At 42.2% G+C, this 71,184-nt stretch overlaps 4 protein-coding genes, 3 non-coding genes and 1 pseudogene across 8 annotated transcripts; 6 read left to right on the top strand and 2 right to left on the bottom strand.

Annotated features, from left to right (window-relative positions):
* Nucleotides 1–2,248: 2,248 nt before the first annotated feature.
* On the bottom strand, nt 2,249–2,758 carry LOC136499168 (uncharacterized). The gene has a single exon (XM_066494864.1). It carries the CDS (start codon nt 2,756–2,758, stop codon nt 2,249–2,251), a length of 510 nt encoding a protein of 169 aa, XP_066350961.1.
* A 10,782-nt stretch (nt 2,759–13,540) lies between these two features.
* LOC136502380 (small nucleolar RNA Z196/R39/R59 family) lies at nt 13,541–13,622 on the top strand. Its single transcript, XR_010770535.1, has one exon. It is a non-coding gene; the product is annotated as a small nucleolar RNA Z196/R39/R59 family (small nucleolar RNA).
* A 58-nt stretch (nt 13,623–13,680) lies between these two features.
* On the top strand, nt 13,681–13,820 carry LOC136502418 (small nucleolar RNA F1/F2/snoR5a). Its single transcript, XR_010770559.1, has one exon. It is a non-coding gene; the product is annotated as a small nucleolar RNA F1/F2/snoR5a (small nucleolar RNA).
* Nucleotides 13,821–39,662: 25,842 nt separating this feature from the next.
* On the bottom strand, nt 39,663–45,132 carry LOC136500386 (YTH domain-containing protein ECT3-like; annotated as a pseudogene).
* A 6,198-nt stretch (nt 45,133–51,330) lies between these two features.
* TRNAE-CUC (transfer RNA glutamic acid (anticodon CUC)) lies at nt 51,331–51,403 on the top strand. Its single transcript has one exon. It is a non-coding gene; the product is annotated as a tRNA-Glu (tRNA).
* A 142-nt stretch (nt 51,404–51,545) lies between these two features.
* LOC136501707 (dihydroneopterin aldolase 2-like) lies at nt 51,546–53,388 on the top strand. The gene is made up of 2 exons (XM_066497233.1): nt 51,546–51,944; nt 52,949–53,388. The coding sequence occupies exons 1-2, from the start codon at nt 51,724–51,726 to the stop codon at nt 53,142–53,144; spliced, it is 417 nt and encodes a 138-aa protein (XP_066353330.1). The 5' UTR covers nt 51,546–51,723; the 3' UTR covers nt 53,145–53,388.
* A 4,096-nt stretch (nt 53,389–57,484) lies between these two features.
* Nucleotides 57,485–62,188, top strand: LOC136500604 (probable protein S-acyltransferase 19). Of its 2 annotated transcripts, none has more exons than XM_066495998.1 (9): nt 57,485–57,871; nt 58,714–58,827; nt 58,925–59,329; nt 59,489–59,557; nt 59,632–59,703; nt 59,796–59,921; nt 60,121–60,201; nt 60,286–60,480; nt 60,629–62,188. In XM_066495998.1, the coding sequence occupies exons 1-9, from the start codon at nt 57,827–57,829 to the stop codon at nt 61,622–61,624; spliced, it is 2,103 nt and encodes a 700-aa protein (XP_066352095.1). In that variant the 5' UTR covers nt 57,485–57,826; the 3' UTR covers nt 61,625–62,188. The 2 variants fall into 2 exon arrangements, with proteins under 2 accessions (XP_066352095.1, XP_066352096.1); XM_066495999.1 differs by lacking the exon at nt 57,485–57,871 and adding an exon at nt 58,416–58,542.
* An 890-nt stretch (nt 62,189–63,078) lies between these two features.
* LOC136500690 (peroxisomal ATPase PEX1-like) lies at nt 63,079–70,852 on the top strand. The gene is made up of 18 exons (XM_066496100.1): nt 63,079–63,372; nt 63,825–63,998; nt 64,126–64,225; nt 65,199–65,651; nt 65,833–66,477; nt 66,594–66,685; nt 66,840–66,913; nt 67,006–67,228; nt 67,381–67,474; nt 67,562–67,716; nt 67,952–68,182; nt 68,305–68,505; nt 68,711–68,836; nt 68,952–69,013; nt 69,217–69,334; nt 69,693–69,977; nt 70,112–70,193; nt 70,313–70,852. Exons 1-17 carry the CDS (start codon nt 63,160–63,162, stop codon nt 70,148–70,150), a joined length of 3,285 nt encoding a protein of 1,094 aa, XP_066352197.1. The 5' UTR covers nt 63,079–63,159; the 3' UTR covers nt 70,151–70,193; nt 70,313–70,852.
* Nucleotides 70,853–71,184: the final 332 nt, after the last annotated feature.

The raw sequence follows: 71,184 nt of genomic DNA, 5'->3' as shown, positions 1-71,184 counted from the left end.
TTATCTAGAGATATAAATATTAATACTATTTTTTATAAATCTAGTTAAAATTTAGATTTGTTGACTTCTCAAAGTGTGAGATGAACACTTATTTTAGGACCAAGGGAGTACTGGCATGTGACATATACTTACTCGTACTCCCTTCTTGGTCCACAAAACCATGCAAATCCCACTTTCCAGAGTCAGGCAATTTAAAGTTTGACAAAATTTATATAAAGAGCACCGACATTTATGATACAAAATAAGTATCATTAAACTAATTATGAGATATATTTTAATAGTAAATCTAGTTGAAGATAGAATGTTAATACTATTCACTATAAATTTATCAAAGTTAAGTTAGTTCGATTTGCATAAATCCTATAATTGCATTCTTTTATGGATGAAGTTCTAAACTACTCTCTCCATACCAAATTATAAAAAGTTTTGACAATTTTTAGATACATTGTTTTTACTATGTATCTTGACATAGTATATTCTAAGTGCACAACAAATATTATATATCTAGAAAAGCCACAAACATCTTATAATTTAGAACGGAGGGCAGGTAGCACTAACCAAACTGTCATATATAGCTGGCTACAGCTATGCACAAGTGTGCGTACGTACGTCCTGATAGGTATCACTCGTGTGGTTGCATACATCACTTTGAAAAGCCATGACGGTAGCAGTGGCGCCTGCCAAGGATCACATGCAGAAGCAAGATGCTTCCATTTTGATTTTTATAAACATAGGATACTAATGAAAAACAGATATTGTATATTATTTTGCTTTTTTACAGAAAAGAGAAGAAGTGGCACATTTTCATAGGACACCTTGCTATGTACTCTGCCTCTTTTTCTGGTCTATGTGAGCATCTTTTCGCCAGCTAGCATACAACTAGTCATTGCTGCTCTACTGCATTTGGCTTCATGCGTGCGATGTGTGTTAGAATCTATCGCTTCTCCTGAAATATAATTTATCTTAATTTATTCTATGTCATATGATTCTAAGTTTGACTAAATTTATTTGAAAAATATTACCATCTAATAACATATCAAAAAGGTGAATTATGAAAGTACATTTAATTTCAAACTATATCTACTAGTTATGCTAATTTGGTACCATAAATGTTGTTGTTCTTTTTGTAAATAAATTTGATCAAATTTAAAACAACTTGACTAATAAGGACAACTCAAAATCCTTATATTTTAAGACGGAGGAAATAACTCGATCTGTTGCTTATAACATTTAAGAGACCAATCGACAAGCTTTACTTGTCGTTATGATAATTAGTTGCCATCGTCTTGTCACGGCATGCAAATCAATTTTTTTTGTCTACCGTGTGTGTGTGTGTGTGTGTCTCTCTCTCTCTCTCTCTCTCTCTCTCTCTCTCTCTCTCTCTCTCTCTCTATATATATATATATATATATATATATATATATATATAAAAGAATAGGGCTAGTACCTAGTCCAAGCAGCTGAACTGATCCAGATTCACATGTACCAAATCACGGTTTACGGGAGTGTTTGGTTCTCAGCCATCACACGGCTGTGGCGCCCGATTTCGCCGCCACCAAGTGTGGTGCTGCCACACGTGTGTGGCGCAGTTCGGCTGGGAACCAAACACTCCCTACATCACTTCATATATATACTATTGCATGTAAGTTTTAATTGTTTGATTCTTATTAATTAGTTTTGAATTCATTGTTCATGTTAAACTTCAAAAGAAAAAAAGCAACATATGGTCAACTACAAGTACAATATATATTAACCGAGCAACATAAGTATATACTCCATATCCATCATATTCTTTGCAAAGAACTAATATAATCCAGCATATATAAAATATATAGCTAGTAGTGATCTTTTCTTCTTTTGCTTGCCTTTAATTTCTTGCATGTGCTAGCTCATGTAATTAGCACTGCACACGAACACAGTACCCTGTACCCATGCATGCATGCATGCCCAATTCGATCGATATGTAGAGTTGCGGACACACACTTACCTTAGATCTGATGTAATTCATCAAGAACCAATAAATGTTTCCGATGTACTAGTGCTAGTACTGATTTATATATATAAATCAGGATAATTAAGGAAATAAACGAGCTGCAGAACATACTAATCAAAGCAGTGCATAAATCATCATATCAAAGCATGATGTTCTTCGCGAGTTGGAATAAATAATGCGACTGCGATCCTCTCATAAAACCACACCTTCAACACGCGTACGTGCATACATACGCATGCATAGCGCTTAGCTAGCTTACAGCCTGAGCGACAGGTCGATGTCGTCGGCGGCGTCGCCGCCCGCCGCGGCGGCTTGCACGCGGTAGGCGTACCGCCGCCCGCCGTCGGCGATCCAGCTCACGACGGCTGCCGCGGCTGCCTGCTGATGGTCCCCTGGGCCTCCCGCCGCGTGCGCCGCTGGGTACCAGCTGCTACCGAGCTCGGAGGCCTGCGGCAGCGGCGGCGCTGCCGCGGCCGAGGAGGAGGAGATGGCCGCGCTGACGACCGCGACGGCGCCGGACAGCTCGCGGCTGCGCTTGGCGAGGCTGCGCTCCAGCTTGTGCGCGTTCTGGTGGCCGCCCAGCGCCTGCGAGCTGAAGAACTTGCGCCGGCAGTAGGTGCACGAGAAGGTGCGGTCGGGGTCGGCGGCCACCGGCGGTAGGTGGTGCTGCTGCGGCTGCCGGCCCATGCCGCCCGACGCCGACTGGTGGTGGACGAGGCGCAGGTCAAGGTTGACGTCGTCGCCGCCGGCCGGCTGCCTCTCCATGAGCTCTCTCTCTCTCTCTAGGATAGTGTTGATGTGATCGAGCTGGGTGATAGTAGGTTGCTTAACCTTGAGGGAGGACGACTGAAGGATCCACTGCACTAATACACGTGTATAAATAAGCGATGATCCGTGAATGTGATGTCAGCTGCCTGCATGTCTCACGTCTTTGGTTTGGCTTTTTCTCTCATGATGAGTCATGTCGGCCGTGCTAAAAGCCATTTCTTATTCTCTTTAGCAAAAGACACAAATTTTAATTAAATCCTCGTTTCGCAGGGCTTAGCTTCACCATTGAAGTTGTTTTTCGGAAAATAGCTTTAAGAGCAGCTCTCTCGATTAATCGAACGGTTTTGGAAAAACTGTCCAAAACTGTTTGGCAAAACAGCTTCACCAACATATTCATGTATGGCTGAGAGAGGAAAATGAGAAAGAGAGCTGTGAAAAGCTACCTTTTTTAGCTTCACATCTCTCAATTCCTTTGTGGGAGCATAAAAAATGAGCTTTATCCATGAAGCTATTTAAAAAAAAGTTGTTTGGCAAAAAAAAAAAATCATAACAACTCATAAAGTTGTTGGTGAAGCTGTGACAAACATGGCGTTAAGGTCTTGTTTTCTTGAAAATGACCAAAATTTGATATTGTGCTAATAAATGCCATGATGCCAGCTAATTTAAATTGTGCAGAGCATTCTCTGCATGCAGCACCATGGTCCATTCGTCTATGTATATATTAGATAATCAATTCCAATATACCACATGCATTTGAGTTCTTGAAAGACATAGCTAGCTGACATCACATCAGGGGAAAGGAATGATATGTGTTGTGATGGGTAATAGGAGGTGAGCAGAGAATCCAAGAGCTAGCTAGCTAGGCTACCGCTCAGGATTGAAGAATTGGACTTCATGTGTGTATTTGCCACTCACCCCATCATAATGGCAACACGTTAATCATTCCTCTTTTTAGCCATCTAACCCTAGCCAGACAAGCTACCCTGCAGCGCCAAACCAATTCCATGGCACTAAGGCGGGATAACGAGCTGGCTCGGCTCGGCTCGTTCTGACTCGTTAAGATAACGAGCTAGCTCGGCTTGGCTTGTTATCCTAACGAGCCAGAAAGCCAGCTCGGCTCGGCTTGTTAAAAGCTCGAGCTGGCTCGTTAAGCTCACGAGCCAGGTATAAAAAATACATAAAATATAATATTTGTATTTATCTAAAGTTTGAGAATAATAATAATATAAAAGAAATGCATCTAGACCAGCTACCAGTCAATTTATAGGGTCTAGACTGATTACCAGTCAATTGTAAAATGCAAGACATGAAGTAATACAAAAACTAATATAAGTTTGGATACTTTTTTTCCTGGAATCTTGGCTCGTTTAGCTCGCGAGCTGGCTCGAGTTCGCTCGTTATAGCTAACGAGCTAAAATCTTGGCTCGGCTCGGCTCGTTATCATAACGAGCCGAGTCGAGCCAGCCACGAGCCAAGCGAGCTAACGAGCTTCGAGTTTTTCGTCCAGCGGGGCACACTAATAAATTTTCGGAAGTTTGGTAAAATTGGAAGAGACCACTGAGAGTGTGCTTAGTTCCCGGCCACAGCCTTGCCATAGCAATAGTTGAGGCGGCGCCAAAGCTTAGGCGGCAAAAATCAGCGTCACATCCACCACAAAGAATTGAACTAGCAGTTGCATGCAAAGCCGTGGGGCGCCCTAGGTAAGAAAGCAACCAAACAAAGTCCTCGTTTCCTGTGGCGGCCGCGCAAGTGTGGCATGGCAATACATGACATGGAACAAAACACACCATATATAAGGACTTCTCCAATGGTTAAACCTGTGATGACGTGTCAACTGAAGAATGATTCCTTGCCATTGGAGGCTAACTGAACCTTGCTCTTAGGGAGGAACCGAATCCAAAATAGGAATAAGTTTTACAAATTTACTCAAACTTGAGAAAGTTTAACCGGTAAGAGTTCTACGATCGATGATTCTTTTTCAAGGATGGAGGGAGTACATTTGCGTATCTATAATGTACGGGAGCACCTCCCCACACGTACGACGTAATCCCTGCGTTGACGTCATGGAATATACTAATCCAGTCGAACGAGCAATGCAAGTACAGTTGTTACTCACATACTACAGAGATGTCCGTGTGTTGACGTAATGGATCGATGGCACTGATAGATGCAGTATGATCTGATCGATTGACAGACAAGTGGTACGTCAGTAGACAAGAGTTCCGTTTGACTGTCGAATATTATGGGAGGTTCTCTTTTTGTCTTTTTTACTAGTACTCGTACTAGCACTACCAGAAACAGTAGCTTTTCGTGTCTCACAGACACTCGACAAAGCCTATAAAACACTCGGTAAAGGATTTATCGAGTATAACACTCGGCAATCAGCACACAACATCTACAGTGCCGACAAACGGATCTTTGTCGAGTGAGCTGAAACCGACGCTCGGCGAAAAAAAGTAACGTGACGGAGTGGAGACGGTTACGACGCATTCGCCGAGTGTCAAATCTTAGGCACTCGGCAAACTATTCTTCTTTGCCGAGTGTAAAGTTCGGGCACTCGGCAAAACTTCTTCCTTTGCCGAGTGTCAAAGTTAAGGCACACAGCAAAGATTCTGCCTTTGTCGTGTGTCATGCTCCAGGCACTCAGCAAAGCTTCTGCCTTTGCCGTGTGTCAAAGTTCAGGCACTCGGCAAACACGTCCTAGAATGCACAAAATTTTGGCTTCTTTGCTGAGTGTCATAGCGCAGACACTCAGCAAAGAAGCCATTTTAGTCTCAGAATGCACAGAATTTTGCCACGTGTCTATTTTGCTGAGTGTTTTAACCCTGGCACTCGGCAAAATGCTTCTTTGCCGAGTGTAACACTCGGCAAAGCTGTCATATATAATCAGTTTATTAGGTTCGGTCACAGCCACGTACCACATTCAAATAAACATTACATCCATCACAGATAGTTCACAATAGGCATCACAAACAGTTCATATAGATATATCGACAACACATTAATGCAAATAAACTTCAGAATCACTAGTAGGTTTATTCACAACCACAAATAATCACAGGTAGTCCACAAATGCAAATGCAAATAAAATCACAAGTCTACTTAGGCCACGAGTTCCACTGCGGCCACGCTCGATCATGAGGCTCATTCGATGTCGCCGATTGATGCTGCATAAAGGAGAAGAGATTGCATGTGCGAGTCAAGATTGCACAAAGAAGAAGAGATTGCTGCACAACTAGTTGGTAACAAACATATATCATTAGTCACTAAGTTTTCTAGTGTCTAGGCATCCTTATAAGATTGATTCTGCATTAACTAGAAGCGGTGATTATAAGGTTGTAAAGCGACTCACAGTGCCTAAAACAGTGTTTGGAGCAGGTTGAGGAGGAGGGATTGGCATCAGTGGCGGAGGTTGACCGATTGCAGCATAAACACCCCTCGTATATTTAAACATCTGCTGCTCCATCCTCTGTCGCTCTGCCTCCATCCTCTGTCGCTCTGCCTCCATCTTCGCCTCTAGCTCCTCCCGACGCCTCGTTTCTTGTTCTAGCTGAGCCTACAATATTTCATCCCAATGTTACAATGCAATGCAAAAGTATGTAAAAATGAATGAATGATGAATAAAACAGAAATAACCTGGAGTGCATTCATCTGGAACCGTGTAGAGTCTGGCTGTGGGCGTATCGCCGGACTGGAACCCGTGCTCCGTGCTCGAATCTAGGAGAAAGTGGGAGTACTAGCCATGTCGATTGTGTCGTTGCCAATCCAGAACCAGCCATGCTTCTTGCCTCCTCCCGCCCTCATGACCACTTCTCCATCATGGTCATGGGCGCTCGGATCATACTTTGAGCCATAGACCACCCTTGCCATCGATGTGTATCCATCGAGGCGGCTGTGGATGGACTCGTTGCTGTACGCCGAGGGCAGGCCCTCCGGGTTGTAGGCAACATCAGACGTCACATTCCCCTTGTGGGCCAAAGCATATGCCATGAACTGGGAGCAAGGCTCGCCACCATGTGCCGTCGACTAAAAAAAAGCAATATGATTAGAAATTATGCAAAGTTGAGCGTTAGAATAAAGAAATAAATTCGCGTACCCATCGAGCCGCATATTCTGAGAGGTTGAGGTTGCTTTAATGGTGTGGTGCACCCGGCATCAGCAAACGCCACTCCTGGCAAGCGTTGTGATTCTCCTCCCACGCGAGGTCGTGCTACTTGTCCACCATCCGGACCTAGCACTACAGATCGTAGGCGCACCACCACGGAGGCACCTACGTCATCAAGTATATGACATATAAGAAGATGAAATTAAGCATAATTAATCTCAGAAAAATAAGTATTAATGTTCTATATTTACCTTTAGGTATTGTTTTGAGGTCAGGCTCATGGTTCTTGTCGCCCTTTTAGGGATCCTCTCTCTAAGAAATTTCACGTGGTATTGGATCACGGCCTAGATGCGTGCCTCGTAGTGCATGTCCTTGATGAGTTTCTTGGTGGCTTTGTCAGCCACAACATCCGCCTTGGCCTTGTATCCCTCATCACATCTAAAGAAATCCTATATATATATATAGACATGATGTATCCAGTCATTATTTTAAGAATGTCCAATTAATACGATGTATTGAGCAATGTAGTGCGAGAAAGACTTACCTAAAGCTTGGCCTTGACACACCGTGCCTTGTTGGTGAATATCCTACCATCTCGATCAGGGGTGTCGGGGACGGCGGCATAGTGGGCCCACGTGTAGGCTGGCTCGACAGTTCCACCGAACTGCACTAGACCAGGGAACTTTTCCTTGATCAAAAGACCAAGGATGCCGTTCACATGGCGTGCGTGATCACCCCCACCAACCTTCCTCCAACCCCTACCCAAGTGATTAGATAAATTATTAGTTTCTATTGTAATTTTGAACATATCAAACAAAAAAATAGTGATAACATATAAAGTTACTTGCTTGTCTCCATCGGGTCAAATCAGCGGGCGTCTCTCAAGAGGTATCGATCGCCTTGGGAGGGTCGAGGGACCTCGCAACCACACACGTGATGAACTTGAGGAAGAGGTACCCCTGTATCCTCCTCCTCCACCCCTGCCTCCTCCTCCACCTATACCTCCTCCTCCACCTATACCTCCTCCTCCTCATAGGATGAGTGAGCGGAATGTAACTCAGACGGCGACGAAGGTACAGGCAACGGTGGCCTTGTCTTGCCTCCACCCTTCCCTCAACCCTTGGGTCTACCCCGAGGTCTCTTTCTAGATCCCTCAGCTGCATCAGACCATTTACGCATCGCTATCGCTTTTGAGTAAAGCGACGCTATCCTCTTTGTACCACCCACCATTGTTCAATCACCTACAATTAAAAAGAGTAAACCAATTAGCACAGATAATACATTAAAATAGATGCAAAATAAACAAAACATACTTAGAAAATAACATGGTATGATAAATAATAAATTAACTAGCACAGATCATACATGTATTAGAAATAATCATCATGATCGGGATTAGCTAGATCATAAGTCTCATCATCACTATCATGCATGTCGATATAATCATCCCCGTGCTTCGAAGGAGGAATGTTGTCATCACCGTCATTGCTTAGATGTAATCGCTACAGTAATTCTAAGTCCTTCACATTCTGAACCTCGTCTTCGGCGTCCTCGTCAGCACCACTTTCATTGTCTACTTCCATACCCTGAGCTTCGGTTAAGTCTATCTCAAAACTCCACATTGGATAGGTTGGTCAACACATATAGCATAATAGTGTGCCACTCTTCATGTTTCAAGGTCTTGTTAGTCGCACCACTTGCACTTCCTAGTTGCCCTTGAAAAATGTTAAGGTTTGATTCATCTTCACCGGCATTATAATGAGGGGGTGGATTATGCACGCTAGGAAGGTTGTCAGCATAGTATTTTATTGTGAAGTTTGACACCTCCTCTAGAATGTATGCCTCTGCTATGGATGCTTCAATTTTGCATTTATTTTTACATTTAGTTCGAAGAACCTTTTGAAATCTCTCAATTGAATAGCACCAACGGCCCTGGACAGGCCCCCCCATTCGTGCCTCATACGGGAGGTGCAAAATCAAATGTTGTATCGGATTGAAGAAGCCAGGTGGAAAGATCTTCTCCAACTTGCAGAGCAACACAGGCGCCATTCTTTTCATGTCTGCAACCATGGTACGAGATAACTCCTTAGCACAAAGCTGGTGGAAGAAATTGCTCAGCTCCGCTAGCACTATCCAGACATACTCAGGGACATAGCCTCGAACCATCATCGGCAGTAGCCGTTCAAGCCATATGTGGTAGTCATGACTCTTAAGTCGGTTGATTCGCAAAGTAGCTAACTTCACTCCCCTCTTCGGATTCGCTGCATACCCATCAGGGAATATTAATGTTTGGAACCATTCTAGTACTTCCCTCCTTTGGGCCCTCATCAGAACAAAATCAACCTTAGGCTTTCTCCATGACTTCCTGCCTTCGGGAGGCTCCATGTCTAGCTTTGGTCTATTACATAACCTCGCTTCATCCACTCTAGCCTTAATATTATCCTTTGTCTTATCAGGAATATCCATGATTGTACCAAAAATTGCCTCAGCGATATTTTTTTATGTGCATTACATCAATGTTATGTGGAAGTAGAAGGTCATCAAAATAGGGGAGGTTCCACAAGCACGACTTGTGAGTCCATGCATGTTCCTCACCATATCCTAGAAAACAATGTCCTTGGTCATTGACCTCGAGAGCGTCTAACTGAGCATGAACCACGGCACCAATCATCATCTGGGGTGTAGGGCCTTCAACTACTACATCTTTCATAAAGTTCTTGATGTCTCGTCTAAATGGATGGTCAAGAGGGAGGAATTGTCGATGTTTGTCGAACAAAGAATATTTACCACCCTTCATCAACCAAATGAACATCAGAGACGCCTTGCATACTGGGCATGAGAACTTCTCATGAACACACCAGTCGTAGAATATCCCATACGCCAGAAAGTCATGCAGGGAGTACTAGTACCAAATATATATTTTGAAGTTTGTCTTTGTAGATCGGTCATATGTCCATACCCCTTCCTCCCAAGCACAGACCAAATCATCAATCAGAGGCTCCATGTACACACTCATATTATTCCTTGGGTGTTTAGGAATTATCAACGACAAGAATATGTTCTATCATTGAAAGAGGACGCCAGGGGGGAGATTGAGAGGGATAATGAACATGGGCCAACAAGTGTATGAGGCAGCCGCCATCCCATAAGGATTGAACCCATCTTTTGCCAGCGTAACACGTACATTACGAGCCTCTAGAGCTTTCTCACGATGAATCATATCAAACCTTGTTCACGCTTCATCATCAGTTGGATGCACCAGCTTCTCAAGATTGTATCGATGTCCGTATTTGTGCCATGTCATTTGTTTCGGGGATTCCTCAATCATATAAAGTCATTGGATCCTCAGTATGAAAGGAAGGTACCATAGGATCTTCATAGGGATGACGAGCTGCCTCTTCTAACTATCACCAAAGTCTACCTCTAGGAACCTAGATGATTTACACTTCACACAGTACTTTGCTTCCGCATGTTCTTTCCCAAATAAGATGCATCCCTTCGGATAAGCATGTATCTGCTCATATGGCATCTTAAGTGCACGAAGGAGTTTCTATGCCTCATACATGCTCTTTGGTAGGATGTGACCATCCGGGAGCAGACTACCAACAACTATCAGCATAACATCGAAGGCTTCTCGACTCAAGCTAAATTGGGACTTTACGACCATTAGGCGTGCAATGGCATCCAGTTGAGAAACATTGGCATGTCCGTGAAGGGGTTGCTGTGCCGTAGACAACATATCATAATACGCCTTTGTGGTTGGCTCTGGCTCCTCCTCCCTACGTCCTTCATTGAAGTGTGCTTCATGATAGTCATTTAACATGTCTCTTACCCCGGCATCAGCATAATAATCCTCGATGCGTTGTCTTACGACCTCGTCTCTCACATGATCGGATTCACCATGGTAGATCCACCGGGTATAGTCCACCGTAAATCTATTCTTGCAAAGATGTTTACCTATGACCACCTTTGTTTGTCGATGCGTGTTTGCACAAATGCTGTAGGGACACCAAGTGGCACGCGCTCCTTTAACCCTTGCAAATGCTAGTTCCAAGAAAGCATCGGTCTTTTCAATCCATTCATCGGTCAACGAACCCTGACTAGAGTGGCCCGTATACATCCACTCACGGTCATCCATCCTCTAACATATCAGCAAGTAATATAAAAATCAATTGCATCTACAGGTTCCTATACTGTCTAATAGGTGAAGATAGGTCCTAATCCCACCCGAGGATGTGTAGATGGGGTTAGTTTTCATGCTCTACTCTTATCCGAGATAGAATTTTGGCAGCACCTCCCCGCTGTTCTCCAAATACACGTCCTGGTAGGAAGATTGTGTATCCGGAGAACAACAGGGAGATGCTGCTGAAACTCTGTCTCAGATCCGAGTTGAGCATGGAAACTAACTCCATCTACACATCCTCGGGCTATCCAAAAAACGTGGACAATTCAAAACAGATACGGTTATAGATATGCAAAGATCTGCATATTTCCAACCGTATCTTTTTCGAACGGGAGACGCCTAGCTAGGTTACGTGATATACGAATATGATATGGAAAGAGGGGTGTAGGATGCCTCACCTTGCTGTGCTGCAAAGTGACGAGTCGAGGACGGTGGGGAATAATCCTTGCAATAGCATCTCCTGTAAAATGAACATAATAGTGTCAATTGTAAATTTCGGCAGCACCTCCCCTGTACGGTGAGGTAACCAAAACCTGCAACAAACCAACGGCACGATGGCCGACAACCACATACACATCAAACCAACGGCACGATGACCGACAACCACATACACATCAAACCAACGGCACGATGACCGACAACCACATACACATCAAACCAATGGCATGATGGCCGACAACCACATACACATGCTACGATGATCACAATAAGGGCTTGCATGCATTGCAAGAGAAAGCAGCAAGGAATCCAATCCGGTTCATAGAAGTTGCGTGCTACATGACATGCACATGAGTGGCATTATTATTCTACTGTCAAACCATGATGCTTTTAGGTTTTAGCCTCTGGGCAAGCTTTGCAGCCTAGTCAGCAGCTCCATCAGCATCCACTGCTATGCACTACCACCGTCACTATACAAAGGAACTAAATCTACAGCGAAGTAACCCTACCAGTGTGGAACAATTTTGACATGAAGAGCTAGCTGATGTAAAATTTCAAGCTATTGGGCCACCCAATTTTTTTTTTCAAATTTTCAGGCATCTTGAATTGGCATTTGTAGTTTTTTTTAAATCTCCTTTTTTAAGTGGGCAGGAAATTAAACAGTGCACATTCTGAATCTTCTCTGTGTCCCTATTGAAAGCTGGGGTAGTCGATCAAATCAGCTGCTCTATGTTCAGAACACTAGATAAACTATTCTAATGATTGAAGAAACAGCTCAGCTAAGATCCCAGGGCAAGAAAAAATGCTTAGAGAAGTGCTTACCACTACTGAAAACTCGAATTGCCCTGTGGGTGACGAATTTTTTTTTTGCGTTTTTTCTGTACGCACAGAAAAATTACGATTATTCTGTTGGTTCCAAAATATTCCGACAGAAAAATACGAAAACCCACAGAATAATTGTATGATATTTATGTGCGTGACAATACACACACGGAAAAATCAGCACTCATAGAAAAATGCAATTTATTCTGTCGGTTCTTTAAAAACGCACAGAAAAAATATATGCATGCACAGAAAAAATATATGCACGCATAGGATAAATAAAAAAACAAAGAAGTCCTAACCCTAACCCGCCGTCCACCGCCCCAAACACCCTCGCTCACACGCTCGCGGACTCGCCTGCTCGGCTCTCCTCACGCACGCACGCACGCACATGCTGCGCCGCCGCCGTAGCTACGCACGCACGCCCGCCTCGCTGCTTTCTTCTTCCCCGGTGGGTGACCGCCCCTCCCCTCCCCCTTCTTCACCCAGCCCTAGCGCCCCTCCTCCCCCACCGGTGCCCCACCCCTCCCCCTTCTTCTTCCCCGACAGGCGGCCGCCCCTCCCCTCCCCCTTCTTCACCCGGCCGGATCCGGCCCTCCCTCTCCTGGATCCGGCCGGTGGCTGCGGTGGTGGTGGTGGTGGCCGGCGGCGGAGGCATGGTGGTGGCGGTGGACCTCCCCTTCCCCTTCTTCTCCCCCGCCGGCGCCCCTCCCCTCCTCCTTTTTCTTCCCCGGTGGGTGCCCCTCCCCTCCCCCTTCTTCACCCAGCCAGATCCGGCCCTTCCTCTCTCGGATCCGGCTGGTGGCTGTGGTGGTGGTGGTGGTGGCCGGCAGCGAGGCGTGGTTGTGGCGGCGGCCCTCCCCTCCCCCTTCTTCTCCCCCACCGGTGCCCCTCCCCTCCTCCTCCTTCCCCAGCGAGTGCCCCTCCCCTCCCCCTTCTTCACCCGGCCGGATCTGGCCCTCCCTCTCCCAGATCCGGCCGGTGGCTGCGGTGGTGGTGGTGGTGGCCGGTGGCAGGGCATGGTGGTGGTGGCGGCCCTCCCCCTTCTTCTCCCACATCGGCACCCATCCCCTCCCCCTTCTTCTTCCCCGACGGGTGCCCCTCCCCTCCCCCTTTTTCACCCGACCGGATACGGCCCTCCCTCTCCCGGATCCGATCGGTGGCTGCAATGGTGGTGGTGGTGGCCGACGGTGGGGCGTGGTGGTGGTTGTTGGTTGTTGTATTTTTTATGTGCAATCTATGATGCAAATTCCCATTTCCTAAATCATTGTGATTATTGCAACAAAAATCACCATCTTTCGTCTGAGATTGCACCATAAATTTAGTTTTTATTGCATTCAGAATATGTTTTCTAGTGTAATTTGTTGTAGTCAATGCCATTTGGTATCTGACTTGCAGTCATTCTTTGTGATTGTGTGTCTCGAAACATGGCAGAATACAAGGGGGAACGGATCTTGCGACACTGGTTGCTTATTTATGAGTTTCCAGTTACTATATGCCCGTTTACATATTCTGATTGTTCTAATGATCGTGACTGAAAAAACTGATGATTGTTTTTTCTTAGCTAGTTAGCCAGCTAGGTGTAATTTATTTTCTGAATATAGTCTTTTGTTTTTTCTTAGCTAGCTAGCCAGCTAGTGTAATTTGTTTTCTGAATACAGTCTTACTATTATTATTGGAGTTCACTTGATTGGCCTTTCTGCTAGTGGCATCTTGACTAAAAACTAATGTGAATGGATTAGTAGCATACTTAATAGTGAAGTAGTTGATAAGTAGACTTTAGAAATTTCCTTGGTGTTTATTTTTTCATTCAGATTGCCTTATTTGGAAATTAGTAGCTCAGGTTGTTCACATCTTGTAACCTTGTATGTGCATCAGGTATGTGCATCACAGTGACCTCTGGCTAGATCCGCGACATGGCAGCCCTTCTTCTCCATGCCGCCTCCTCCATCGGGCCCTTTGCCGGTGAGGGGCTCCCATCAGGTATGTGCATCCCATTCTCCCCATTCTTGCTGTGCAGAACAGAGTTGTATGCAGTTGTAAATAGCTGCTCAAATGTCAAGTTGTGCCTCTTTCTCTAGTAGTTGTTCAAGCAAACTGGATGTGCATACAAGCAAGGGAGATCCGTGTGATTTTATAATTGTAGTATGTATGTGCTTCATGCTGTGATTAAAGAATCGGTGTAGAGAAAATTAGTGATTAAATAATTTATGCTTCTTGCTAACATCTGACAGAAAAATATAATTTTTCTATGCGTTCACCTAACCCAACAGAAAAATACATTTTTTCCTGCGAGTGCACCTTTGCAACTCTGACGGGACAACACTAACAGAAAAATGATTTTTTTGTCGGGTTTTTCTTTTTCTGTGAGGAATAATGCACATAAATTTTATTTTTAATCTGGCCGAACACAATTTTTCTGTGTGTGTAACACCCACAGAAAATTATTTCTAACGGCGAACATACAGAACAATTGAATTTTTCTGTCATTATATTTCTGTGTATATTTTTCTGAGCGTACACCATCAGAAAAATATTTTTCTGACGGTATTCACATTTTTCTATGTGTTTTCGCACACATAGAAAAATGCGAGTTTCGAGTAGTGTACTATGGGAGAGCTTCGTCTCCTGGCGGCACGGGAGGCAAGCGGGGTCGCGGGAGGCTGGAGACGACGCCCGCGGCGGTGTGGGAGGCCAACAGGGTCGTGGGGACGGTGTACGGGAGGCCAGCGTGGACGCACGAGGCCAGGAGAGGGCACCGAGCGCTGGCCAACAGGGGGTGCCGGCCGCCGGGGGTGCGCAGGGCTAGAGGGGACGACAACGGTCGTGGCGTCGGGCTTCCGGGGCGGTGGCGGCATCGAGCTTCCACGGTGATGGCGGGCTTCCGAGGCGGCGTGGTGTGGGTGGGTGTGGGCGGGCGACATTGGGGGCTGCTGTGGGTGGGCGGTGAGGCCAGCCGGCTGTGTGGGTGGGCGCGGGACCAGCGGCGTCGGCGGATGTGGGCGGGCGGCGGCGCGCAAGACCAGCGGCGTCGGCGGTGTGGACGGGTGGCGCCGGGCGACGGTGTGGGCGGGCATGGGCACGTGGCTGGTTTGAGTGTGTGCGTGTGTGTGCGGCCGGGTGCGGGATTGGGTGGTTATGAGGGAGGTCTGTCGAGTGCCCGCGATCTAGCATTCGGCAAAGGCCCATTTTGTTTTTTTTAATTTTCAATACCTAAACTACGTATGTGTGGGGCCCTTAAAGATGTTTGCCGAGTGTCCTAGATTTGACACTCGGCAAACCCATCTTTGCCGAGTGCCAGATTAGGGGCACTTGGCAAACCCACTTTTTTCATCTTCCTCCGTTTCCTTCTTTTTTCATTTGATTTTTCTATCAATATTATTCCATTATAATATACCAAATCTTAACATGAAGTACCACATGTTATGTTGTATGTAGAGAGTAGAAAAAGTTTCAATGCCAGAAGTGAAAAAAGTTATTATTTCATGCAGTTTGTCGCTCAAATTCAATATATATCAATTAAAATTCTATAATTGCACTTAACAAATTAAAATTATCAAACGGATCCAAAAAATTATCAAAATTACACATGAATCAATCTATGTTCTCTATTGCCTATACAAAAAGTTCTGAAGTCAAACCCCAATTCGACCGTCGCTTTAACTCCAAATCTTACTGAATCCTTCTCAACGCTACGATTCTTCTTCTGAGATATCTCGGTTTGTAAACATCGTACGTGACAGATTATCAAAAACTTTCTCAATTTTTTATCACGGCCTCCACATATGATATCACGAGATCTTGACAAATCTCATGATTTTCAGACTTCGTTTACTTTTTTTAGAATTTAAAAACCATTCGACCACATGTTCGTGGTCGTGTTTCCTGAACAAGATGTTCAAAATTTCTTTTCATTTCCCGGATAAGGCCTCACACCGGACTCAATAACATGAATATCATTTTTCTACTCATTTTATTCTATTATTTGAATCACTTGTAGTTCGAATTTGACTTATACCAAAAAATTCATTGAAATGCAATAAATTAATTAAATATAGCAAACGGATCTAGAAATATACCAAATCTTAACATGGAGTACCACATGTTGTATGTAGAGAATAGAAAAGTTTCAAGGATAGAAGTGAAAAAAAAACTTTTTATTTCATGCAGTTTATGGCTCAAATTCAATGTATATCAATTAAAATTCTATAATTGCACTTAACAAATTAAAATTATCGAACGGATCCAAAAAATTATCAAAATTACACATGAATCAATCTATATTCTCTATTGCTTATATAAAAAGTTCTGAAGTCAAACCCTAATTCGACCGTCACTTTGACTCCAAATCTTACCGAATCCTTCTCAATGCTACAATTCTTCTTCTAAGATACCTTGGTTTGTAAACATCATACGTGACAGATTATCTGAAACCTTCTCATTTTTTTACCACGGCCTCCACGTATGATATCATGAGATCTTGATAAATCTCATGATTTTCAGACTTTGTTTGCTTTTTTTTAGAATTTAAAAATCATTTGGCCACACGTTCATGGTCGTGTTTCCTAAACAAGATATTCGAAATTTCTTTTCATTTCCCGGGTAAGGCCTCACACCGAACTCAATAACATGAATATTATTTTTCTACTCATTTTATTCTATTATTTGAATCACTTGCACTTTGAATTTGACTTATACCAAAAAATTCCTTAAAATGTAATAAATTAATTAAATATAGCAAATGGGTCCAGAAATATACCAACTCTTAACATGGAGTACCACATATTGTATGTAGAGAGTAGAAAAAGTTTCAAAGGAAGAAGAGGGAAAAAAAGTTTAGGCTTTGCCGAGAGCCAACACAAAACACTCGGCAAAATGATTAATTTGCCGAGTGCCATAAAGAAACACTCGGCAAATAATGTCTTTATCGAGTGTCACTAATGGACACTCGGTAAAGTGCTAATGGCAGGGCGCTCAAGATGGCGGCCGTTGCATGGCCGGCGCACGTGCTGCTATTTTGCCGAGTGTCTGAAGTTTGCCGAGTGTTTCGTTATGATTTGCCGAGTTTTTAATTTAAGGCACTCGGCAAATAGGGTTTTTTACCGAGTGCAATATGTTTGCCGAATGTTTCCACGGTGGCACTTGGCACACAGCTGGTTTGTCGAGTGCCCAATAGAATGCACTCGGTAAACGCTCAGGCACTCGGCATACCTATTGTTTCCGGTAGTGTAGTTTATCACGATACCACGCGTCCTATAGAAACAATGCAATTCTAGATTTAGTTGAGATCAAACTACCTTAGATTTAACCACTATGGGATACACGAGCTTTGTTGAGTGCCAAGGGCACAAGGGCACTCGGCAAACCCCAAAAACACTCGGCAAAGCATTTGCCGAGTGTTACACTCGACAAATGACACTTGGCAAAGGTTTTAATGGCAAATAGCTGTTTGCCGAGTGTCAAACGTCGGGCACTCGGCAAAGACTATGCCGAGTCCAAAAAAACACTCGGCAAACATTTTTCGGGAAAAAAAACAAGTCGCCGATGACACCACCACCACGCCGCCGCCACCACCACAGCTGCTGGTCACCACCACCACAACCACCAAAGCCGCCACCACCACCACAACCACAGCCGCCGGCCGCCACCACCACCACCACGCCACCACCATGCTGCCCACCGGCACACTCCTCCCTACCGAATCCACCATCGAAGGGCACCTCCCCATCGGATCCACCACCTCCACGCTGCTGCTCCCCGCTGGATCCACCTACCGTCGCCGTGGATCTAATCGCCGGCGAGGGAGAGAGTGAGGGAGATGAAGAGAGGAAAAGAGAGGGAGATGGGGAGACCTGACCTACCTTGGACCCACGTCGGCTGTCGCAACCCCATCATCATCGGATCCGAGCCCCAGCAACCGGATTCGACGCATGCCACCATCGTGAGGCCCACACACCGTGGAGCTCCCCTTGGCCCTCCTCGTCAAATCCAATGCCAGCCGCCATCGCGAGGACCACCCGCCATGGATCCGTCGGCCTGGAGGTCGCCTTGGCCCTCCACACCGGCGAGGGAAGAAGGGAAGGGAGGGGCGCCCACCGGGGAAGAAGAAGGGGGAGGGGAGGGACGCCCGCCGGGGAAGAAGAAGGAGGAGGGGGAGGGGCGAGCCGCCAGTGGGGGAAGAAGGGAGGGGAGGGGCGCCCATGGGGGGATCAAGAAGGGGGAGGGGGAGGGCGGGGGAATTAATTAGGATTTTTGTCCTTTGCCGAGTGTCCTAGATCTGGGCACTCGGCAAAGTTTTTTTAATTTTTTTCTTCTCCTTTCCTAGCAAAAATATTTTATTTTTTTGCCGAGTGCAAAAATAAAACACTCGGCAAACCCCCTATTTGCTGAGTGTTTTTTTTTTGCCAAGTGTTTTTAGCGCAGCACTCGGCAAAGAACTTGTTCGCCGAGTGCCCGAGGTAATACACTCGGCAAACATAAAAACACTCGGCAAATTTAACGTTTCCAGTAGTGAACTAACTAATTTATAAAAGTATTATATTCATGATTCCATATATATAAAATAAAATACCTTGAGTGGTTGTATCAGGGATTCAATTCGATTTTGCACGTCTTAATCATTGGCAAAACTAAAGTTCATAAATTCGTATATTCTCGTTCCGAAATTATGATCAAATACAATTAGATGACTGGACTTTTATGTTACCAAAAGTACATAAAAGCCCCTTCTACACCTCGTTGGTTTATTATAGGGTACCTCCTTTTTCTAGAAGTCCGAAGTTCAATTCTTAGTTGCACGTGGGACTTGACTGTAAGCCTCTCGCCAGGAAATTGTCCTAAATTGTAAGGCATTCCTACTTTCTTGCAGAGTCAATACATTTAAGTTTGATCATAGATCAATTGTTTGGTTCCTTGTGGTGGAATCTGCCTACCTGGGCTCTAAGTCTTCGACTTGGCACGAGTGCTCATATTTTCCTAGATTTATTCCAGGATTTAACGACACTATGCTTTCAGTAATTTTCAAAAAAAAAAATTATAGAGAGAGTTACAAAGATTTTGGTAAATTTGAACTCTTATAAATGAAAAGGGAATTTATAAATGAAAACACACTAGTCTAGTAAGGCGCATACTTTTTTTTGGTCGATTTGAACTCTTATTGCATACTGTTCCCAACTGTTATCAAACTTGGTTTGACACTTTGTATGCGAGTCTGGTTAATATGGTTACTTATTTCAATTTTCAATAGTAGAGGACGTACTCGTTAATCTCAATATTTATGGGTTCAGACGACTCACTTGCATTGGACATCCACAGGAGTATGGTGATTCTAAGAAAGGGAAATATTTTTGTATCATGCTTTTCCTGTGATGATTATAGCATGTATCCATCATTGCTCAATTATTCGACAAGTTGGGATAGATATCAACACCGCCACAGTTGTGTGCGTCGTAGGTCATTTTCTTGTGTCAAAGGTGGGGGGAAGTACTATTTGCGTTAATTAGTTTTACATTATGAGGCAGATACATGCTCGACGACGTGCACCACTCGACGCATGGCTGAATGAATAGAGAAGAACAAGAAACTAGTTATGCGCACAGGCGACAAGAGAGGGTCCTCTGCGTAGGGCGTAGGCAGGTGAAGTGATCCCAATGCAGTACTGTACTCCATGCTTGAATAATTGCCTATAATTGCCGGGATCGTGTCTTTGCTGATGATGCTAGTGTTTATCACTGTTACAGGCATTTTTAGAGACATTGTTTTAGATTTTCAGAGGCGGGTACGTTGTTCGCCTCTAGCAAGTGGTCACTGTTAATCGGCCATTTTCAGAGACAAGCGTCGTGCCCGCCACTAATAATTTTTTTTTGCTAGTTGTGCATGTACAATAATACTGTATCCCTGTATATGTTCTTATCTCGTGCAACGACATGAGGAATCCTGGCCGGTAGATTAGATATACTAGGTGAATTCCCCGTGCGTCGCTACGAGGACATCACTATATAGAAGGTATTTTATGAATAATTATATTACTGGCAGCATAGTAGACATTTATTTTGAGCAGGAACATTGGATTTTTAGTTAGAAGTGCAGTTGAAAGAACTTATGAACTACCAAACAGTCAGCATTGCAATAAGTAACTTACAATTGTAAGGAGGTATTGAACCCTCAAGCCACCATTGATTTCTAAGTCGCTTAATTACGCAAGCATGGAAAACAAATTAACAACATGATCATTCATCTTCTGGAATTAACTGCAAGGAAGAGGCTCCGACTAGAAGTGCAGAAAAGTGTATTAACCAGTCGCCTAACCTGTTTGGTCCCAAGATATGCCTTAGCCTTAATTACCAGTGATATATGTCCACGTAAAAAATCAGACAAGAAAACTGAATGAAAAATGATACAACACCAAAGAGGATTATAAAACAATAGTAGATGAAGGCCATTATTAATTCAGTTTAAAAAAAAAAGGCCATTCTTAATTCATCCTGCTTAGGCTATGGTGTATTGTTTTGATGGTAAGTGAATGTTTTTTATGATTGTTTTTCATTTTCCTGTCGGTTACTTTTGACAAGGATATAATTATAGACTTGGTGGATGGAAATTTTCCAGTCGGTGTCTAGGAATGTTCCTGTCAATGTTGTACCAACAAAGAAATTGGTGTACTGATAGAGAAATTGGTCCATCGATAGAGAATTTTTCTATTTCATTCGTTTTTGTTCTATCAGTACCCGACAGGGAAATTGGTTTCTATTTTTTTTGTCAGTATTCTGTATTTCCCTATCAGTTTTATACCCACAGGGAAATTTTGGTTTCCAGTAGTGGTTATAGGACCTCAGAGAGATTTGATCAACAAGTAGTCTTGGTTTGATGAAGCCATTAGCACAAGCATACCATCACCTATTACCATTAATAGAAAATAATTAGAATAAAATTAGCTATTTTGAGATTCACAAGTTGCAAGAATATCCCATATATCTTTGCTGAAGTGCACTTATTATTAGCGAATACGACTACTATATCAACATCTAGGTAAATGTCGATAGGTGCATAGTCTATCCGCTAGAAAAATTAGCAAAACCATGGGCAACAGAGAGTGAGGGCCCCACTGGTAGGACTCTCAAAGGTACTTCCGCTCCGAATTCACCTGAAGCCTTATGAAACGGGCTTGGAGAAAGCGGCTCACATGGCTCCTGGTGGGGAAGCCGCGATGAACTAGAGACGTATTCCAACATGGGGAGAGGAGCCCTGAATTATGGCTTCCCACGGCTCCCTTTGCTAGCCCCACCAACATTGAAGTGAGTTTGCTCTCCAATTTCTAGTTAATTAAAAAAATTCCGCCCAAACTATTCGGTAAGAGCCACACACTCTCCCTCGCACATCTCCTGTATCACGACATCTCGCTCGAGCTCTACCTAGTGGCACCCCTAGGGTTTTGATGAATCCTCTCCGAGCAGCTGGAAGAAGGCCCCAAATGGATCAAGCACATCGGGTCTAGCTCGCATTAGCGGAAGGGCCCTGCGTCACCTAATCGAGGGTGCGCCTGGGCAGAGTTGAAGGGACCTACATCATTGGGAGCCCTACTGGCTTGTTAGATGTGGCCTACAGTGTTGTGCCAGGTGTGCCGAGTGGCCCAGTCACCCAACCCCTTCCTCCAGCGGCCCTAGTACGCACACAATGTGGTAGAACGAAGATTTGGTGTGTGGAAAATTAAGTGGAGAATCCTTCTCAAGATGCCTAGTTACAAATGGATAAGCAATTGATGATTGTTGTGGCAACCATATGTCTCCATAACTACATTTATGAGAAATATGCACTAGAGAAAGATTCTTGCAAGTGCGATCATAATCCTGATTATGTGACAACCATACCTTCAAGATATTCAAGATATAAATCTTCCTTCAGAAGATGTGTCACATGCATCAACAACTTCATCAAACGACCGGAACATGGATAAATGTGATGGCATTGCAAGGGCAATCTTCCTTTCTAGATTATCATACATGAGCATGTATGTTTGGATGTATGGTTCAATGTTAGTCATGATCATGCATACTTTTGTAAATGAAACTCTACTCTAAAAACCTTTAATTGTCGGTAAATCTTAATTTTCTCATATTTAATCTTTGTTCATTTTGATAGAAATATTGCAAAGCAAATAGATAAAATCATGTGTACAAACAAGTTGTGAGACTATGGGCATTTAACATATTTCATTCATTACATAGAAAACAGGAGAAACCATTTTGTCAAAGAAGCTGCTTCTTTAAAGGGGTCAGAGTTAGGAGCCACTTACAGAGGTGCTGTCGACCAAATCTGGTCGGCAGTCTACCGAAGGGTATGCCCACGGTAGTAGATGAATCGGTGAGGTTGCGTATGAGGAAACTGGATGGTGACACTGAACGCAAGAGACAGCGATCTAGACAGGTTCAGGCCCTCAGCTCGACGCAATACCATATGTCTTGTGTCTTTGTGATTTGTATTGCGTATGATTCAATCCAAACGAGGGGGTCCTTACCCACCTTATATAGCTTGGGGATTGGGTTATAGATTGGTTATTTCCATTCTGATTGGTTTACAAGATAGGAAGTTACAGATTGTATAATATCAATCATATCCGAGCATATTTCACCGATCACCGATAATCTTTACGTTGCCTTGTGAAGTACGTCATCCTGTGGCATACTTCGTGTGGCGTTGTCTTGCGAGCTGGGCCTCGACCAGTGGCGCGACCTATGCATAGTCTTATGGTCTGGGCCGACGTGGATCTTTGTGGGTACCGGAGGTCATACCCCCACAGGAGCCAGAGCCAAAGCCCTGCCAAAATAGATCCTAAGGGCATGTTTGGCACCACTTTGCCTCTGGCTCCGATAACAGCTTCTGCGGAGGAGCCAGAAGAGCTGTATTAAACACTTTAGAAGAATTAGTTGTTTTCTAGTGATTGGTAGAGGAAACGGAGCTATTTTCAGTTTTGAAGCCGAAGTTGCAAAAGGTGGCTCGCTGTGCCAAATTAATGGGCCCTAAGTTATCAGTATTACTTGTATTAGGCAAGATTTCTTTCTTTCTTTTTGTCCCAAGTGTAATTCTAATTTATGCCTTATTTAGATCCAAAGTGTAAAGTTTTAGAAAGTCACATCGGATGTTACATGGGGATGTCGTCTGAGATATTCAGATACTAATAAAAAAACAAATTACAGAATCTCGCCAGTAAACCGCGAGATGAATTTATTAAGCCTAATTAATCCGTCATTAGCACATGTGTTACTATAACACTCTATTGTTAAATCATGGACTAATTAGGCTTAAAAGATTCGTCTCACAAAGTAATCGCAATCTGTATAATTAGTTATTTTTTTAATCTATATTTAATATTTTATGCATATGTCCAAATATTCCATGGGATAAGGTGTAAAATTTTAACAAGGCCTTATAAAGTATCTAGCTGTCCCTGTCCTGATGTCAATCATGCTGAGGCAAGACTATACATAGGCTCCAGCTGCATGCCAGGATTGTACCGGCCAGGAATGGAGTACCTGCCGGCTAGATGTTCAGAATCAGGCAAGGAATCCAATACCATTACTTGCACAGTGAGATGACATGCTCACATGTATGGTACTGTACTGTACTTTGAACTATTCATAGTCACCAGCTCTACACTAAACGCCTACATATAGGCACTACTGTCTACTGGCTAGGTAGTCGAGTCACCTTACCTACTGTACAGCAACAACAACAACAAAGCCTTTAAGTACCAAACAAGTTGAGGTAGGCTAAGCAATCAAGGTTCAGACACGTGAATAGCTGTTTTCAAGCACTCCTATCTAAGGCTAAGTCTTTTAGTATATTCCAACATAGAATTATTCTGGCTTAAGATGAGGCAAACAATCTCAAATTTGATCAAATTTATAAAAAAATGATAAATATTTATATATTCAAATAATTTTATTATAAAATATATTTTATCATAATCAGTAATACTTATTACACATCAATTATTAGCAAACATGCTCGTACGTTGCAATGGAATTCAATACATATAGGAATCGACCTTTGTATCATTGTCAGACGCGAGTTGTTCTAATTCGTAGGAGCATGAGTCATGAGTCCGGATTACATTCGAGATACGGAGGGCGCAACCCACCAATACGTCTTGGAATTGGACTACAAATTGATTATTGCTAGACGCAAGTTGTTGTTCTAACTCGTATATGATCATGAATCATGAGTCTGAGTCACATACGAGATATGAAATGCGTGGGTGTAGTTTGGGATGTAAAAAAGTAGGATGAAAGAAACGTTTCACTGTCCAATAGTCAGGGGGAGGTGGATGAAAAAATAAGATAAATTTTTGGCCCTTTAATATTAGCTGTAGATTTTAGTATATTTTTATATTTAGTTAAATTTAGAATTGTTTAACTCTTTGGTGAGATTTTTTTTTTTTTTGAACTGAGGGCATCGGAGTACAACCTAGGTGACTACTCCTAGATCTTGATTCCATCGATCTACCACGGCAGTCCCGGAGAACTTTACAGTGTACCTCCTGAGTGACGTATCACACGTACGTATATGCCAATATAGGGACCAAGACGTCAGTACACATGCAACGAGGCTATATGATCAGAGGGTTCAGAGTTCAGTAGTCCAGAAAGACAACTGCTAGTCATAGGCCCATAGCACAAGCACACACACAGTCTGTGCTATGACCAGTGTCATGCAATGTGACGAGACAACATAGTAGGTAAGAAGAACAAAAATCTCTCTCTTTGAGTCAAATAATCCTAAATTCAACTAGATTTATAAAAAATAGTATCAACATTTATATGTTCAAATAAATTTATTATAAGAATATATTCAATGATTAATCTAGTAATAACATTTTAAAATCATAAATATTAGTACTCCCACCGTCCACAAAAGCATTATATCACAGTACCAAGCTAAAGTATCTTGAGTTTAACTAACTATAAATAAAAAATATCAATATTTATAATATCAGATAAGTATCGTTTGATTTGTCATAAGATATGTTTTCATACTATATTTATTTGGTGTCATAAACATTTGTATTTTTACATATATATTTGGTCAAACTTTAGATACGTTAACCAATAATGCATCTAGAATTGTATTATTTTGTGATAGAGGTAGTGCATTTTATATATATTTAGTCAAAATAGTATTGTTTGACTCCTCTAGAATCTTTTTCTAGGAGTACTCCCTCCATCCGAAATAAATGCACATTACGTTTCCCGAGAAGACAAACTCTTTCAAGTTTAACTAGTTATATAGAAAATAGTATCAATAATTGTATATCCAAATAAGTATATTAGTTATGAAAGTGCATTCCACGATCTATTTAATAATGCTTATTACACATCAAGGATATTAGTACTTTTATGTATATATTTGGTTAGATTTATAAATATTTGACTCCTCGATAAATGAGATATACACTTGTTTTTGTACCCAAAGAGTTGATAGAATCATAGAGTGATATAATAGGAGAGATCTCTAGATAGGAGTACATGCATGAGGTGCAACTTGTCAGGATATTGGCAGTAAAGTAGCTGGTCATCAGTTCGATCAAACTCGAAGTCTCGTTGGACTTGGATTAATGGACGCATCCAGTTCCTTCTCTGGGCCGGGATACTGCTGTACACACGCATGCAACCAAGATGCAGATGATCAGACATGCAGAGGAACATGCATATGGTCGCCCCGGGGCTAGCGTGTGATCTCAAGGATCGGCAGCAGCCAGCAGGCCAGCAAGCATTATTCATGCATGGGAGACTCTATGCATGGACATCAGACGGCATGGCTGTGAATGCATCATCATATCCATATACAACAACTTCGAGGCTGCCTGATAGATATATAGCATAAATTATCACAAAATGTCAAGACATCGCTTCAACCTCGACCCAGTTCTCTCTATTCTTTTCCATGCAAAATCTTTGCATTTTAGTGCACTATTTTTTTTTTTTTTTTTTTTTTTGCGAAAATTTTAGTGCACTATATGAGGCTCCTATCGTCAATAATACACATCCGGCATGGCAGTTTCGAAAAAAAAGGGTGCAGTTGCAGGCACACATAGCTAGCTAATGTAGCTGCCTGATACAGCTACACCATACCACAACAACAATACACCGTTAAAAGTGCACATTTACCAATAGGCAGTCAAAAGTGTGTGACAAATCATGTGACGGTAATTATAGTTTTAAGGATTGACTGTCTGTCGGTAATTATAGCTACTGTACTACTTCGTCCGGAAATGATAATCGTATTTAATCAGAGAAAAAGACAAACTAAATAGTCAAGCAACCTCGGTTATATGATTAGAAAATCACTAATTTTCTTTCCTAGTATCTTGTTATCTTGTTGGAATGAGCCAATGAGGGAGTAGAAGAAAGGTCTTTGTATGAACGCAGATGTATTTGCTTCTGAATTCCGATTATATCAAACAACTAAAAACAAAGATCAAAATATAAGAGACTAAGGCCACACACACAGGAGCCAGGGGCTATAGTGTTGATGGTGTAATTTGGCTAAGGAAATATGTGCGTATGGAGGCCGGACGTCAGATTGATGCATCCTGGAGTGCACGTGTGAAGAAAAAGAAAGCAATGAAGAAACGGGAAGGAGGTCAAGAAAAGATTTTGCATAGGTTAATTGTCTGACCAGACGAGTTCTTTTCGGAATCGTGCAGAGCCAAACGAAGCAAGGAGGATTAGGAAAGATATCAGCTTTGCATGATTGAAGTGCTTGATTAAGGAAAGATTAAGCATGCATCGAAGGTGGCTGTGGAGTACAAAATGACTTGTACGTGATCTCAGGTATCTGGCCGGAATATTTTTATTGGACGCATTGTAACTAAACAATTAAATGAATATTTGTGCATAAGTATTCCGGTCAGGTGTTGCAGGTTGGTAGTAGATTTAATAGGTTAGCGTATCACGTATGGAAGCCGAACTAAGAAGGTCCAGCCTTATTCGGTTTACGTTTTGGAGTCTTGTTCCTGTACGTAAAGTCCTGCGTGCCTTATAAATATAAGGTCATGGCCGATTGTTTTTACTCCAGCCAATCGACAAACACAAAAATACATCTACTTTTTTTTCATCTACGTTTTTCCAGCATAGTAGTTCGTAGTCTCGCCGAACCCTAGCTACCCTAGGGATTGGTTCATCTTTGCTGTTTTGTGCTAAAAAACGGTCGGTTCCCCTCCATGAAAGCGAGGATCCTTTGTTGCTTTGCTCGGAAAGCAATCGCTCGTCGTTGCGAAAATACGATAGTTATCGTGCTGTTGCGTGGATCAATTTCGCGTGCCAACACAATTGGCGACTCCGCTGGGGAAGAAGAAGAAACAAGCAATGGACAACAACCCCAAGGACGGTAGCGCAATCGACCCCGACAATGTCATCGCCGTTACGCTCGAAGACCTATCTGAAGATGGACGGCGGGAAATTGAACGGGAGCTCGAGGAAGAGAGGTTGGAGAGTTTACAGAGAAAATTAGCAGGCTTTCAGAAGACGAGGAATGGTGTCGTCAACAAGGTAGCTGCACCGATCTCTTCCGCTTCACCTAGCACCGATGTAAGTAAATCACCTTCCGCTGAAGAAATTAGTCATCTAATTGATGTATCAGTAGCTAGTAAATATGGCGCACAGATGGACAATCTGACACGCACAATGAATGATTCTTTGTTTGGTAAATTTGATGAGTTTAGATTACAATTTAATCAAGATATCGTAAATAGTTTACCTCGACAAGTTCGTTCAGCAGTGTTACAAGTTAGGGATGAACATCTCAAAAAATAGCCTGTGCATTTTGAAAATACTAATTCAGCAGAGCTGCCGTCGGCTAGTTCTATGCAGCCTAATGTTACCTTAGGTGGTAATCAAAGTGGCCGAAATTATGTTAACAATTCGGCCAATAATTTTGCACCTAATTTTACGCATAGTGCTTCTAATTCTGCTGTTATAACTTTGGTTCCACAATCATCGACTGCAGGCAACTGAGTTGTCAATTTTAATTTACAACAACCTTATTATCAGACGGCATCATATACTGCTCCATCTTTGCCGTCTATGGGTACCGGGGTTCCTTACGGGCCGGTATCAAATATGTATCCTAATGTATCTCCGCAACATGTGTCGCATGCTCAACCTTTTTTGCCGGAGTTACAGTTACACAACAATGTTGCATCTATGCCGCAAACTAGCTCTTTAGAGCCACCTCAGAATTTAAAAGACCAAATTGCTAATGTGCTTAGAGAACTTGGTTTAGAACCTAAAGGTAAAGCTCGTGCATATCAAAAACCCTATCTTGAATATGTTGATTCACACCATACCCACGTGGTTTTAAATTTCTAGATTTTGTTAAATTTACGGGGGAAGATGCTAGGTCCACTTTTGAGCATATAGGACAATTTTTAGCAAAAATCAGTGAAGTTGGTACATCAGATGTTTATAAATTGAAATTATTTCATTTATCATTATATGGTACTGCATTTACTTGGTTTTCATCACTTGCTCCTAAATCCATTGTAACTTGGGCACAATTGGAACAAAAATTTCATGAATATTTTTATAGTGGTGAAACTGAACTTAGGCTTACCGATTTGATATTGGTTAAACAAAAGTACAACGAATCGGTTTCTGAATATATTCGATGGTTTAGAGATGTAAAAAACCGGTGATTTATCTTGATCATTGCCGAAAAGGATTTAGTCGATATTGCTTTTTCGGGTTTACTTGCTCATATCAAGGATAGATTAGAAGGGCAGGAATTTTCAGATATTAATCAAGTTTTACAAAAGGCTTTGGTGCAGGAAAACCGTGCTAAAGATGTTAAACAATATGCCGGTTTAGGGATAATAAAAACAAAGACAAGGAAAAGCCTACGGTTAATGTTGTAGGTTATGATAGCAATTCGGCCAGTGATGATGACGTTGATGTATGCATAGCCGAATGGGTACAAGCACCTAAGTCAAAACCTTTTGTATGTGCTGCTTTGAAACCTACACCTGCTAGAAGAGAGGAAATTAAGTATACTTTTGATGTTAGCAAGTGTGATAAAAATTTTTATATCTTGCTGCAAGCAAACCAGATTAGAATAAAGGGAGGTCATGTAATTCCGCCTCCAGAAGAATTGGCTAAAAGAGCTTACTGTAAGTGGCACAATTCTTTTTCTCACGCTACTAATGATTGTAACGTGTTTCGTTGACAGGTGCAATCGGCCATTAATGATGGACGATTGGCATTTACAGAAGGTCCTAAGATGAAGCTTGATAGTGACTCGTTTCCTATCAATATGAATGACTTTGAGAACAAGAAGGTGCTCATTCGGTCAGATCAGGCTGAATCCTTGAAAGGAAAAAATGTTATTGTTGAAAACAGGGCTGCTCCAAGGATGATCAAGCCAAAAAAATCTAGAAGAGGGAGTGTGGAAAGTCAATGAAGGCAAGAAACAAGTTCCAAAGTTAAGATCGATAGTTAAACACCTGTTGGACAAATATGTATCACAGAAGGCTACCAATGTGTTTAATCGGCTAGGAGGTTCTAAGCGTCCTAGATCTCCTTCTGGACATGGTTTTTGTGGTCAAGTTTACGGACAAGGAAATTCATATGCTCATCAACCGCAATTTCCAATGGGGCCAACATTCTGGGCCTGTGCACCTCCAATGTATCCACAAATTTCTCCATATGGTTTTAATCCTTGGGTACCACATCCTACTGGGCCAGAATGTTTTTATCAACCTGGATGGGGGGCATCAGGATCTGTGTTTGGACAGCATGTTTATGGCAAAAGACCTTGGTTCAATCAGGAGGTTAGGGCAAATGATGCCATTGTGGTGCATGGTGGCCGCAAGAATTCAGCTTCTGGAATTGTTAATTCGCACAGGGAAGCCGAAGCTGGATCATCCAAAGGGAGAGGATCTGCACAGAGCAGTTTGCCGAGGTACAATGCAGGCAACAAGAATTTTGTTGGTGGGCGCAAATCCGTGTGGGTGTCAGTCAAGCCTGGAGGTCTCACAGATAATTCAGATTTACGAGACATGGCTAGAACTCGTCAACCGACAACTGGTCCAAATGGTTCTAGTGTTGCTCATGGTCTATAAATAGGCACTATGGTGATTGATAAATCTAAAGTGGATGCATGTGCACATCAGGGGAAAATAGTAATTGGTTTGTGCCCTGATTCAAATCAGAAAGAAGTCACAGGTTTAAGGGAGGCTGGTAGCAGTTTAGAGCTTGGCCAACAGAGTCGTTCAGAGGAAACACTAGCTACAATTACTAGCACGGTTGAAACATCTAATAAACTGAACATGCAAAGCAGCAGCGCAAGAATTTCTAAAGGCGTGTCTCAGCATTGCAGTTCAGCAAATGGCGGTGGCAGAAATGCAAGAGGCATGCCTTATGCAAACAGGAGGCCGAACTTTCAAATGCCTATGCAGCAGAACAATTTTTATTCCAGAGGCCCTGTGTTTAAGCCGAGAGCAGTAGCGTTGCAGCACAGAGCTAGAAGTTTGGGGGCACCAGGATCAGAACGGTTGCGCTGAGAACTAAACCGAAGTCTCAGTGGTGCCCGAGAGGACTCACTCGTACATAGAAACGGAGAGTGCAATGGCTACGAGCACTAGAAATTAAAGAAGAGCAAGTAGAGAAGCAGCGTGATGAATGGTTTGATCGAGCTAGACCAATGGTGCCTGCCAAGATGACTTGGAAGGAAAAAGTGCATCACGATGAAGGAGGAGAAATCTGAGGATGATAATATGATTATTGATGAAAACTTAGAGAGCAAAGATGGCACGCCTACTGCTATGGATGTTAACATGGTTTTTTGCTTTACCTGCTGAATTTCGTGCACCTAAAATAGAAGTTGCAGAGCTTGCTCTTGGTCCTAAAAGTGTTGTATTTGAGAAGCCAGAAAAGCCCAAGAAGCACTTAAAACCTTTATACATCAAGGGACATATTCATGGTAAGCCTATTGGTTGCATGCTTGTTGATGGAGGTGCTAGGGTTAATGTTATGCCTTTTTGGTCTTCACTAAATTGGGACGAAAGGAGAATGAATTGATGAGGACCAACATGGGGCTTAGTGGGTTCACAGGAGATTTGTCTGAAGCGAAAGGTGTTATTGCTATGGAGCTCACAGTCGAAGCAAAATAGTGCCAACTGCATTTTTTGTTGTTGACGTAAAAGGGCGATATAACATTCTTTTGGGACGTGATTGGATACATGCAAACTGTTGCATCCCTTCTACTCTACATCAGTGTGTGATTCAGTGGGTTGGAGATGATGTAGAGGTAATTGAAGCAGATAATTCAGCCTGCATTGCTTTAACTGATGCTCCTATTGATTGGCAACATGGTGAGATACAGTGCTTGACAGGAAGGGATTTATCATATTATGATTATGTTGCTATTGGTAGGGATGGTTTTGTTCCTGTAAAGGTACAGCCGGCTTGCATAGCTCAGCTTAATAATTTGTCTATGTGAACAATGAATAAAGAGGATAGTATAAAGTGGTTGCAGAGGCGTACTAAGGAATATCGTTCCGGTAAGAACGATATGCATGAAACTATCGAAGATTTTGGTGACATGGAAAAGCTTGGACAGGGGTTCTCATCGGCTGATCCACTTTAGGAAATTGATATTGGTGATGGAAGTGTTCCCAGGCCTACTTTCATCAATGCAAATATGGAGGCCGATGAAAAAAGCAAGGTATGTGCATTACTTAGGGAATTTATTGACTGCTTTGCTTGGAATTATACTGAGATGCCCGGTTTGAGTAGAGATTTAGTTGAGCATAGGTTACCTATTAAATCTGGTTTTAGGCCACATAAGCAACCCCCTAGACGTTTTAACTTTAATTTGTATGATCGCATCAAAGAAGAGATTGATCGGTTGTTGAAAGCTGGGTTTATTCGGCCAGACTGGGTTTCTAACATTGTACCTGTTGAGAAGAAAAACACAGGGAAGATTAGAGTATACATTGATTTTAGAGACTTGAATAAGGCTACTCCTAAAGATGAATATTCTATGCCTATAGCTGACATGTTGATTAATGATGCTTCCGAGCATAAAGTGATTAGTTTTTTAGATGGTAATGCCGGTTATAATCAAATCTTTATGGCCGAAGAGGACATGTCTAAGACTGCTTTTCGTTGCCCCGACTTTGTTGGTTTATTTGAGTGGGTCGTAGTGACTTTCGGGTTGAAAAATGTTGGCGCTACATATCAACGTGCTATGAACTTGATTTTCCATGATCTTTTGGGTATTATATTAGAAATATATATTGATGATGTTGTCATTAAATCAGATGGGGTTGATCATCATTTAGCCGATTTATGATTAGCCTTTGAGAGAATACGCCGGTATAGGTTAAAAATGAATCCCCTCAAATGTGCTTTCGGTGTGTCGGCTGGCAAGTTCTTAGGGTTCATAATTCATGAGCATGGCATAGAGATTGATCCTAAGAGTGTAGAGTCAATCAGGAAATTAAAGGAGCCTACATGTAAGAGGGATGTGCAAAAGTTGTTAGAGAAAATTAATTACTTGAGACGATTCATATCTAACCTTGCAGGAAAAATTGAATCGTTTATCCCTTTACTTCGGCTAAAGCATGAAGCCGAATTCACATGGGGGTAGAACAACATGATGCTTTTAATAATATAAAGAGATATTTGTTGAGTCCTCTGGTGCTTCGGGCGCCAAAGTCTGGTGTGCCGTTCATATTATATATTGCTACACCAGAAAAGGTGATTGGCGCGGTTTTGGCACAAGAAGACGGCGGGAAGGAGTATATCATTGCTTATGTGAGTCGCCGTCTGCTGGACACAGAGAGTAGGAACGTGTTCATTGAAAGGCTATGCTTGTCTTTATATTATGCATGTACCAAATTTAGGCATTATTTGCTATCTAGTACTTGTATAGTTGCATGCCAAACCGACGTGATTAAATATATGTTGCAACAGCCGATTCTTAGTGGTAGAATTGGAAAGTGGGCTTATGCATTAGTAGAATATGATTTAACATATGAATCATTGCGTGCTATGAGAGGTCAAGTTGTCGCCGATTTTATTGTTGATCATAGGATTAAAGATGAAGAAGATGTCTACCATATTAGTGTATGCTCATGGAAACTTTATTTTGATGGATCAGTTTGTAGAGATGGACAAGGTGTCGGTAATATTTTGATTTCACCAAATATTGTAGCTTATGAAACATCGGTTCGCTTAGAATATCCTTGCACAAATAACCAGGCCGAATATGAAGCTTTATTGTTTGGCTTGCAAAGTTTAGTTGATATGGGTGTGAGGGATATAGATGCTTTTGGAGACTCTCTTTTGGTAGTTCAGCAGATTAATGGAGAATTTCAATGTTTTGATGGGTTGCTGAATAGCTATTTGGACCGATGTTTAGATATAATTAAATCTCTAGATACTTTTACTATCAACCATATATCTAGAGAAGAAAATTTTAGAGCTAATCATTTGGCCCAACAAGCATCTGGTTACCAGGTTACTAGTGGAAAGTTTTTAATAATAGAAAAACCGATGCTAGCTGTTGTCGAAAGTGAGACTGATATGGTTGCTAGTTCGGGTCTAGGTCGATTTGAGAGTTCTAGAGATGAACATATTAGTAGTTTTGGGGTACAGGGTGCATCAGGTGCTAGTTTAGTACAGCAGCAACCAGTACAGGGCAAAGAAGATTCGGTACAGGGTTCACAAATAACCGAATCTGTAAATGAGTTAGAACCTAGTGATTGGAGAAGCCCTATAATTAATTATCTAAAGGATCCAAGTCAAACAAGGGATAGGAAAATTTGGTGTCAAGCTTTAAAATATACTTTGTTAAATGATGAATTATACCGCCGAACCATAAATGGGTTACTTTTGAAGTGCTTGGGTTCTGATCAGTCTAGAATAGCTATGGGTGAAGTACATGAAGGAATATGTGGGACACATCAGTCAGCTCATAAGATGCGATGGTTATTGAAAAGAGCGGGTTTTTATTGGCCGACTATGTTAGAAGACTGTTTTTGATATTATAAGGGGTGTGAAGCGTGTCAAAAGTTTGGAGACATACAGTTAGCGCCTGCGGCTATGTTGCACCCTATTGTTAAGTCGTGGCCATTTAGAGGATGGGGTTTAGATTTTATTGGTCAAATACATCCTGCTTCATCTAGAGGTCATCGCTTCATCCTAGTAGCTATAGATTATTTTACTAAATGGACTGAAGCAATTCCTTTGAAAAATATGACTAATGAAGAAGTGATTAATTTTGTATTGGAGCATATTATTCATATATTCGATATTCCTCAGACTTTGACTTCTGATCAAGGTGCTTCTTTTATGTCTCACCAATTTCGTGAATTTGCCGAATCTTTTAGAATTAAGTTGTTAAATTCGTCGCCTTATTATGCTCAAGCTAATGGATAAGCCGAATCTCGCAACAAAATTTTGATTAAGCTTATAAAGAAAAAGATTGAAGAGCATCCGAGAAGGTGGCATGAGGTGCTTTCAAAAGCTTTATGGGCTCATCGGATATCTAAGCATGGAGAAACTCAAGTGACACCGTATGAGTTAGTGTATGGACAGGAAGCTGTGCTACCCGTGGAGATTAATTTACAAGCTCTTAGAGTAGCCAGACAAAATGATTTGTCGGCTGTAGATTACAGTAATCTGCTGATGGACAGAATAGATGAGGTTCCAGAGGAGAGATTAAAGGCCTTACGTGAAATTCAAAAGGAGAAATTGAGGGTAGCTAAGGCCTATAATAAAAGAGTTAGGGAAAAATCGTTTCAGATAGGAGATTTAGTATGGAAAACGATTTTACCTCTTGGAACTAAAAATAATAAATTCGGCAAATGGTCGCCGAGTTGGGAAGGACCATATAGTATTGTAGAGATTGTTCCTGAAAATTCATATTTTGTACAATCTTTGCAGGGAGAGAGGTTGCCTAAAGCGCTCAATGGGAAATATCTAAAGAAATACTATCCTAGTGTGTGGCAGGAGGCCTGATAGTGGTACGGCCGGTATATCTGTATAAATATCGCCCTAAGGAAAATATTTGGCCGATGTATTCTTTGGACATCGCCGTAAGAAAATATTTGGCCGATGTATTTTGGAGACATCGTCCTAAGCAATGGTGTGGCCGATGAAGCCATTAACATAGTCGGAGGTAAAATGACTGATTGCTTTTATTTTCGGTAAAATGCAATTGTACCGAAAATAAGGGGGCATGTGTTGATGGTGTAATTTGGCTAAGGAAATATGTCATGATCGGCCAAATTATATAGGTTATTGATAATTAATCAAAATTAGTTGACATGCTACAGGTCAAGAGTATGTGCGCATGGAGGCTGGACGTCAGATTGATGCATCCTGGAGTGCACGTGTGAAGAAAAAGAAAGCAATGAAGAAACGGGAAGGAGGTCAAGAAAAGATTTTGCATAGGTTAATTGTCTGACTAGAGGAGTTCTTTTCGGAATCGTGCAGAGCCAAACGAAGCAAGGAGGATTAGGAAAGAGATCAGCTTTGCATGATTGAAGTGCTTGATTAAGGAAAGATTAAGCATGCATCGAAGGTGGCTGTGGAGTACAAAATGACTTGTACGTGATCTCAGGTATCTGGCCGGAATATTTTTATTGGACGCATTGTAACTAAACAATTAAATGAATATTTGTGCATGAGTACCCTAGGGATTGGTTCATCTTTGTCGTTTTGCGCTGAAAAACGGTCGGTTCCCTCCACGAAAGCGATGATCCTTTATTGCTTTGCTCGGAAAGCAATCGCTCGTCGTTGCGAAAATATGATAGTTATCGTGCTGTTGCGCGGATCAATTTCGCGTGCCAACGTAGTGACATGGGTACATGACTCCAAGTTTATGAATGGCCGGAGAAATTCTTTAAACGATTGTACCACTGGGGAGCTAGCGCGTACCCTTGTTGCCTTGAACGACATCCAGACTCACGCTCGTAGGATGTGCACCAGGCGGCCCAGGCCATGAGACGTGAGATGCAAAACGTGAGTGTGATGCCGCGACAGGCTGACGGCACCACGGCGTGTGAAAAGGATGAATGAGAAAGCCTAAATGGCCGGCGTTGTGCCGTTGTAGGCGAGTATATATACGGGTCTGAGAAATTGATCTACGTACACGGAAGGTGGCGTTTGAGATTCTGAACTACTAGGTTGTTGGCTTGTTGCGACAATGCGTTGCACAATTTCAACATCCTGCTAGCCTCCTTGAGTCCATGTTCTGACGTTCATAGTGGGCTTGCCGCTTCCACACTACTACAATAACCTCATTACACCAGACTAAAATACCCCATCGCTGCCGGTTTTCCTTGTGAAAGTGGGTGGTGGCGAGGATTTTCATCATCCTCGGCTAGGGAACCGGCGATGAAAATTGAATAAAAATTTAAAATTGTGCCTGTTGCCATCGGCGTCATCCACGACTGCACCTGTACTTGTTGTCATCTGCATTGTCCATGACCGCACTTGCACCTATTGACATCCACGCTAGCACTCGTCCCCACTGCCGGTTCCGCCCTCGTACAGGTCCACCGCCACCTCAGGTTCAACGACAACATGAGGCAAACTCGGACATCGGATCTGTGCGGTGAGTTTGAATGCCTGATCCATCACCACCTTAGATTTGACGATAACGTACAACGAGCTTGGCAACTAGATCCATCACATGCTCCACCCTAGCACGTGTCGCCTCCTAGGCCATGTCACCACAATGGGGAGGAGGAAGAGCAGCAGGGAGGGGGAGAGAGAGAGAGAGAGGAGGTGCCAGCGGCGGCGGCGGTAGGGAGGAGGAGGAAAGGTACAGGCGAGGAGAAGTTGAATGGGGCAACGGTGGTGGAGCAGGAGAGGCACAGGTAGAGGGAAGGGAAGAGGAGGTAGTGAAGGTAGGGGAGGACGAGGGGCATGAACGAGAGAGAGAGGGGCAGAGAGGGAGAGGGGGGAGAGAGGAGAGAGCGCGGGGGGTGTGTGTGTGTTAGGGTTTGGTGTACGTATAGTTGCGGCCGGTTTTCACCACCGGTTCAATCTACAAACTGGCGATGAAAACCATTATCACCACCAGTTCAAGCTTTCACTGCCAGTTTGTAACGAACTGGTAGTAAAAATATATCACCATTGATTTTAATAGAATTGGCAATGAGAGTAGTGTTGGCAAAAATGTTTCTGTAGGAGTGGCAAGCTTCAATTTTCTTATGACTTGTGAGAGTTGGTCTGCCAACGGGTCAAGTACTAATTTTGTTGGGGTCCTTGCTGACCACGAAATAGACGGCATAAGAGATTCTCGGGAAGTCATCAAGGTCGGCCGACCCTGACAGTTTGAAGTAGATTCAGCCCTGGATGTAGCCGCATATACTATTATTCCTGAAAAAAGTCTACTTAACTCCTCAAACTATTGGTGGTTGTTTACTTCACCCCCTCACCTATAAAACTAGGTATAAACTACCACTTGAACTATTGAAAGCCGTCTACATACCCCCCCCCCCCCCCCCCCGAGACGATTTTGAAAGTGGTTTTACTGACGTGGCATATTACATGGGTGCTAACATGGCGGTGAGTCAGCAAACAATAGTAAAAAGTCTACATGACCCCCTAATATTTCAAGAGTTGACTATATAGCTCCCTCAACTGTAAAAACTAATATTAGCCTTTAAAGCATCCAACAATATTCAAATGATCCCCTAGATGATTTTGTAGGTCCCTTTGATATCGTACCTATCACTCTAGCCTAAGTACTCATGCTTGTACATAGACCCATCCGTCGCCTCCCTATCCCTACTCTTTCCAGGCTTGCGCCACCGCCCAATGTGTTGCACCTCATGGCACTCCTCGAAGACATTCCCATATCCTCCCTCCCTCTCGCTTTCTCCTCCTATGGCTACCTAATGAAGAGCTGAAGGACCGAACATGTGATCGGATGGAGGATGCGGGAGGGGCTAGATGACGAGGGTGCGGCGCGGTTCGTGAGCTCAATGTCATCGAGGAGTGCTAGGAGGTGAAGCAAGAGACACTATGTCATGTGCTGCTTGTCGAGCGATGGGTCAGCCTAGAAATAGTTGGGAGAGAGATGCAACAGATAAGCTTGCATGCAACATGGGTACTTAGGCTAGTGTGTCGGATACTGTGTCCAAACTCCAAACGGCCCTACAAAACCATCTAGGTGTCATTTAAACATTATTAGATGCTTTAAGTGGTACAATATCATGTTTTATAGTTGAGGGCGTTATGTAGTTAGCCCTTGATATGCTAGGGGGATGTAGATTTTTTCTATTGTTAACTAACACCACCCTGTCAACTCCCACATAATATGTCGCGTTAGTTGAAACCACCTCAAGGGTTATTTAGACGGTTTTTCAGTAATTTAAGTGGTAAAATATCTAGTTTTACTAGTTTTATAGGTGAGAGGATGAAGTAGACAACCACTGATAGTCTGGGGTTAAGTATATATTTTCCTATTTTTCTTTCCATGAGATGTGTACTGTAACGTGGTTTTTGCCTCAAAGCTTTTATTTTGTAAATAACACAATACAAATGTAAATACACGCAAATAGGAAATTGACATGTAATCCGGTCTATTCTTTTTGCGACCAGCAAAAGAACTGCCTTGATCGTGAAATTTTAGTCAACTTTATGTTTTGTTTTTTTTTTACAAATAGCTAACAACTAAACCGACTGCACAGTTTTGCTGGGTTTCTGTCAGTTTTCAGCCTGTGTACAATGACGATGAGATAAACTAATCGAGTAAAGCTAGGAAAATACCAACGACCCAAACAAATGGATGAAAAGGCTAGGAAAATACCAACGACCCAAACAAATGGATGAAAAGGACGATGCACAGACCCATGCACCTCCGACCCATTCTCAAATTACCAGCAACAAGTTATACATATAATAAGTAAAACATCATATTGAAAATGTTCATGTTTAATGGATGAAAACGTAACTTAATAAATTCATGTTTTAAATTAAATGACCCAAAACACAAAGACAAGCAGAATGAAAAGAAAAACATAACGACCTAAAATCTGCATTTAGGGTTCCAATGCTACTTTCTTGGTATGGAAATCACGCAATTTCAAGACATGACATGCCTTGACTACTTCATTTCCATATCCATATCCAGATCGCAAAATGAACTGTCAAAGTATAGCTATTAGCAAATTTACAACAGTGAATTTTCCTTAAATATTTGCATAGAACTATGCTCATGCACTGTCAAAATATAGCTTGCGCAAATATCAATTCATGTCATGAGAGCTGACAAGCATCTGTAAACCTTGCAGCCATAGATCACAGTACCACATGACAGTATGTCCCTCCCAGCAAACATAAACAATTGTTCAGTTACTTATTATTGTAGTCATCACAACCAGGTCACCTGGATAGCGTTTATGTTTTGCTTACATAGTGAATAGGTGAATAGGTCTTGTTCGGACATGGTATAATAAACTGCCACAGAACAATAGATAAAAGAAGGATTTTTTTACTTGAATGAAAAGAAGCAAAAAGGCCTTATTTATATGCCATGGAACATGAAACTTACAGAGGCTTGCACAAAAACTGCACCTCTCCTTAAGGCTAGACACTAAGGAATCACCATATGACGCAAAGAGAAGGAGAGGAATACTAGGAAGAGGAAAGGGAAGAAAAAAAGAGAAACTATTCAAGAAACTATGCTTCCAAGGTTGGCAAAGACCTACCCTAGTGTACATGCATGCTTGACCAAAAGCGCAAGAAGCCATCTTCGCCGATGTCTTAGGTTTCATCATCATCCATCTGTACATGCATTCCCGATATTTTGATCAGGAACCGTATGGATGATATTTTGAGTACAGTTCAATCACATCGATCAAGAGTTCCTAAGATAAACCACTCTGCTTAACTTCAACCGGCTTCACAGGAATAGACGAATCGCCGCCAGAAACTTTCTCAGCCAAAGGGCTTACAGTCTTGGCCTCACCAAGCCGCACAGCCTGAGCAAAACTCTTGGTGATATGGCCCACGAGGTCAGTGGGTACAGCCAAGGGTTTCTTGGGCTCAACAACAATAGAACTGGGTAGATGTTGCTGATGTAGGCATGCCTTATTTTCCTGCAGCGCTTTCTCACGCTCCTCATAAAAGTCAAAGTCATCAAGGATTGATGCATCATCATCATGGTTCTTAAAGATCTTCAGCATCTCCAGTCCTTGCTCTAGTTTCACCTACAATAAGCTCATGTGTAGAGTCATGTGTCACATCAAATAGACAATACTGTGAATTTATGAAAGTATAAAATGGAAAAGAAAGGCGTGAGAATATTAACAGCTGAACTGAAAGCATGAATGGCAGTGGCACATACTAACCAATATTTGATAGTGATTTCCCATTAAAAAAACAAGCTTATGCACAAGGACAAATTCAAATGCAAATTAAGCAAATGGAGATAGAGAAAGAAGTCTAAAAATACCTCCTGTGTATCTCGGCTGTTTGTTACAGGTTTATTGTCATTGTTTTCAAGAATTATATGCCGGAAAAGATTATTGGGTACATCCTTCACTATGTGCCACTTCACAGGGAATTGTCCAGTCCACTTATCTTGCTGCCAGTAATCCACACTTTTCTCAAAGTCCACTGGTCCAATCATCTCAGCAACACCACAGAATTGTGCACTGGCATTCACCTGTATATATATTGTTCCAATTTTTAATATTAGCCAGGAATACTACTTAGTAGATAACAGAAAAATGGGAACAACAAAGAATGGAGATGATGCTTTAATTACCGAAAATAACAGAAAAATGGGACAGTGCTCTTCCTTCTCCTTAGCTTCGCGATAGGCTGAGTCCAGTTTCTTGTTTCCATTTGTGGTGCTAGCCCAAACACCATATTTGACACTCTTGTGCACATTATCTTCACTGTATGATTTTATGATAAAAAACCTGGCATTCGTGTACTCTGTAACAAAATCAGGCCTGTTGTATAACTCACGACCAACTCCTGTAGTAGGCTTCTCATCCTTACTGTCAACCTCTGGTTGCTTCTTAGGCTTAGTAGCACGTGGACCCCGACTTTGCTCATTAAGAAAGTCAAGAGGACCATTGCAGCTGCAAATAAGTGCATTACCCCTTCCCCTCCTGCGCCCTTTCTCGATCGAGATTGAACTTCTACCGTTAAGGCCAAAGCTGGTGAAGGATCCCCCATAATTACTGGCCTGTGGGAACATTCCACCATGAGAGAAACCCCTTCCATAGGAGTCAGTTGTGGATCCCAAACCATAGAAGGGCTTCTGGTGAGGCGATGGCTGAAATTGGAGGAGAAACAGATAAATATCAAAAGGCAGATCTACACGTAAACAAATTCAGTTATCTATGAAACTGTATATTCCTGTCTTTTAGGTTTGTATTTCTTTTCAGTCTTTCTAGCATATAATATGCGTCAGCATAAAACAGCAAGTCAGAATTCCAGCTAAATGGTGGGTAATCCCCAAAACCAGTGACAGACAGATGCAGGTGCATGCTTGCAGAGCAGAGTTTAAATCACATCTGGTGGCAGCAATCAAATCTGAATTTAAACATCAACTCAGACATATTTGGCAATGAATCAAAAGGACAAAAGACATTAGCTATATATACACTGAAGGGTAGAGTTTACATTGTTCTTCTTGGACAAAGTTAAGCTAGATTTGTTTCTGAAGTGAAAGACTACCCCGAGACTCCCAATAGAAATGGTAACGTGTGCAAGGAGCTGCATATTTCTTAAGTACTATTTGAGGGAAGATAAACATAGGGTTAGCAATGTGAAGAGAATACCATTCCTGAAGCCATTGGAAAGTTGCTTTGGCCATAGGTCCCTGGAACACCACTATAAGGTTGAGGTGAAGCTGCAGGTGATGGAAATGACCCAGTTCCTTCTGAAGATCTAAACCATTCTGAGAGATGTCACAAAGTAAAAATGTTACCTATAGCATGACATAAATGAACTGAACAAAGTACAAAGTTAGATAATAACCAGGTCTTGGGCCAAACAGGAAGCTGTTTGGACTCAGGGTATCAGCGATAAAAGCTCCTTGTGTTGGGTCAATCGGCATCATTGTATTTGTATCACCCTGTGATATTGGAGTAGGAGAGCTTAAATATGGCATGCCAGGTGGTACTGACTGCTGGTAGTAAGGAGCCGAGAAGGAGAACTGCTGAGGGGAGTAGAGCTGACCATCTCCACTAACAGCAGTCGGTACAGGTGTTGCAATAGGAGAATAATGAGCATATGGGTCATAACCATAGCCACCATGGAACATCAATGAGGGGTCCTCATTGTATACAACCTTCAAGACAAGACAAATTTAGAGAAGTGGCCTATGGCATATTTATGACAGAGGATAACTTTTTCTACTTACTGGTGGACCCACTTCCAATCCTTCAACACTCATGTAGGGAGGATACGTGTCCCATTCTTGTGGAGGGTTTTCATATCCGGAGCCTGCTCATAGAGTGAACTATGTTAAAGGATGCAACAAGAACATTCATCAATCAAGATGGAAGCTGCGAAATCTACAATATATTAAAGAAAACAAAATAAGTGGGTTTTGAGCCCATCCCACAAAAACAGATTTTACGTTGATATATATTATATTTCTACCCCTGATGAATCATAGGTAAATTCATAGAGAAATATGTTAAGAGCACCTCCTAATAGATAGTCTAAAACTTTTGATATCATTGCTTCTTTATGTTTCCATAGGCTATTATAGCATGAGATCAACTACATAGGACAATGCATAAGTTGATGTTCTGTCATAAAGACTGGAGAAGGAATGCAAAGTGTGAAGACAGGGGTGGAGCTACAGGGTGGTCCTTGTGGGCCGCGGACCACCCTGCGCTCCGGCCAACCAAGGCACATCGGTACAGTCGGGACTGGAGAATCCGCCTGTGTGCCGCTCAGCCTTCTACGTTCTGCCCTTCCGCCAATGCCCATCGCATCAGACTGCGCCCCTTCTTTTCCGTGCGGCTGTGCGGTGTCCCATCGAATTCTTCTGTGTGCATGCGGTGCAGCCGTAGGAGCAGGCGACGTGGCGACGGTGAGCACGGCCATCGGGCATCGGCTACTCCACGAACTACAATGGAAAACGCGGAGCAGCAGCTCTGCAGGTACACGTACATCTGAATCCTGATACGAAGACTCAATAACTAAGCCAAAGACAATTAGCCTGCTGCTAGCTGCCCTACTCTCGTTTAGTCATGTACTCACGATTCTCCTTTTCCTTTCAGATTCTCCAATTTCTTCCCTAGCAATTAATCACAATAGGAGCCAGGATTGGTGATCGGCGATCCGCAATTGGCATGGACAACAAAAGTACATAAGACACATGGTATGCAAAACTGATTTATTAGATTCTAGACTTCTGTGGCTTTAGATTATTGGAAGATTTTTTTATGTGGCACTGAATTTATTTTATTTCAGTTTGCAGTATTGGATTATTGGTTTGGTAAACTGAAACATTATATAATCCTCTTGCATATTTGTTGAAACATTAAAATGAGTGGTGATATTGTCTCCCTTTTTCAGAAATATGCATCAAAGAAGTTGCAGACCTCACATGAAGTAGTAGCAGTGACGTATGTCCTCTTTATCTTAATTGCATTTGGTAATTTATATACTGATGTAGCGATATGCTATATTTATAGTGGTTAAAAGCATTAACAATGGACCACCCTAACTATAAATCCTGGCTACGCCACTGTGTGAAGAGACATGCAAGCTGACCTTGGTAATAGAATGGCTGTGCCTGAGAAGCATAGAAGTTGTGTGCACCATTATGGCCCCCATCCATGTTGGATGTGCCAGCTTGGGTTTGGCCTTCACTTGGTAGATCGATAGCATTTGAATCAACTGAAATTGGGGGCACAGCTGCTTTCTCATCCTTACTGGCAACAGGCTGAGATAGATGGTTGATACAATCGACAAACAGAGTAAATAAACAAAGTGTAAAAAAAGGATAAAAAACAGTAATACAGTAATGAGTAATGACCTGCTCCTTAGGCTTCTCGGAGAGACCTATCTTTTGTTCGACATTGGCTACTGGCTCCTGCTTATCCATAGAGCCTGAAATATCAAGGTTCAACAAAATCATGTCAGGCTTCAACAAATGAGGCTATCCAATTGTATGAGATAAACTGAGTGCAACATATTCTATTATTATGAAATATAAGCTAAACTTTCACATTGGCCTTAAATAGCAAAGAAGGATAGTTGCTTCCCTAACATATTTACATCAAAATACCATGTGATTGCATCACCCAGTACATAGCATACACATTGTATTGACTTGTATCCGAATATGTTGACCATTGATAAAAGCACATACAGGGAGTTGCAATCAGCAGTGCTCGAAATTCTCATACTTGTGGCATGTACTTGGCCTCTTACTAGGTCTACAGGGTAAAGAAGCTTACGCGATTAACATGCATCATTCTATTCAGTGAAAACAATACCACATCTCAGGGAATATATAGCCACATGACATTGGCAGAACCCTCTAGACTAGCACGATCTGCACCAACCAACATGACGTACAGTCGAGGTATGATAAATAGCACACGAAGCCCATTCAGGCATCGAAAACTATGTACGGCACGCACGAATTGACCGTGCAAGCAATGCTACAGGAACTAGATACACGTGACAATTTCTACGTGACAACTTGTGCACGCGAACCAAGGGAACCTACAGAAAAGGACTCGCAATGCGTTAAGCTGAAGCTCGGGCGATTCCGCCAGACCTTGCTGCGCGAAACAGCAGCGTGCACCATGTGGAGCAAGAAGCCTGATCAACTCAATTTGAGGCCCCCGGGTTCTAAACCAATTTACTCAATATATCTCGAATCGCATAAGCCATGACATGACATGAACATTAGTAACGTCTGAATTGACGCAAGATCTTACGCAGGGTGACACTGGGGGGGCAGACGCATCAATCAAAGAAATCGAATCGGCGACAAACCGGACGGGTCGGATAATAAGGAGAAGAAGGATTTGAATTTGCAGGCTCTCCGATCAAACCATTGCAGCAGAGTGTGCAGAACAAAATCCCTTACCGGCAAGGCAATAAGAAGGAATCAAGCAGTACGGGCTGCAGGGAGGGATCTCCGCTCCAGCGAGCGGCGAGGGCGCGCCTACGATAGAAGGAAGAGGAGCGGTGGAAGGACGCCCGGATCGGCGCAGAGGCCGGCGGATCTGGCGATCGGATCGGGCTCCCACACCCACACCTGTGTGTGGCTCGTGATCTGATGAGAGGAGACGGGACCGTGACCTTGTTGGTGGGGCGATTGGTGCTACACTGCTACCCTTTTCTATTTCTCTTCTCTTCTTAAAAAATGCTGCGCAGTTTTTTTTTTTATTCTTGTAAGTGTACACGTATATAGAATAGAATTATGCCCGTGTGTATTGAGGCCATAAATTTCTGTCCACAGCCAGAGTGCGGATTCATACATACACAAAATGAAGAAAAAAAAACTAATAACATGACGCGGACGGTGAGCTGGACGATTTCGTATCGTACTAGAATGGTTTAGGACGCAGGAACCTACACTCTTTATGGTTTATGTGGCTTATAAGTCTGCTGATGCTGTTTTGTTGTGAGAGAAAAACACTATATCATAACTGATAAACATAGCTGATACGATTAAGCGAATAAGGTGTTAAACTCCGAGCAAGATGATTCGTGTCATACACATACGTGTGAGCAGGGATTAAGTCTTGGTATCACCGGTAGATGTTAAGAGATGCGTTTGAATTTTGATTTTGAAAACAGTGAAAGATAGATATGTGTACTCCAAATCATAGAATAAGCATACACCGTGCGTTAAGTGAAGTCAACTAGTTTAAGTTTAACTATATCTCTATTTTTAATATATACTAGCAAACATTTTCATATGATGTAACAGAACTCAATAATATAAGATCAGACTATGTCCAATCCCTACTAGATGCATATTGTTCTAACTCGTATAAGCACGAATTATGAGTCCGAGTGATATATATTGTGAAATCGGATTACGTATTTATTGTCACCAAACATGAGCTATCCTAACCCTATGAGGACTTGTTTGGATTGGAGGAATTTAATAGGAATTTCAAAGGAATTCAATTTCTATGTTTTGCTTATATTATATGGTGTTTGTAATAGAGGAATGAAGTTTTTCTTTCCTATAGAAAGGCTTGCTTTCCTTAATGAAATGGAGGAAATAAAGCATCTACTCCAAGCTCTTGGAAGATTTTTCCTACATGTGAATGGAGAGATGAGTAAGCCCTTGTTCATTAGAACGAAGGAAATAAACATGTTCTTATGTTCCTGTGTCCCAAACACTCGTTCCTATAAAAATTCGGTTTTTTTTTCAATCCACCTACACTCATTTTCAATTCCTGTGTTTTTCTTCCTTTCTTCTGTTTTACGTTTCTCCGTTCTAAACAGGTGCTGAGTATGGATTATAGGAATTCAATATCTCTACCATTTGCACTACAAGATTGAATCGAAGTCTAGCGACAAGGAAGAGAAGACTGCCAGGCCCTACTGAAGACAGCAACCAGTAGGTTCTAGCACAAACTTCTCTTTCAGAAAAAGCTACTGGCCTACTGCAACCAGAAGATATCAAACCATAAAGGCATAATGACCACATAAATTTCATCATCCAAATCGTCGTCATCGGAGAGGTAGTTGTCCAGGATGAGGCAGGGCGTAGATACCCCTACGAATCTGCCTTGCTGCCGTTGGCTCTGGCAAACAACTTCAACTTAGAGTCTACTAGGATAATGTTCGTGCTAACGCAACGAATTTATTTTGGAGACGCACATGAAAACAATTAATGTTTTTTTTTCATAGTTCAACTTTTACACAATAGCTTTGAGCATGTATACAATCCGGAAAACTAAGAAGTCATAGGAAAGTTTGTTCTCATATAACCATTTAAGTTACATTCTGTCTAAGTCCTTAATCATGGCTTGGAGATCTTCAGGAAAGTTGTCAAAACATTCGTTTACATGGCTCTTAAGAATGTCCTCAAAAATTCCATCCTCAGTGATTTTGATAGTTGTACATAATAGATATAATAAGTTAAGTTATTAATTTTGTATGTAGTGTACGGAATATACTTAGAGAATATATGCTTACAGTGTTGATCGGTGGCAATCTTACACCATCCCATGACTTCATGAAATTATAGTTTGCCACAACATCGCGGATCTCGTCCAAACAGAGTTATGGGCTGTTGATTTTGCAAAATTTATAAGTATTTGATTAATTATAGAATTAAGAATTAGATGGACTTACAGCAAACTGAAGATCCATAAAGTGGTATTTTTGTTTTTGATTCTTCATCAACAAGAATTTGTTCTGTGCAGCCATCCGAATTGCTATATTGAAGCAATCATGATCCATCTCTTTGTTTTCATCTAAAATATCTCTAATGTTTCTCGCATTTAAAGAAATTGGATATAGTCGTGTGTTTCGGATCCATTCTTTGCAAAAATAACAAAGACATGCAACAAATTACTTATTCTAGCAATTCTTTCACGGGCAATGGAAATATCCAAATTAGAACAAAACAAATTTCTTTAGAATGATTTACTCCAAAGGTTCGTATTGGCCATCAAATGGATGTTTGCGCAAATTGCAAACAATAGATCTGTCTTGTTTGTCCATGTTATTGAACAATCACTGCACGGACAGCTAATATGTAGAGTGCTGCAACAACAGCAAATCTCTTCCATCTAAGGTACGGTAGCTGTAAAGACCAAAAGGCATGAATTACAGGTAAGAACTTGCCAAGAACAGAACACGTCGTCACAGTTCTTACCTTTAGGCTTGGATGTGCATAACACATTCAGCAGCTCATGACTGCCAATTCCATAATCACACATCATGTGTTTATGCAGAATATTCAAAGAAATTCATTGTATTAAGAAATTCACAGTTGTAAACATTTCTTGAGGCAGCATGAGCAGTGTCAAATCCACCAATATTGACTATATCACTCAATCGGCTAGACCATACATGATTCGAGCTGAGGAACAGAACAATTATAACACAATCCCTGAGAAAACTCCACATGAGAATGATAGCATTTTTCCCTGGCTGCTATAAGACAATACAATTTTCATGTGTGTAAAAATGTGTAACAACAGAAAGAAAATGATGTGTAACATGTTACCTGGCTGCTATCCTATCAGGGTTTGTGTGACACAAAAAATCCATCAATCTTTGACAGAAAAATTAGAAGACAACTTGTGTTCTCTAGGCTAATATTAAATGCATTTTGTTCCATCAAATCAAATATGCAGGCAATTAAGTTGTATACTACGCTACAGACCACATTAAGTAACTTTTTTCGGTTCTGCATCCTATGCAAGCACTCTTCCTGGAACAGAGAATAACCCATATTTGTTTATGTAGGAACTTTCATCGCCCATGAATCTTAATACATAATGGCAGCAACGGCACACAATATTAATCACAGAAAATGCCCTGTGTCAAAGCCATCAATGCTACAATGGCATGACATGACACTACTTCACGTTTCCACATATGGCAAAATAAGCACAAGTAATGGAAATTTCTCTATATGTTTAGCAAAATGAAAGGAGCAAACACTGACCATGAAGGGATCAAACTTGGTGTGATGGAACTGGCATAATTTGAAATATTGGCAATGTAGCAAGATCCCACACTCCTGGATCTGAACGGCTGCTGGGAAATTAAACAATTGAGTCCCAGAATTCCATGTTCTATTAGTGAATCCAACTCTACTAAGATATCTCTCGCGGATACAATATCATGAGCAGCTATTTCTTCCAGGCAAATATCTACGAAAATATTATCCTGGACTGCATCCCATATTGCTTTGCCGTTTTCCATCTACAATTGTACACATGCATGTTAAATGAGCAATACATCAGTAACATGATTACTGGGTCCAGTAATTGCTAAATCCATTGATAGAAAGTCAGACATTTGACAGAAAAGGCTCATATTAAACATAAGAAAAAAAAAATTACATCTCTTCTGTGGTACTATTTACAAATTGATAAAAGTAATCACATCTCGTAATGGACTAATAAAACAAGCCTGTGGGCGAGCTCTGCAACAGATCAGTGAACAGAAACCGTGCTACCAACCTGAAGATTGACAATTTGACATAGTGCAAATTCATTTTCTGTACACTTCAATCATCCATTGGCATGGAAAACTGCACATACGTGGACAGGGATTAGAGTGCAGAAAAACAAACCTTCAAGCAACGGTGTAGGAGGGCAGTTGTGTCCGCATCGACGTCCTTGGTGATTTGGATCTTTGCACCCGAGCTCCACGGGGTTCTTTTCAAGATCAGCGACAAGCAACAAAGAACCTTCGAGAGATCAGGAGCTGATCGCAGCAAATCCGGGGCAAAAAAGAGGGGAGAGTAGGAGGCCGACCTCGCCTCACCGGCGCAACTGTCGACAGGGAGGGCGACATCCCCAGCGACGAGAGGACGGGCAGGCTGGCCGCGTGCATCTCCTTGGCCTGCTCAAGGCCATCGAGGAGGAGTGTGGGGGGGGGAGGCGCAGTGGTGAGGGATGCTCGAGGGTGCAGACGCGTGGGTGGGGGCAGTGCGGTGAAGTGGGGAGATCAGGGTGGGAGATCCAAAGAATATCGGCCATCGGATGTGGTTGAGTAAGGAGAGAGAATGAGCGAGAGTTAATTTGGTGCGTATGTTTTTTATGTCATCTTTTTCTGTGTGCGTTTTATGGGGTGGACGTAGTTTATGTCATGACTGTAGAGGTGGGATTTGTTTGATGGTTGTAGGATAATTTAAAGTGGTGTATTATAGAGGTAGAGATTTGGCAGCTCCAACAACTCTGGACGTATCTGTAACAACCATCTCTAGATCTATTTTTTCAAAGTCAAAATCCTCTAGCTTCACGTAGATCCACCATAGAGTAGCTCCACAAAATCTATAGATATGTCCCTAATCCACGGATTTCGTGAAGCACCTCAGGGATGCTCTGCAAACTGAGAGATCTGTGGAGTCAGAAAAAATTACCCATAACTATCACTGATTAAGTACACATATTCTTTTTCCTTTTTTTCCTTTCCTCTGTTGCGACTCAGCACCCTGTTGCCCGCCGTGTTGCACGCTGATGAGCGAGCAAGGCCGCGCAACCCTACCACCGTGCGCGCTTTGCCGCCCGATGCGTCGCACGTCGCCGCCGTCATCCCCGCAATATATCTTCCCTAATAACTTTATAAAAGGTGAGTCCCACGGGAGTGTAGGAGAAAAGATGATTGAAAAATGTTAGTTCTCATATTCTCCATGTCATTAGGGAGATACAACTCCGCTTTATTTGAGGGGAGATGAGGGGAATGTTTGTGGCCATAAAAAAGAAGAGGTATTGAGAAATTGCTGGAGAAAAATATTGTTATCCTCAATATAACAGTTTTATAGAGATAAGGAGAAGTATTAAGATATGTACTACAGAGATGCTCTCAGCTGAACCAATTTTGCTACAAAACGCTTCATCAGGGTTGACGATCGAGCCGGTCTGGACCAAAACCACAACCATCAAGAGTCCCTTTTTGCGACTTGAAATACCTCCCCTCCTCCTCCTCCTTCTCCTTTTACTTTCCAAACTGCAATCACGTCCTTCCTCCATGTCTCATATATATCCCGAACTCTTGACTCATATTCATATGACTTAGGACAACTCGTGTATCGATGATAAATATAGAGTCTGATTCCACTACGTATCGGGTCACACCCTAGGTATCTCGTATGCAACCCGTGCTCGTATGAGTTAGAATAGCTCATATCTAACGATGAAACAAAGTCCAAATTCTATACCTATTGCGTTCCGTTGCAATGCGCAGACACATTTGCTAGTAATTACTCATGTAGCAACTTCCTGGAAGAAATCTAAATGCCATGAAGATTCTTCCGAAGGAATATAAGGAAGTTTTTACAATTAAAATTACACATACTCTTTGAGCAAAATCCGTTGTAGTCTAGCTGGTTAGGATACTCGGCTCTCACCCGAGAGACCCGGGTTCGAGTCCTGGCAACGGAATAACCTTTTTGGTCTTTCAATTCAAACCTTTTTTTAATGTAAATTAACAATGCCAGTCGTGGGCCAACGAACAATACAGAAGCAGCCCAATAAAAGCCCAAACTGTGCCTTTCCTTCCCTCGTCAGCTCTCCACACTCCACAGCCGCCACGGCCACCGCCAGCCGAGCCAACCAATCCGGCAATCCGCAATCCCCCTTCCACTGCTCCGGTCGTCCACCGATTCCGCGTGCCCGCCCTACCCCTTCCCCGTCCGCCTCCCTTATTTAATCGCTTCTCGTTTCCTGCGTGCTGTGCAAGACTGCGAGGCGAACCGGAACTGATGCTCGGCCCATCCATGGCGGAGGCGGCGGCGACGACGTGTTGCGGCGGCGACAAGCTCATCCTGCGCGGCCTGCAGTTCCACGGCTTCCACGGCGTCCTGAAGGAGGAGCAGATGCTGGGACAGAAGTTCGTCGTCGACATCGACGCCTGGATGGACCTCGCCGCCGCCGGTGAGTCCGACAGCATCGCTGACACCGTCAGCTACACCGACATCTACGGGTGGGTAGTGGTATGTCAGCCTTAACGATGATTGATTGGAACAACAAATTGGTAGAAATTAGCATTCTTTTCGGAATTTCAACTCGTATGCTTACTAAAGTGGCACGAGGTCATCGTATATGTATGCAGCTTCCCTGATTTCAGTCCGTAGTATTCTCCTCTAGAAAAGAGTAGTGAATCTCCTTGTTTCAGGATGAATCACGATGCTGTTTCAGAGGTCTGCTCGGAAATTGTTGTTATTACGAAATGATATTTTTCATGTTGACACCAGTATATAAGTTTAGAACGTGTGCAGGGTCCTGCTCCCAAATTCCGATTGTACTCCCCACTTGCTTTGGAGAGGACATACATACACTTCACTACTTCAGAGTCCCAACATAGTTTATAAACACGTTGTTTGAGATTTCCTTATCATAGAGTCCCAACATAGTTTCTAAACACATTGTTTCAGATTTCCTTATCATGCTAGTAGTATGTTTTTATCCCTGCCTAGCACTTAAAAAAAATCCCCACCCCACCTCACGTCGTTGGCGTATAAGTCTAGATGACATTTTTTTAGATACACTTTGATTTGCAGTTGGGTACTTGGAACTGAGCTGGGGATTTGGATTGACCATGATCTGCAATATAGCATATTTAAACTAGCATAGTGTTACAGGTGGCCTATGTGCCTCTGAATTATTGGTTTCAAAATTTCAGTTGGTAGCAGACTGGGGATTTCTATAATTTACAGCTGGCATTAGGGCATTATATATTCAGCTTTTTCTTTCGTTGATTCACTACCCTCTAATATAAGAAAATCTAATTGTTCTTCTCCTCAACTCAGTTCTGTAATGTAAGTTCTGAATGGAACTGTTATACCGTCTTAGATTTGGTTAGACCTTCTTTGCCTGCTCTGGGAGGGTATAGAGTTCTAGACACACACTTCAGAGTGCAAGAATCCTTTCCCAAGATGTTTTATCAGATCCCCTGACAATCAGTTTTGTTTAAACCCCCTCCCCCAGCATTGCTAAGGATGTTGTGGAAGGCACGCCACACAACCTCTTGGAGTTGGTGGCTCACTCGATCGCAAAGGCCACACTGCTCAAGTTCCCTCAGATCTCCGCGGTCCGAGTGAAGGTTGGCAAGCCTCACGTCGCAGTGCAAGGCGTCCTGGACTACCTGGGCGTGGAGATAATGAGGCACAGAAAGAAAGAATGAGATGTTGTACACATCTGGTGATGGGGAGCCAGTTTAATGCTGATGGCAGTGCGGCTATAACCATAATCCACACTTGTTGGCAACTTGGCATCAATGTTTTATCCCTCGAGAACACAACTTGGCATAATGTTTGATGAACAAGAGAATTTGGCAGCTGTTTGACAGTGTGAGCAGACATGGGAATAGTGTTTCCTGCTTGCATGCATTTCCAGCTTGTATAGCTCAAATCAAGGTTTTTGTGCAATTTCCTGTGAAGCCTGCCATGGGATGGGATCCATTTGTTATATGTCCCTGCCCTAGTTTGCACTGGTACGAGTGCATCTGATATACGCTGTTGGTGTACACATATTTTTTGGTAGACGAGGCGTACTGACTGTACGAAACTGCTTGTGAGAACTGAACTGCCAACGGCGATTTTTTTTTAATTTTAACATTTTTTTTAAAACTAATTCTAAATTCAACACGTTTTTTTTTTCAAGTCTAACACTTTTGGCCGCGCCTATTGCTATGGCGCGACGAAACGTCTGTGCCGCGCCATGCATGGTGGTGCAGCAAGAGGATAACGTGGCGAAAACCGGAGGCGCTGACTGATGACATGGCAGGGTCTGTCGCGCCACCGATCTTGGCGCGGCAGCGACGTGCCCTGATCGCCTGGCCCTGGCCTGCCCGTGCGGGGCTCGATGCGCAGCTCCTGGGAAACCGCGGCGCCCAAAGACAAGCGAGAGACGTGCCTACGGCCTGCCGTGGGTCTGACACTGGCACCACCGCTCCGCTTCTCCCGTCCCTGTCCCGCGCAGGGCACGGGCGCGGGGGCTGCGTGTCGGATGTTAGGGGGTGTTTGGTTTCCTGGACTAAATTTTAGTCCATGTCACATCGGACGTTCGGATGCTATTTAGGAGAACTAAATATGAGTTAATTATAAAACTAATTACATAGATGGAGGCTAATTTACGAGACGAATTTATTAAGCCTAATTAATTCGCCATTAGCACATATATTACTGTAGCACAACATTGTCAAATCATGGACTAATTAGGCTTAAAAATTTCGTCTCGCAAATTAGCCACAATCTGTGCAATTAGTTATTTTTTTTATCTATATTTAATACTTCATACATATGTCAAATATCCGATAGAACAGGGACTAAAATTTTCCTGTAGGAACCAAATACCCCCGGCATGCCGGCTTTAATTTGCGCTATGTCTCTCCTATGTATCAGGCACCGGGCTAGGAGTGGGCTCGCCGACAGGCTCGAGAACGGACTCGTTAGCAGTCATGTATTTTTTGTTTTTGTTTTTAAATCTATTTTCAGAGAATGATTAACGGTGACAGAGGCGACAGTAGCACCCGCCTGTTAAACGGTTTTGACCGTCCGTCGCTGATGTTTGGTCTGCTAGTAGTGGTTACTGTACTCCCGTCCGTCGACTGCTCATACAAACTACTACGAACCTGTCCTAGTGTACTGATTCATGTACTCCATCAGCCGAGTGCTCATACAATGCAAGTTATGGTGCTTATACATACGTATTACGTTTGTTTATACTCACACTATAATTGCGGCCACTGCAAGTGTGGGTATAAACAAACGTAATACGTACGTATAAGCACCATAACTTGCATTGTATAACTTGCATTGTATGAGCACTCGGCTGACGGAGTACACGAATCAGTACACTAGGACAGATTCCTAGTAGTTTGTATGAGCAGTCGACGGACGGGATCACGGGAGTACAGTAACCACTACTAGCAGACCAAACATCAGGGACGGACGGTCAAAACCGTTTAACAGGCGGGTGCTACTGTCGCCTGTCACTGTTAATCATTCTCTGAAAATAGATTTAAAAAAAAAAAATCCATGACCGCTAACGAGTCCGTTCTCGAGCCTGTCGGCGAGCCCACTCCTAGCCCTGTGCCTGATACATAGCCTGAGACATAGCGTAAATTAAGGCTGTGTTTAGTTCGTAAAATGAAAATTTTTGAATGTTACATCGGATGTTTCGGGGATGTCAGAAGAGGTTTTTGGATACTAATAAAAAAACTAATTACATAGCTCGTCTGGAAACTGCGAGACGAATTTATTAAGCCTAATTAATCCATCATTAGCGTATGGTAGTTACTGTAGTACTTATGACTAATCATAGACTAATTAGTCTTAAAACATTCGTCTCGTAATTTTCAACCAAATTGTGCAATTAATTTTTTTCGTCTATATTTAATACTCCATGCATGTGCCGCAAGATTCGATATGATAGTTTGGGTTGAAAAATTTTTGGAACTAAACCAGGCCTAAAGCTGGCATGCCTAACATCCGACACGCAGCCGCGGCGCCCGTGCCCTGCACGGGACAGGGACCGGAGAAGCGGAGCGATGGTACCAGAGCCAGACCTAGACGGTAGGCCGCAGGCGCGTCTCTCGCGTGTCTTTGGCTCTGCGGTTTCCCAGAAGCAGCGCATCGAGCCCCGCGCGGGCAGGCCAGGGCCAGACGATCAGTGCGCGGGCACGTTGCTGCTACGTCAAGCAGTCTGTTCGGTTGACTGGTTCGTATCGTTGCTGGTTCGTGAAAAGGTACTGCTGGCTGGTTTGTGTGAGAGAAAAATACTGCTCTGGCCGGAAATTTACAATCGTTTACGACAAGCCACAGCCAAACGAGCAGGCTGAAGATGGGTGACGCGTCAAGATGGGTGACGCGTCAAGATCGGTGACGCGGCAGACCCTGTCACATCATCAGTCAGCGCTCCCGGTCTTCGCCACGTCATCCTACCGCCGCGCCACCATGCATGGCGCGGCACAGGTGTTTCGCCGCACCAAGTGTTAGATTTTAAAATAAAAAACAAACAGTGTTAGATTTAGAATTAGTTTAAAAAAGTGTTAAAATTAAAAAAAAATCCTCGTTGTAGTCACCTGGTCCACCGTGGAGCGTGGCCCAAAATGTCCCAATAGGCCAATAGTCAACAGCGCACTCACCTTTTTCAAAATCACCCAAACTACTACTCCCGTCCCAAGAAAATTACAAATATAAATTTGAACTAAGTCATAATTCTTTTCAATTTTCATTCAAGAGAGTTTGTATTTGTTTCTACGCCCTTTATTTAGACCTCGAAACCTTTTTTTTAGTTTGACTAAATTTATAGAAAAATAATATCAACATTTATATCTCTAAAAAGATTTACTGTAAAAATTTATTCCTTGACTAGTATATAATAATATAATTTAGTATCATAAATGTTAATATTTTTGCATAGAATTGTTTAAAAGTAAAATTGTTTGACTCCTTGGAAATCGATAATCGCATTTTTCAAGGAGGGAGTACTTCTGTATATGTCGACGCAAAAGCTAAAGTTTCTTGGAAATGTATAAGTAGTATACGTTGCAAGCATTTCTTGATCACTTCGCCGTGTTTAGTTTAGTCTGGTGCACCGTTGGCAACCACTTGTATCCACCAATGCGACCGTACTAGAAGAAGGTACCAAAGCATAGAAAAACTAAAGCAACCCATGGCATTGTTGATTGGTTGCCGCCTTCAACCCTTCCCTAATCATTCAGTTCCCTCTTGCATCCATTCGTCTAATCTGGTGATCCTTCCTCCCAGCAGTATACGTAACATACTCAACTCAATTATTCTCTCAACTGGATCATTATTGGGCTCTCAGTCTTGATCACCTCACTCCTCCCCCCATGCATTAGGTTGTTTTCGATAGGAGACCCATTGCGGAACCCAAATTCAAAATGGACATAATACCTATAGCCTTCAACAGAGTACTTATATAGAAGATTCATTTTAGGTGCTAGGAAAGGCATAACCCAAATCTAAGTATCCTCTCTCCTAAAGACTCATTTACAGAAATAGTTGTCTTTTAGGTCTGGTTGTTGGAGAAGATAAAAATAGGTATTGAACTCTTTACCTGTAGCGCTACCCAAAGGACAAATAAATCTTGTATTTTGGGTCGCGGTCGTTGAAGACGGTCTTAAATACTCAAGTATTTTGAGTGGCGTCGTGCCCCAGACACCGCTGCTTCAGGATGAGTTTGTTAATTGTTTTCATGTGTTCGGTGAGCTTGCATGATTCCTTGCATGCTTTATGCTCAAGCAACATTATTGTATTTGCGTATGGTCCGGTGTCAATTTGGGCATGCATGGATGGACCGCGCGGCACACCGAATAATCATGTACGCAGGGACATGCACGTATTAATTTATTTTAATTCAATTCAAGGAAAGCCATGCTCTCCTCTCAAACCGTAGTGAATGCGAAATCACAGAGGACGGTGAGAAAGGCTACCCCGGTTTACAAGAAGCTGAAAAGCTGCCTTGCCGGTGGCGGTTCTCAAGACTCTCAAGTCTGAACTCTGAACCCGGCGAAGAGTTGGGGCTCCACGGCCTGCTGAAGGTGAAGGGACCTGCTTTCCACTATGCTCGCACGCACTCGAGTCTTCGTCGATCCCCAACTAACCGGCACCAGAACAGCAACGGAAATGAGTTGAGAGCCCAGTGAGAGAAAAAGAAGCAAGGAGAGAGAGAGAGAGAGAGAGAGAGAGAGAGAGTCAGTCTTCGTCATTGACAACTACTACTCCCAAGAAAGCAGGGCAAGCAAACCTTTGTGTCGTGGCCTTGTGGAGAGAGAGAAGACTGGAGAAAGGGAGAGAGGGAGGGGGAGGGAAGCGGAGCGGAGCGGCGGCGGCGGCCATGGCGAGGAAGCACGGATGGCAGCTCCCCGCGCACACGCTCCAGGTGCGGTCTCGGTGGCTTTCCTCTCCGCTTCCGATCCTCGCGAATCATTCACCGGGTGCCACCACTCCTACTTGGAATTTTACCGGCGGAGTAGTTTCGCGAACTCATCTGCGTGGAGTATTTCATTAGTAGTTTATCACGGTTTCATTCCGTACGTGCTACTGTGCACAGGAAGAGATATGTGCTTCATTAACGTGGAGTTATTACAAAACTAAATAATATTGGGTGCAATACCCGCGATGGTGGTCCTCCTGCTATCTGCTAACTCTTGTTTTCTTTCTTCACCCCTATACAAAAACCTGCTGTCTATCTCTAGGACTTGGTTTTCTCCTCAAAGTCTGAAACACCTGCAAACTCATTCAGTAAGCATGGCTTGATCATGTTGTTAGTTTGATGATTAAACCTGCTCTCTGATGGCCCAGGTCCTGTTTTATTTTTACCCTGTTGACAGTGAATCTTTTTTATACTTCACAAATATGAAACCATGGCGCTCTAATGGATGTTGATTGATTCCTAAAAGTTTATCCTGTTAATATAACTATTTCTCAATACTTACTTGGGTTAAAGAAAGAATTCTCAGTACTGCATTTGGGCTATAGTACCGTTGACAAAATTTCAGACTACTAATGAAAAGACTCCAAAGGCATTGTAATCAAGGTAGAAAGTTATAGGTATGCACCTTGTTTTTCAACATTACATATTAATATAATTATATTGTTAGCCAGCCATTTGCTTCAGATCATCGTTCTCTGATAATAAAACACAGACTTATCCAAGCCATTCTGTTTTTTTCATTTTTGTGAACAGTGGAATAACAAATTTCTTAATATCTCATGGAACAGATCATCGCAATTACGGTTTTCTTCCTTCTGGTGATTGCTTTTTATGCATTCTTCGCACCATTTCTAGGCAAGCAAGTCCTAGGATATGCTGTAGTCGGTATCTATACCACTGTGGTAAGCCTGCCAAAATGCACCTGCATTGTATTTCTCTGTCATTATTTGAAGGAATTTATGTCTTTGTCATAGTTTCTACTTGTGTGTGTTCTGTCAGGTGTTTTCTGTCTTCATCCTTTATATCCGCTGCACTAGTATAAACCCTGCAGATCCTGGAATCATGTCAAAGTTTGATAGTGGCTTCATCGATGCACCTGGAAGTACTGCCAACATACAGGGCACGAATTTGCCAACAAAAGCTGATATTGGTGCTGGAACAACCTCCCCAACGGCAACATCTACTTGTAGGAACTCTCTAGACCGGCGTTCTAACACTGGTGGTTTAGCTGCTGGAGACACGAATCAGGATTTAAGGTCTCAGCCGCCAAGAAGTTCAAGGAGCTGCTTACTTGGAGGGCTTGTTTGTGCTTTGTTTGTGAAGGAGGATTGTAGGAAATTCGATGATTCAAAGAATCAAGTTGATGGGGAAGACGCCGTGTTCTGCACGTTATGTGATGCCGAGGTACATTCATATGTGGGACTGTTCAACATTGCAACCATGTATCATGTTTTTTCTTATCCTTAGTCAGCAGGTTCTATCTGTCTTAATTGCTACACAACTTGGGTCAGAAGGAAAACTTGTGTTGTTAGCTCTTGCTGATTTAGAAAGATGGTTTTTCAGGTTCGCAAATTCAGTAAGCATTGCAGAAGTTGTGACAAGTGTGTGGATGGATTTGATCATCACTGTCGGGTATTTCTTACATAGGAACTGAAATTGCCTTCAGTTTTTAAATCATCCATATCTTATGTTTGCATCTTCGGCAGTGGCTAAATAACTGTGTTGGACGGAAGAACTATTTCACGTTTCTTGCTCTGATGACTACTAGTCTCCTTTGGGTCTGTTAAGTGACCTTACGCAATCTCCATTCTACATGCACCATGTTTTATTTAATTCAAGTATCTGCTAAACTATTTATGATTTTCTGTAGCTTGCTATTGAAATTGGAGTAGGCATTGCTGTTCTTGTTATATGCTTTGCCAACAAGAATTCAAAGAGAATTATTCAAGACAGGCTTGGGAATGGCTTGCCTCGACCTGCCTTTGCTACCATTGTAGTAAGTTGTAGCAGAAACTGTCACTACTTTATAGCGCAATTTTGATTTTACTACAAAATTATCACATGTGATGACTGGATTTCTAGAACTGTCTACTACTATAAAGATATGACAATGTCACACTGTTTCCTGTTTGCATGTCTTCATTAGAGCAAGGCTTTGTGATTAAGTGGATGAATATAATTTTTTTTATGTGCAGGCCTTTTTTACTCTTCTTTCTCTAGTCGCTTGCATACCTTTAGGGGAACTTTTCTTCTTCCACATGATCTTAATCAGAAAGGTTTGTCTCACAGTTTTCACCAAGTACAATATGCATGATAAGGCATGTTGTTTTTACTATATTGCTTTAATTTGTTCTTCTTAGGGGATCACAACTTATGAATATGTCATTGCAATGAGAGCTATGAGTGAAGCACCTCAAGAGGAAGAGGACGAGGAGGGGCTAAACATTGTTTATTCCCCAACAAATTCAGCTACCACTGCGTTCAGTGGTGCTAGTGCACTTAGTCTGCACTACAAGGGTTCATGGTGCACACCTCCAAGGATTTTTGTTGATCAGGTAATTAGAATAGTTAGCAGACCGCTTTGAAACTTTCGGGCCTGCTACTATATCTTTGGAAGTTCAGTAACAATCTGCAAAGTAGAAATGGTATGTACCACTGTAGGGATTCTTTTTTAATGTTTCTGCACTTCCAACCTTGAAACAGGATGAAGTGATTCCACATTTGGAGCCAGGGATGGTACCTTCAACCATTGATCCTGATACTGCTGGACATGCTGAAAGAGCGAGCAAAGCCAAGAAGCAAGTCAAAATCAGTGCCTGGAAGCTTGCAAAGCTGGACAGCAATGAGGCGATGAAGGCTGCTGCTAAAGCCCGGGCATCATCGTCTGTCCTCCGACCTATTGATACCCGCCGGGTTCCAGGTGCTAGCCCTAGCTCTAGTGGCAATGCCAGCATGAGAAGCAGCATGAGTGCTGATTACAGCGCCAGTGGCACCAAGGAAAGGGGGGCTGTTATGAAGTTGTTGTCTCTTCAGAGTTCCTCGTATCCTCAGAGCCTTGCAAGCCAGGACGACTATGAGTCGGGCACGCAGAGTGCTAGCAGCAGAAGCAGCCCGGTCCAGATTCACAAACCCGCACCTCACACTCAGATCAACGTACCACCTCGTGTGCCTCCAGCACCTCCAAGGCCTGCGCCGGCCGTACCGAGGCCGCATGTTCCAACCACGCAGATATCCAAGCCAATGTTCCAGTCAGCAACATCTTATGTCCGTGAGAACCGAAAAGCCTCGGTTGTTTGGGATCAAGAGGCTGGTCGGTATGTGTCAGTTGCACCCGCGCCCACAAGGCCAGTAGCTGGTAGTGGTCTTGATCAACCAGCAAGGGGACCGCATTTCTTGACAAACCCAGATAGCGAGGCAATCAATCACGGGAGAACCCTCTCACCCATGAATGCTCCTTCCTCAGCATTGCCATCTGGACAGCCGTCCGAGAGGTTGACATACACTGGGCAGTCGATATTCTTTGGTGGGCCACTTCTAGGTGCTGCTGCTGCTGCTGATCCTCAGAGGAATGATGCTGCCGCAGGCGCACGGCCGGAAACAAGGAGGGATGGCACTAGGGGAGAGAGGAGACGAACTGCGGAGTCCTTCCCGGTGTTTGCTCCAGGATCCTTTCAGAAGAACCCGCCGTTCAACGGGTGAGCTCATGGCAGTATGGCACACGTTTGCTGACCATCATGACCGCGACAATGGGATGATCATTACTCAACAAGGAGCCCTGAAGAGTCCAAGGATTTCAATGGTGATCGTCACCGATTCCACAAGCAGAAAAGGCGTCACAAGAACATGCTTGAAGTCTGAAATGAGGGTATCCTACTGTTGAGCTTGCACCCGAGCTTGAGGGATGTGAGAGTCTGAGCGAAAAATAACATCCACAAGTACAAATGAACCGTGCAGGTGTCAAGAAACCTGAAACAGGAAGCACAAGTACAAGGCGTGACTGATTGGGGTGTAATTTTTTTGCTCGTTTCGTTAGAGTAACCTTTACGTCCTCTTTGTAGTGCTTGATAGTTCTGCAAAATCGTTTCAAAAGGAGAAGTTTGAGATTTGATAGAGCTTTTTAACTTGTTTTCGTTCATCCGAAAGGCACCTCATTCTGTGAAAACCCACAGAATTGTTACTGGAGTAAATTGCAGAAGAACATGTACATGTTTGTAGTGAAATTCATAATATAATACAGCCTGCACAAAGTTTATATTGTTTCAATCGGCATTGAACATTTGAACTCCAGGCTCCGTGGTCCAAATTTTTTACCGGAACTGGGGAGCAGATTGAAAACCTCAACATTTGGTTTGGGTGAGTGGTTGACTGAGGTCTCAAGACGCCTTACCACATCAATACATGTGAAAATCGATTGGTGTGATTCGAAGCGTTTTTACTGTATCTATCTACTAAACAGTAAGCATCTGAGAAGTATTGTTCAGAAATTTCTCATTTGCCAAGATTAAATTTTGATAGATTATATACCACTCACCACTGGGGTTGCCTTGCCACCAGGCCTCATGTTGGCGTTGTAGATCAATCATAGTAATTTTGATGCTAATTCGAGAAAGAACTTAAATCTAACAACAAATGTCAGAGCTTGATCTACAATATCATCTAATCCAACTATAAAATATTATAGGTTAACTGAAAAAAATAGAGAATCCACTACATCTATTTCAGTCGGATCATAAACCCATATATCAATATAGATAGGAGAATAAAGATATATATCGCACTCCGTCCCGAATTATAGGTCGTTTGGTTTTTTTCAAGTGCATAGCTTTTGTATATGTCTAAATACATAATAAAAGTTGTATGTCTATAAAACCCAAAACGACATATAAATTGGAACAGAGGACGATATGTTAATTTCCAGAATTATTAATAGACAAATTTACCTTGATAGCTAATTAGTGATAATGATGTTGTTCATGTTATGATTGGAGTTTAACTATGGACATCATGTTTCTCACCCTAAAAATTAATCTTCACAACATACATATCACAGGAAACTCAAGATTTTTTTATTTATTTATCATTTTTATTCACTACAAGTCTAATTGACTTTAGTTTGACCAAATACTAGTAGAGAGCAACATCAGGGAGAGAAACGAGAGCAAGAGGCAGAACAACTATAACGAAGGAAGGGCGGGGGCGGGGGCGGGGAGGCTTCAGGCAGGCAGTTAGCAGCCATGAGCGGCGGCGGGCTGGAGGTGGAGGTTCGCGTGGTGGGCGGCACCCGGAGCTGCTTCGCCGCGCTCCCGCTCCACCTCATCCACGCCCTGGAGCGCACCTCCGCCACCGGCGACCTCCCGCCCGTCCTCGCGCTCGAACTTCGCGGCCCCGCCGGCGCGCGCTGGTCCCTCGCCTGGTCCGGCGCCGCGTCCCGATCCCGCGCCATCGAGGTGAGCGGCCCCCAGCCACATCCCGCCGTACCTTTGTCACTTGAAGTCCCTGTGGGCGGGAATTTCCCAGAATTATTCGTCAATCCTCGGTTGAATCGATGCTTGCTGTCGGAAATTCGGAATTAAGTTTGTCACTTGCTCGATATACTGGAGTGAATTTGGTCGTGGAGTGTCGACAGAGACACAGAGTGATGCTGTGGTCTTCACAGTTTGACGTGAGATTTTGGAGTTATAGCCTTGTAGCAAGGGATCAAAACCCTCAAGCTCTTTCATATTTCTGTTTCAGTTTTGTATTGTTTTCGATATCTCTGCATGTAGAACTCTGACAACCCTCTCTTGCTTGTCCTCAGTTTGGTTACCTCAAACACCCTCCTGTGGGTGTACATTATATTTATGCAGCAAAAGCGCACCAGATATTTGCGATATTGTTATATGAATGGTCTGTCTTGCAGGTTGCACAAGAGTTAGCCGAATGCATCTCGCTGCCTGACGGAACTACAGCACAGTTGAACGTAGCTCGCTCTTTGGCCAAAGCTGACTCAGTCAATATTGAACCCTACAGTGAGGATGACTGGGAGATACTGGAGAGCCGTGCTGATTTGGCTGAAGAAACAATCTTGAAGCAGGTGTTCTTTGCTTTCTCTTTTTTTCCTTCAATATGTCTGTTATTCTTGCGTAGTGTAGTAATTCCATCCTGCTACCTTTTTAATTTTTTTTGGTGCATAAATATATTTATTTATTTTTTGAAATCAGGTCGGCATCGTTTATGAGGGCATGAAATTCCCATTGTGGTTGGATGGACATAATATTGTGAAGTTCGTTGTCGTGTCATCTTTCCCTGAGAAGACAGTTGGTATATTTTTTTTCTGCATTATTGTGCTAACTTATACAACTTGTGTTACAACTATTAGTTTATGTTCTTTTCAATATCCTTTACATATAATAGAGCTCAAAGGTGATATATTTGTTCATCTTTCTATATGAACATTAAGTTTGTGTGAATTCGTTTTGAAATAGGTTACTGACACTTGTTAATAAGTAATTATGCTGTAATCATGGTAGAAAGCAACTGTTGTGTACTTCACTAAACACGATAACTCTTTACCTTCTGATTTAATCTTCCAGAAGTCATTTCTGATTCACCTGTAAACAAATTTGTGCTATCCATATTCTTGTCCATTTTTCCCTTTACTTTGGAATTTGGCACTAGGTGATTATGGATCCCACAATATCCTAAGACTAATTACCTATGGCACCTAACTTGGGGATACCCATCTACATCATAATTCATGCTGGGTGCCTAATGGAATTATGGTCTTTAAGGTTTATGTTAACTTCAGCCAAACATGTTATGTGTAGTCTAACATATCTTACTAGTATGTAGCAGCTACATTTTCCAAACTTAGATATATATTTGAAAAATCCAGCTTAATTACATCTTTTTTGGCGACAAAATTACATCCTATTCCTTCTAATAAAATGTTTCAGAATTTAAACTTTTTATTCTTAATATAATGAAGTGCAGCTCTCCTGCGCTTTTGAGAATTTTTTTTTCAGAATTTGAAGTATGGGTATCAATTTTGATACATTCATGAGTATATATTGTCTGATGAGTATTACTGTAACTAATGTACACCTTATGAAGAAATGCTAAAGATTTTCTTTAAAAAAACTGTGGCATCGTATTAGTTGTTCCAACGTCCCTTCTATATAATAGCATGTAATGTTATTAATTTCATAGTAGATAATCTGTTCAATAATGTTCCTTTTTTAACTTGTTAAGTTTATCTATTGCTAAGGATCCACTGTATTTTTCTTTCTTTTAGTTCAACTTGTACCAGGCACTGAAGTTGCTGTTGCACCCAAAAAACGAAAAGAGAAGCCTTCTCAGGATCTGCAAAAGCAAAGTGCACTGAAAGAACAAGTCAAAACAAAGGCACTCCTGCGTGTTCAAGCAGCTGATAGAAAGTATGCACATACATTCAAATATAAAGGTGTTGAGATAGGTGTGGTTGTCAGCTATGCTGTGCTAATTCATCCTGATACAGCTGCAAGTATTTCTGTTGGCAATCTCCAATTAGTCACTGTTTCACCTAAATCGTCAAAGAAAGGACTAGCTCTAAAAGGCAAAGAAGTTGGACCAAAAAAGGGAACTTCAGTAACTAAAGAAAGGGCCCATGAAGCCATTGTTTATATCTTACTTTCAGACTCTGTTGCAAAAGGGCATGTTATGCTTCCCTACTCTATTCGTCACTTCATAAGTGCTGATGTACATTCATGTGAGTACGCAGGTCTTTCTTCCCTTCACCTTGAAACAGCTAACTCATATAGTCTCTGAATTCTTATATAGACTTTGAATTTTGATTGAGAAAGCATTTCCCAGCAACTATTTTGTCAGTGTACTGTTGAATCTTGTCTGCTGTTTACTGTACAATACTAAAGTGTGTTTACTGATCCTAGGGGTATATATTAAGACATATTCAGCCAACATCAAGGAGGATGCACCTCTAGTGACAATATCTCCTTTACAGTTCAAGATGCTTGTGAAAGATGGCCATGATAGCAGTAAATTAGTCAGTCAGGAAGCGGACACTTCGAGGATAACCAGGATTCCTTCAGAAAATGTTGATTTCTTCCAGAAAGCTCGTTACAGTGAAAGCGAAAATCTTCAAGGTGCAGATATTGAGAGCATTTCTGAATCAGTGTCAAAGCAGAAATTTTTTATTAAGCATTGGCTTATTGGACACCTTAAAGAAATGGGCTTGCATGCTAGCCATACCAAGATGAATTCAATAGTTTTGCCAACCAATATTTTGCTCCATTTAGAAGCGACAGATAGAGAAGGAACCAAAGGAGTTGAATTTTTATACCTACTAACACTTACTTCTGAAAATTCTAGTTTCAACAATTCACAACTTAATGTTGAGACTGCTTGGAGTGTTCCAACCGGCAATTCCGATGATCTTGAACTGCATTTCGGGAAGTTGGAGCTGGGTGAGCCTGTATCTTTTGATTCCCTAGTGGACAGTGGCTCCAGTGATGGTTTCAAGCTGACCCGATCTTCTTTAGGCTGGATGGAGAATGCAATGTCAGATGTGACAAAAAGTAATAATTTTTAACCAGATAGGCAAATAATTCCTTTTCTGCATCTGTTTGTTTTCTGGATGGTGCCTTTCTTACTGTTGACTGACTTTATTTTCTGGATCCTTTCCTTTCTGAAGGGTTATCTGTGCTCTTATCTGCAACTAGCTTAAGGTTATTTAACAGAATAAAGTTCCCCTTTCCTGGACATGTTCTTGTCTATGGGCCTCGAGTAAGTAACATCCAGTTTCTTTTGTGAAACTTGTGATTATGAGGTGTTCTCTGTTTTCACGTGGGATATCATAATTCATAATGTTAAATTATACTTGACTGTAGGGTTTTCGTTTTGTTATTTACAATTTTGTTTGGCTTTATTCCTGTTTCAGGGTTCTGGCAAAACAGCTTTGACCAGGGCTTCTGCAAAATATTTTGAAGACCGTAAAGATATCTTGGCACACATGTAAAACACTTTTTACAATCTTTCTGCGCATTTCTTATTCTGAAAGGAAGAACATTGCAATTTAATGATATCATCTATTTTTTGAAGAACAGAATATACATAGATTGTTCCAAACTTGCACTTGGCAAGGCTAAGGAGACAAGGCAAGAAATTGAAGACAGAATATCCGAAGCACTGCTTCATTCACCTTCGATCATCATATTTGATGATCTGGACAGTGTAATTTCAGTCTCTTCAGATCCTCAAGTATCTCAATCGTCCAGTTCTTCTGATTCTCTTGTGAGATATTTGACTGACATTATGGATGAGTACAAGGTAAGGATATGCCATTACACTTTTCTTTATTCACATTGTTGAAATTTGTTAAGAATAAGTGTTGATTATGGTTGTTACAATTATTTTACCATGTTATCCTTTTCCCTGTGAATAGTTATTTATTTATTTTTAATGGCATGCCTGCTTTCTAGGATAAGATTCGAAATACATGTGGGTATGGACCTATCGCGTTTATGGCTTCAGTTCAATCACTTCAGAGCCTTCCTCAAGACTTAACTTCTTCTGGTTACTTCTTTTTCTATTTTCTTTAAAGTGTGCTAGTTGAGTCAGTGACTTCAAGTATACTAATAAAAACACATTTTTACCCTGCAGGGAGATTTGATTTCCATATTGAGCTTCCTGCTCTTGCAGTCCCTGAGCGCAAAGCACTATTGCAACATCAAGTTGAGGAGCATGAGTTACTGTGTTCTGAGGAAGTTCTATCAGAGATAGCATCAAAATGTGAAGGTTATGATGCATATGACTTGGTAATTCTAACTCTTATCATACAATGGTCTTTATAACCAACTTAATCATATTTTTTGTGATCATAATTATGGACCAATTCTTTCAACAAGCAAAAATAAGGAAAAAACGTGTTTCTTAGGTAGTTATGATTATGAACCAAAGTCACAAATATTCACAGTAGCAGACAAATATTCTTTTGCATGGATTGAGGTGAGAAAAAGGTATTCATCCTATATGTATGCTATTGTGTTGCAGGAAATTTTGGTTGATAGGGCTGTGCATGCTGCTGCTTATCGCTTTCTTCTGCCTTCTAATGCTTCTCACAACTCTCTGAAACGAACTTTGCTGATGGAAGATTTCTCTAAAGCAATGCATGGCTTCCTTCCAGTCGCCATGCGTGATCTTAGGAAATATGCTCCTGATGATAAAGATGGTGGTTGGGAGTATGTTGGAGGGCTAAATGAAGCAGTAACTATCATTAAAGAGGTGCACATTTTCTTGCTTTCTTGTTTTAAGGGTGTTGGTTTCATCAACACTCTCATGGAAAAAAAACTAAATATTTTTAAGGGTGTAGATGTTCCTACTTATATTTGTGTGCCTTCTTGTAGACTCTTGAACTGCCATCAAAATACCCAAATATCTTTACCAAGGCACCTGTGCGGTTGCGGTCAAACATTCTCTTGTATGGACCACCTGGATGTGGTAAAACTCACATTGTGAGAGCTGCAGCTGCTGCTTGTTCTTTGCGATTCATTTCAGTCAAGGGTCCAGAGCTATTGAATAAGTATATTGGTTCATCTGAGCAATCTGTAAGTAACTTTTCATTCCTTTGAGCATTACACAAACGTTCATGCCTTTTCCCTTTTTCTTATGCTAAAGATATTTGAAGGTTTAGGATATTTCCTTGTATCTTTTTTACTCAACCCTGTTCTCCAGTTACGAGTATAGGTGTTGATCAGAATTACAGAAGACACCTAGATCATCTCGTTTGTAATGTTAGTAAACCAATTCCAGGTTCGCGACTTTTTTGCAAAGGCCGTTGCAGCAGCACCTTGCCTATTATTCTTTGATGAATTTGACTCCATTGCACCCCAACGAGGAACCCATAGTGCTGGAGTTTCTGATCGTGTAGTTAATCAGGTAAGCAACTGTCTCATACTCTCCTTGCTGCTATAATGATAAATTATCTTATCTTAATTGTTATTTCCAGAAAACAAAAGAACAATCTAAGTGTGCATTTTTCGTTTGTATGCAGTTCTTGACGGAACTGGATGGTGTGGAAACCTTGACTGGAGTATTTGTATTTGCAGCTACAAGGTTAGCGCTGTGCAAAGCATGACAACTGTTATAGTTTCTGCAGTCCTAGTCTCGAGCTCTTTTATTCTGTACTTTTACAGAGAGATGAAAATGCCATAAAGATATTTTTTGGGCTAATCTTAGGGAAATTGTGACTAAGTAGCTTGTTTATTTAATTATTTTGTGTTGCGTCTTTTGATGGGATTGCTTATTGTTTTGCACAGCAAGCCACAGCTAATTGATGCTGCGCTCTTGCGGCCTGGAAGGTTTGATCGTCTAGTCTTTTGTGATTTCCCTCGATGGGATGAACGTTTAGAAATTCTGAAGGTGCATTCTAGGACGGTGAGCCTTCTTTCTGGAAAATGGTTGCTGTTGCTTCTGTGACGTTTTCCTGTGTTGACTGTCATGATGAGAGATTTCATGTCATAATATCTAATTTCACCAAAATTTCCAGGAATTATGTTCTTTCTTTGTTATCTTGCATCTTTAGAACAGTGCTACCTTTTGTCTTGCTCACTTTTCAGCCTGTCTTGATTGGGATCTCATTTGTAATCTTGTTCAGTTTTGTGAATGATTTTAAGCTGAGAAGGTTAATACATTTATGCATATTGTGAATCTGTATGAATTCACGAGACTACGAGAGTGTTATTGTCACTGTCATTAATGTTGTCAATGCTTGCTTCTTTTCTAATGTCTTCAGGTTTCGCTGGCAAGTGATGCCAGTCTCGAAGATATTGCTTCTCTAACTGAAGGATTTACTGGTGCTGATCTGGCTGCTATTCTAACGGATGCTGGATTAGCAGCAGTTCATGAACTTTTGGACAACCAGGAGAACGGTGTCCCAGAAAGAGAACCGTGCATCAGCAAAGAACTTCTCATGTCTGTCACTAGGAAGGCTAGACCTTCCACACCAGCAGACGAGAAGAAGCGGTATGATAGAGAGTTTGGTGAATTTGTGTCATCCAGGAAGTCTATTTCGACAAAGGTGCACCTCATTCTCATTTTTAAATCCTCAAAAGTCAAACCATGATGTTTTCGTTGAAAAGTTCCAGTATCCGGTTAGTATTTTTTGCTACATGATGAGATTCATCGAATAATTACTGGAAGAATTCGGTGCAGGCAAGAGAGTCCAAAGGCAAAAAGGTCACACTAGCTTGAGCCTTTCCTTGGGCAGTATTGATGTGCTGCAAAAATTGGACAGGTAAGGCAGCACTCTTTATGGTCTCCATCAGTTCTCAGAAATTTGAATTAGCTGAGCATTTTGATGAACTACTTTTCATTATACATCAGACACTAATCTGGTTATTATTATCTGACCAGTGGCCCACATGAAGGCTGCTAACTGGTGTACTTATCAAGTCATGCCACGTGCACTCATTCGAAGAGAAACAAAATGTACAAAGAAACCTTACAAAGGGTCACTTGTGTTAGTATACTTGGATGGGGGAGGGCCATTGGAGGGACCTGCAGGTGGTCGAAGGTGCTGCAATCAGGGTTTCATAGCACTTGTCACAAATTTTGTACGGTGGTGAATAGTAGGAATAGAAATTCGAAGAGAAAACATGGTAATCCTCAGCTGTTCTGTAATTAATGTTATGATGAACGATCCGCTTCTTAACGTGCAGCAGTCGTCTTAGATCATAGATGTGCTCGCATGCTCGGTGGGGGGCTCTAGCCAGGGGATAAGCTAGGGTTTGCAAGGAGAGGGTGTTGATTTGGTTACGTGGGCAAAGTGTGATTTGTGGTGATACTGGTGCCACTTAGCTTGCTGAATAAGCACCATTTGGTTTGTACGGCTGGGCTGCGTGCCCCTGAAACCTTTGTCTACGCACCGAATAAGCACCATTTGGTTTTTGGTGATACTGGAGCCACTTAGATCTGCCGAATATAGTTTATCATAGCACCAATGGAATTGGCGGAATTTCCTTTTTCTGCCAGCTCATTTTAAAAAATAAATCATAACTTTTATATGAATGGGGATGAAGATAAAATTTATATGACAATTTTACAGAAAGAAGAGAACTATAACTTCGTAGTTTATGACTTCTGTTTGAGGTCATTTCAATACCTAAAAGATTGATACAATATTCAAATCTATATTTGTAGATCTAAACATTATATTTTATTTTGGTACCAAGATGGCTTTAAACGAAAATTATTATGTACTAAAAATTTATAGATTTCTTCGTTAA

This window comes from Miscanthus floridulus, chromosome 13 (assembly GCF_019320115.1).
Source record: "Miscanthus floridulus cultivar M001 chromosome 13, ASM1932011v1, whole genome shotgun sequence".
Classification (NCBI taxonomy): domain Eukaryota; kingdom Viridiplantae; phylum Streptophyta; class Magnoliopsida; order Poales; family Poaceae; genus Miscanthus; species Miscanthus floridulus.
This window is presented reverse-complemented; position numbering and strand designations above follow the sequence as displayed.

What these genes read in the sequence shown, in the direction of transcription:
- LOC136499168 (XM_066494864.1), bottom strand. Translation starts at nt 2,758, where the DNA reads ATGGAGAGGCAGCCGGCCGGCGGCGACGACGTCAACCTTGACCTGCGC.
- LOC136501707 (XM_066497233.1), top strand. Translation starts at nt 51,724, where the DNA reads ATGCTCGGCCCATCCATGGCGGAGGCGGCGGCGACGACGTGTTGCGGC. An exon ending in AGCTACACCGACATCTACGG is followed by an intron (nt 51,945 to 52,948) that starts GTGGGTAGTGGT and finishes CCCCTCCCCCAG; the next exon opens with CATTGCTAAGGATGTTGTGG.
- LOC136500604 (XM_066495998.1), top strand. Translation starts at nt 57,827, where the DNA reads ATGGCGAGGAAGCACGGATGGCAGCTCCCCGCGCACACGCTCCAG. An exon ending in TCGGTATCTATACCACTGTG is followed by an intron (nt 58,828 to 58,924) that starts GTAAGCCTGCCA and finishes GTGTTCTGTCAG; the next exon opens with GTGTTTTCTGTCTTCATCCT. An exon ending in TGACTACTAGTCTCCTTTGG is followed by an intron (nt 59,704 to 59,795) that starts GTCTGTTAAGTG and finishes GATTTTCTGTAG; the next exon opens with CTTGCTATTGAAATTGGAGT.
- LOC136500690 (XM_066496100.1), top strand. Translation starts at nt 63,160, where the DNA reads ATGAGCGGCGGCGGGCTGGAGGTGGAGGTTCGCGTGGTGGGCGGCACC. An exon ending in GTTATGATGCATATGACTTG is followed by an intron (nt 67,717 to 67,951) that starts GTAATTCTAACT and finishes ATTGTGTTGCAG; the next exon opens with GAAATTTTGGTTGATAGGGC. An exon ending in TTGGTTCATCTGAGCAATCT is followed by an intron (nt 68,506 to 68,710) that starts GTAAGTAACTTT and finishes AACCAATTCCAG; the next exon opens with GTTCGCGACTTTTTTGCAAA.